Source organism: Lycorma delicatula, chromosome 7, assembly GCF_047948215.1.
Source record: "Lycorma delicatula isolate Av1 chromosome 7, ASM4794821v1, whole genome shotgun sequence".
Lineage (NCBI taxonomy): Eukaryota > Metazoa > Arthropoda > Insecta > Hemiptera > Fulgoridae > Lycorma > Lycorma delicatula.
The window spans coordinates 62,889,574-62,961,662 of record NC_134461.1 but is presented as its reverse complement, the minus strand read 5'-3'; the positions used below and the strand labels follow the sequence as shown (position 1 = coordinate 62,961,662).

Below are 72,089 nucleotides of genomic sequence, written 5' to 3'. Positions count from 1 at the left end.
ATACATGGTTACGTTTCAAAAAGGTAAATATGTCATTGTGCTGTAAATATGTGTTTTACTAAGGAATCACGAGAGGCAGTAAAAATATTACATTCAGACCGCAAAGCCAGCCCGACAGAGTGAGCTGAGTTCGTTTATAAAACAGGACCAATAGGATTGAAATATACAAGTGATCGGTAACTAAAAGTCAAGTATAACCACAAAAAAAATCTAATTAGAAAACATGGTTTATTACATTTTCATATTAGTTTTTGCTATTCCTAGTATATGAAATTTTTATACGTGAAATTTGACTAAAAATATTTGTCTATCGATCGGTATTAGAATATTAGTTTACTTTTTTCCAGTGAATCAGTGAGTGATAAGAATTTATAATGTATGGTTAAATGTAAATTCGTGATTTTTTATAAACAAATATTTAATGTTAATATCTTTTGACGGGAAGTATTTTACGTTAAATTTCAATTTCTATGGTTGTCGAATTTAATAATTTCCTATTTTCATTTGCAATTTCCATTTTTTTTTAATCCGAGAATATAATTTTGTAATGTAACATTCATTATCTTATTTTGTCCTATTGCATCATTATTTGATCAGAACTCTGAATAGTTTAATCACTAAAAATCAGAAAGATTTCAGTGGTTATTTTCATGAGATAATTACAACGAATTTTATGAGATATTTATTTTATTTATACTGTATATTAATACGCACATTTATTATTGTTTTCTTATTTAACACTCGTGGACATCTTTGTAGATACAGAAATACTACTTCATAAATTAAATATTTAAAAAAATTAATTCCCTTTTCAAGTGATGTGGTTATTTATATTAAAAAAAAATTATGAAAATTTGCACGGTTTATCTGCAATTCATATTCGAAATAGAGTATTATTATAATAATATCTACAAATTAATGAAATTCCACAGTATATTAAATCCTTTTAATATTTACAAACAGGTAACCTTTCACGAAACGTTATTATATTTTACTTTTCAAATACAAGTATATTTTAACAGGTTATCGTAAAAATGCAGGAGTACAAGGTTAATTATTTTTACGTGATATTTTATAATGGAAGAGGATATTGGAAGAATTGTAGTTTTTAGTAATAATAATGCAATTTGGTGAAAATTGATTTAATTTTCATTCTTCCTTACAGTCAACTGTCGTGCGTATAAAGAACGAAATATATCTCAATCACGACTCTGATACTCCTAAACCAAGCCGATAAAAAAATCAAGGACAATACACATTCAACTTTGCATAGCGTAAATTACACTTAAGTATCTCCGTTCCCACAGATCATTTCAAGAACTGACCAATCAGAAGATATTTTTTCAAACCAATCACAAGTCGTATACGGTTGACCAATCAAAAAGTCATTGCTTTGCACCAATCATAACTGAAAAAACTGACCAATTATAAGGCCGGAAATACAACAAATTTTAAATTCGATTTTTAACAAATCATAAACTGTGAATAGAATATACCAGTTGGAATGCAACAAATTTTGACCGATAAAATACGTACCTTTCCTGAATGCTTTTAACACTATGTCATATCTAATATCTATTAGATATTTGATCTACTATCACTATGTCATATCAGTAAAATTTACATTTTGTTAGACACGAGTACTGGGAAACATCCATTCACAAATAAATTTCATCAATCACAAGAAAAAGAATTATCATCTTAAGTTATCCGATGAGCATAAGAAAAATATTTTTTAACCAATCCAAATCCATTTATTATTCAATATTTATATATGTATATACTACCCACTGTATACATATATTATGATATTTCATATTTATATGTGAAACCATGTATTTCTGTGGGTCTGTACCTTTTGTTGGATGCAAACAAGAAATTATTTTTAAGTTATAATTTGACATATTAATAGTTCAATTTTTATGTCCTTTAAAATAAAGTAATTTTATGAAATAAATGTTTGATATACTTAGTTAAAACCAAAATCCTACATAACGAAATATTTTAATTTTCTGTTAATTGTTGATATGGATCAATTATTTAATGATACATATCTTTATTTTTAATTTCATCAGTTTATGTAAAATATTAATAATTTAATTTGTGTTTTTAAAATTCTTTAAGTATTAGAATTTAGAAAGCAGAAAATCAAAGTTAAATCTACTTTACTTCGATTGACTGGGGTCTTTTTAGTTTAGTTTATTTTACTACCGAAATTACTGATATATTATTTCCTTAAAAGCAGGGATATATATCTTTCTCAGAATTTTATTACTGATTTTTCAAACGAATTACGTAGCGTATATATATCATAAAGATTGCAGCATTTTAACGGATAAACTTGTCTTCATGTTTTATACAGATATACAACTGACTTAGGTTCTGTATTTTCAAATATTTTTTTTTTATACACCAGTATATCTATATATACAAACGAAAAATATATGCTAGAAATGTTTTATAAAAAATATTACTTATATTACTGTTCTTCAGTTTCTATGCATAATTTTTATGGCATATCGTCCTATTTTAAACAACTGTACGATACAAGATTCTGTTTAGAATAGAGTTTTGGCTTCGACCTTATATTTCATTGAATGATTTGATTCTGTTGAATATAAATGAGAACGTCATAAATAAAAATCATAAAATATTTTACAAAATTGTTATTTTTTATTGAATTCTTTTAGTTTTCTGTGAAAATAAAAATGTAATTTTTAGAGTATATTAAAATATAAAATAAGATAAATCAAAATCACAAACATATCTTCGTTATATCAAAAACCGATGAATGGGATTTGTTACTTTATTTTCCACTGATATATATTTTTAAATAGTTTAATGTAAATTGTTTTAATTACAAGTTACTCATTCGTTGAATTTTTATTAGAATTTAATACATATTTATTTCACATTAGCAAATTATGAGTTAAGCTCTTTATAAACAGTAGGTTGACATATAACTTTGAATAATTAATTTCAGTTTTGGTTTAAAAAACTGGGATATAAATTTCTTAATTTTATCATATTGTTAATATTTTATTTATTTTCTACCGATTTCATGCAGTACAGAGATTTCATTCTATTTTTGCAATATTATATTTTAAAAAACAAGGAACAATAAAAGATGGACATAATTTCAATTTTATTGATTGGTTACCACAAGTTTTGTAATTCTACAATGGTGTGACTTTACTACTTCTTTATTTCTTACTGGTTGATTGCAAGAGAAGAAATGTTCAATCAAGCATAAGTTTTCCTAGTACTAATGGGGGCATATCTGGTTAATCGATTTGGTAGTCAGTAATTTAGATTTTAAAATATAATGTAAGGTAGGAAGAAGGTCTGAATAGACTTTTGACGACGTATCCTCTACAGCCATGCATGTCAGAAAGCATCTTTTTCATGTATTTTTCCTCATCTACATCAGGTTAGATTTAAAACAGAGAAATTTTTAATGAATACATTATTTTGTTATTATAAAAGATGTTATTTTTTATTAAACTACTACATTTTTCATGAGTTAATTTTTTTGTATTTTATGGAATAAAAGGAAAAATTTCAATACCTAAGATTTATTTATGAACATTAAATATAACTTTATAGTACACAGGGAAGTCCGTGCTTTGCCTGATAAGCATCCCAACTTTAGGTAAGCGAATGGATAATTATCATGAATCTAAAGGGTATTTTGTTTCTCAGAACTCAGGGAACATTAGAGAAGAAAGAATTAAGGATAAGGTAAAGAAAAGTTGCAGACGGCATAGGATTGGGTGAATGCTAGGATTGTTATATATAAAACAACAGATTATCCCTCAAAATACTTTTCAACAGCAATCTGACTGAAGAGTTTTTATATTCATTCATATCCTACATAATTCCATTTGAAAAGGGAAGGTTGATAAAGTCTTCATCCATCCTATGAATTCATTGATTTCATAATTAGGTGATTTTTTGATATCTGAAGGTAAATAACTGGTTTTAACATTATATGAAAAAGTTAATAGAGTCATTAATGAGTAATGTATTTCACTTATTTTAAGGTAAATAAACCCAAATATTGAGAAATTCTCGTTGGAATGATTGTCCACTGACTAGAGAGAGTCTTGAAGATCTCCTTTAGGTACTGTTGTTTGTCTTCTTTCATCTTCCCTCTTCTTGGGAAGATAAATTCCTTTCTTTCCATTCACCTTACTTATTTTTTATCATTTCACACCTTGGATATTTTGTTTGTTTTGCTAAACATTCATTAAATTTTTACTAAGGATCTGGAAACCAGTAAAATTAGAACATTTTTGGTAATTATGTGGTTTTAGAGAGTTGTAAAGCTGGCTTCATCTTGCACTTTCTAGAGGCTATGTGCCCTGTCTGGTGAGTGTACAAAAATATCAGCCTGCAGCTGAAATGCTTATCTGCTACATAAGGTCCCAGTCCTCGTAATTCCTCTTAGTACATACGTGTTATCAAGTTAAAAATAGGCAAAACAAACTTACCATCTTCAATTTAATACTATACTGCTTCATTACTATCCTTACAAAATAAAAAAAAAAAAATGATATTAATTTAAAATCAATATCATGAAATATGAGAAAAACGTTCTCCAACAAAATGGCTATTACATGTTCATTGGCAAGGTCCTATGCACATATATATGTGCATATATATATATATATATATATATATATATATGTGTGTCTGTCTGTGTGTGTGTGTGTGTGTGTGTGTGTGTGTGTGTGTGTGTGTGTGTGTGTGTGTGTGTGTGTGTACACGCACGCGTGTGCATAAAGATAACCTGACTTAAGCCACAGGTGTGTGTGTGTGTGTGTGTGTGTGTGTGTGTGTGTGTGTGTGTGTGTGTGTGTGTGTGTGTGTGTGTGTGTGTGTGTGTGTGTGTGTGTGTGTGTGTGTGTACACGCACGCGTGTGCATAAAGATAACCTGACTTAAGCCACAGGTGTGTGTGTGTGTGTGTGTGTGTGTGTGTGTGTGTCTGTGTGTGTGTGTGTGTGTGTGTGTGTGTGTGTGTGTGTGTGTGTGTGTGTGTGTGTGTACACGCACGCGTGTGCATAAAGATAACCTGACTTAAGCCACAGGTCAGCCTGAAAGTAATATAATCGTCCTCAAGAATAAGCATCCCTTGACAAACTTACTTGGGAAAGTGAGTAGTGAAGTTACATTTTATTGTTTTTTTTTAAATTATCCTAATATACTTTGCCTAACAGCATATTTAATTCTTCAAAATGGCCTAAAAGTGACACCTTCATTCTGTTTACCACAGGATCTGGTTGTACAGTGAACATCATTATTTTTAGAAAAAAGGAAATCTGACTGATGTCTCTTGTACTTTCAGGTATTTTTATATGCATCACAGTTATAAGAAAGACTAGGCCAAATACTGTAAAGAAAAAAGATTACTGAATGTTATGAAACTATGAAATTTCAATAAACAACATTATATACTTCACCTCTAATGTAATAAAAGTGGTAGAGAAATATAAAACAGAGTAACAATTAGACAAAAGGGAAATAATTATAAGGACATCCCTAATTAAATAACAAACCAACATTAAAGACCAAGACAATTAACTAACCATAATTTGAAAAAAAAAATTAATTTGAAATAATCAAATCAAACAGCTAAACAGGAGTTTATGAAGTTATTTCTAATCGCTGTCTAAGTTTAATATTTGGTAAATGGGTGGATTTGATTTTATAAATATTTCAAATTTAAATGTCTATCTGTATAACATTATTTACATTCTGTCTATTAGCCGTAAAAACTTTAAATTGAAATTTATTCAAATTTTCAATTAAGTATGCAAAAACATATAAAAACAGTGTAGTCCATACATATATATTGTAGGTTTTTATAACTTGAAAAGGGTGAAAATTCCTTTTCATGCTCCATGTACTAAAGGTTCAGACTGAAATGTTAGTTAATGTTATTGGGTCGTCCTGCAGAGAAATTATACATAGAAATTGTCCAGAAATCAAAACTGCTCAACAGAAATAGAGAAACTAGTTTGTTAAACAAGCTTGTTTGCTGCGCACAATAAAGGATTACAAAAACATGTACCTGCTGACACAAACTTGTTTTGATTGGTGAGTCAATGAGTCAACCTACTCTTCATTTATAACTACTTACATTACCTTTCTTTTTTTTTTATTTTTATTCCATAAATTAGCAAATAATATTATGAATTTATGAACACAAAAACAGAAAATAAAATGTATGATTGTTACTTAAAGAACTTCAGTTCACATTAAGGTAAAAGATTTTTTTTATTTGTTTTGCAGTGTAGTTTTTAAAAATCTGCTCAGAAAATTTGGAATAAAAAGTGTACCTTGTAACATTTGAAAGTGGAATTTTTAAAAAGTTAATGCAGGTAGTTCTAAATTCAGTGCAGGCTGACTAAACTGTAAAAACAAGTGAATTGGTGTGCGTACAATGTTTTTCTAATGTTACCATGCACAGATAATGGCTACACATAAAAACAAGTTCCTCAATCTCTCTCTCTCTCATTGTGGAGATTCAATTTGTTAATGAACTATCCACTCTGTTGCTCACTCAACTGTAGTTATATGAGGTGGATGGGAATGCTTGAGGGGCATTTTATTTCTTCAGTTTTTAAAAAAAACTTTTAAATAAAAAGCTGTAAAATTAATTATTGTAAAAACAATATCAAGATTTCAATGTTATGAAAATTGATTTATTATTTTTTTTTCTGTTTAAAAGTATTATATTAGCCTGTATAAATAAGGAAAGTGATACAATAAAATACCTATTTTTTTCTCTTTGTTTTCTAACTGGGAAACAGTACTTCCCCATTTAAATACCAGTCATTAAATCTGCATAATAATTGGAATAATTTAAAAAAAATTAAAACCAGTTTGACCGAATATCAATTAATATTCTAATTTAAACCATAAACCCTGTCCTTAAATAGTTTTAGAAAGTATTTAAAAATTAACTTACTCAATGAAATAATTAAAATTAAAAAAATTAAATTTACTTGAAGGATGAAAATTAAAAAAAAAAAATCGTTTTTGAAGATTAAAAAAAATTAATCCCACAAAGAGTTGCTTGTCAAAAATATGAGAGTAATGTTGTCGAAATAACTAAGACAAAATAATCAATTGGTGGGTATAGTACATAAAATTGCCATAAAAATATTATTTATTTGTAAAATATCCTATATAAATAGCAAATTTGTCTATAAAATTTATTTTCAGGTTAGATTACTTTATAATAAAAAAAAAGGTAATTATTTAGTTGAGGTGCCTCACCCCGAAATCACAAAAAAAAACATATCAAATCGTTGTAAAATCTTTTGAAATTTATTTTATGATGGAAACGAAGTAAGTGTTGATATACTCAATAATGCCGATTCTCACCTCCGGATAACATAAAATTATTTCTTATTCACTACACTACTTTTATTATTTATAACTTATGCGTTACATTATATTGTTGTCTGCTATTCTCACACGACGTCTAAGTTTTCTGAGTTTTCTTTATAGAATTTACAGTGTTCAGTAAGTAAATAGAGTGAACTACGATGGATGAAAAAAAAATCTGCTGGACCTGAAATGTATATGTAAAAATTGTGAATTTACATCTATTACACTTATTGAATTCTCTCAGTGGGTTGATAATGCGAGACAATTTTTTTACAATCATAACGTTTTGCCGAGACACAGACAATGTTCATCATGTAATAACGAAATGAAGCTGAATGAAGATCGATACATTTTCCGTTGTAGAAAACGCTTTCGTGTACTTAACAAACGTAAGAAATATGAAAGTAAACAGTGTAACGTAGCCATTTCCCAATACGCCGATACATGGTTAGCCACCGCTAGGTTAGAATTACCTGTTATTTTACGTTTCTCCGTAATATGGTGCATAATAAAGCCACCTCGGCAAGATATGTTGTGTAGTGAACTAAATTTATCGTCTAGTACAGTGGTAGATTGGAGCAATTATTTTTGAGAAATTTGTTTTGAATATTTGTGTACTAATTCGAAAAAGGTTGGAGGAGTAGGCAAAGTTGTAGAAATCGATGAAACCAAAATTGGTAAACGAAAATATAATCGCGGCAGAATTATAAATGGAAATTGGATATTTGGTGGAATACAACGAGACACAAAAGAAGTTTTCATGGTTCCACTACCAACACGTGAAAAGAAAACTTTGCTCCGCATTATAAAGAACTATGTGCACCCAGGTACTACAATTATTAGTGACTGCAGGAAATCTTATGATTGTTTACAAACAGGATGCTTCCAACATTTAACTGTGAATTGAATACAATTTTATAGGTCCGGACACTGGGGCACATACGCAGACAATCGAACGTCAATGGAGGGAAGTAAGAAGCAATCTGCAGCGTTATGGAAATTCCAAACACCATTTCCGGACATATGGCCGAATTTTTATTTAAAAGTTGTGATTGTGATCATAAAACACGATTTCACCATTTATGGCGAATTATAAGTGAGATACATATTGATTTGGCAAATCGCGTGAGTGATTATTCTGCAGAAGTATCATTACAGTCTGATTCGTATTAACTGTTTAATTAATTTTTTATATCTTTAAATATAATGTTTCACTATGATATAAGTAATTTCTTCGTATGGCTATTTAATTTGTATTTGCGTATTTTTGTATCAGTATGTAAATTTTTACTAATTTTCTATTTTCCGACACCCAAAATACATCATTAAATGAATAAATATTAATTTTGAATGAATTTGATATGTTTTTTTTTTGTCATTTCGGGGTAAGGCACCTCAATTAAATAATTAACAAAAAATTAATAATTTATAAAAAATTCATAACAAATAGCCCGGAAAACTATGCATTATATTAATAAGTCATCGTAAAAATCGATTAATCCAATCTAAAAAACAAATGACGAAAAAAAATTTGGTTTATTATAAGCCCCTTAATGAAATTTCCTAAAACCATAATGAAAGTGACATACTAATTATCTAATTATTATATGATTGTAATTTTGAGTCCAGGAATGACTAAAAAGAAAAAAATGTTTCTTTCCTTCACGGCTTTAAGGGGGATTTGAATAAGAACAAATACCATGAAAAAGTATCCTAGATTCTTAAGGAATATAAAAATTAGTGAAAAGTTTACGTAACATTTTAGTAAAATTTTAAGGTATGGAAACCGTAAAATCATCACTCTATCCCCTTATTTATTTATGACTAAAATTAAACGACATCATTGCCGTATGTACAGAATCCATCGTGCCAAATTTTATCTAAACCGGTCCATCCAGTCTGGAGATATCAACTAAAAAAACAGGTCAACATTTAAACAAACATTAAAACAAATCATTTAGTCGGTCTTATTGGGCAGTATTGCACAAAAAGACTAATTTTTCGTTATTTTATTTTGTATAATATTTTTTTGTATAATGTTTTGGGCAAGAAATATAAAAAACATAAATTAAATGAGTTAACTAAAAGAGTTAATTTTTTTTAAATTTAATGTTAAAATATATTTTCTATTTATAAGAAAATTAAATTAGTATAACCGTAATTTGATAAAATAATTAAAAATAACCAAGAGACCTTACACACAAGCATCAAGTGACACAAACTCACTCACCACTGTGACTCACTGCATAAGCGCGTTTGAAAAATACCCCAAACAAAGTTAGTATAACCTCAATTTGAAGTTACGTTGTCTTTTATAACCTTATTGATCTTAAATTGAGCGTAATTGAAAAACAATTTTAACTAATCTTCATTAAATTTTTACATTCATAACTTCAGATACATTACTGCAACATATCTAAATTTCAATGAAATTAATTAAGCAGTTATGGAGATTTTCGATCAACAAATTTTATAAATAGTTTTTTTATACTTTTTTAAATAAATTTATGAATAATAAATTTTAATTATTTATCTTAAAATATTACTTATTAATATATTTATTAAATTCACACAAGCACTTTCACAGTGGTCACGGCTTCTTCAGATGTTTGTTAAATAAAATCTTAACTTAATATTAACATTTTTTTTAGAATTCTTATTTTCTCAGTCATTGTGTTAGTACTCAAATATTAAATACTAAATTTTAAAATAAATAAAATCAAATATTAAATTAAATTTTAAGTGAATGGTATTTTCTTACTCCTCACATCCCAAAACGTAAAGAAAATTCATTTTCAACCCCCAATCACACCGTGCGACCAAAGTAATGCTGTAGGTACTTTTCTTCAAAAACTCAGTAAAAATAAGTAAATAATAATAAAAAGGAAATGGACTATTTAATATTAACATTATAGGACACCAATATATTGCTAATTATGTAAATTATTTTCAAATCTCTACTAAAATTCTAGAAAAATAAAATGTTCCTCATCCTTCTCACGCATTTTATGTATGTAACAGAAAATGAGTGGGAAATAGGTTAAATAGTCAGCAGCAGGAAAGAATGGGTATGACCTCAATTGGATATCATTGTATTATATTAGCTAAATACATCGAATTTTCCTGTATAAGATGAGTACAAATTATTTTTATTTTCATTATTTATAAAGTAATTAACTATTTATATTTCTCTAATATTTATTAGTTTTTTAATAATTACATAATCTAATATTTTTATAACACAGACAACACTTAAGTATAAATTAAATTACACAAGTTTATTTGCTTTACTTTAAGTACAAATACATAATTTATTTGTTGTATATATTTTGGCCGTTATATTTATATTATTATACAGTATTTTGGTCGAGTTGATATTAATATCAAAATGGTACTTAGCTTATTTTATTACAGCTCTTCGACACCAAACAAATTTCTTAACTACCTTTGTTGTTAGTAAGGTATTGCATAACTAAGATAAAAAGAAAATTAATAAGAATTGATTCGCTTGAAATTATAAAGCAGTAAATAAGTAATAATAAAAAAGAAAACTTACTACCTAATATGTTATGGTATAACAATAAAGAAAGATTATTACTTACGGACGATATCTGTACATTGTAAATCATTGATTTTTGCAGAAGATAATTTTTTTGGTGTTTTTTTATGAGTTTACTCTTGGAATTCATGGTTCTGTTCCATTTAAGAAATTTTTTCATCTAATTACGTCGGGCAATTTAAAAGAAACATTTACCCAAACGCTACATAATTCTTTACACAGTTCAATTTAAATCGAGGTTATATGGTGACAAATGGAGAACGAAATGCGTTTGTCGTATTCTGAAAAATTTTGTGACCAAAACTTTTTTTTTAATTCTTATACATTTGAATTAGTTACATAATACCATATTTCTAGTAGTTTTTATAATATCCGATGTAAAATAGAAAAATGTATTATTAAAAACAGTTTTTTTTTTACGTTTGTAATAAAAACAACTTTAAATGACTATTTAATAAATGTGTAAAATGATTAAATGCGTTAAATGATTAATAAATGCGTAAAATTTATTATCAAAACTTGTCGAGATTTTAATTTTGAGAAAATTTATGTAAAATAGCCCAATACAAGTTCAGGAAATTTTATTTTATTTCTAATACCATATAAAAATGTTTAATTATTATCACTTACAGAAAATTAAATTAACATACAATTGTTAAAATAATAAAACTGTAATTGATACATTTAATAAAGTTTGCTGTAAATTTTCTAAGATCTGTCCTACTTCAATGTATTTGGTTCCACGCTTTCGAATTGCTAGCGTTACTCTCCGCAATTCTGCAAGACTTTCCTTATCTTCTGCGGCGGTATCTGTAATACAAGCAACCAACTCTTCATATGTATGAACGTTTTTATTGTACATTATAATTTTTCATCTAATCTTTATGCAAAAATCGAACGGTGTTAGATCAGGTGATCTTGGTATCCAGGAGTGTGGCCCACCGCGGCCAGTCCATTGCTCTGGAAATTGCTCGAATGCCGATACGGCATGTGAGAAGTAGAGAGGCGCACCATCGCACTAAAAATACATGCGATGCCATGATGCTACTGGAACATCATCTATGGCAGCGGCAATTGTTTCTTATGGAATTCCAGGTAAATGTCGGAATTTAGACATCCTGGGAGAATGAATGGTTCAATTTGCTGATCGTAGTAACCTTGACCACACCACTCATTGACGGTAAATCGGTGTTGAAAATTACGTTCTACTGTCGTGTTTGGACTGACTACTGTCCAGATGTGTTGTGAAGGTTGTTAATGCCAAACCGAGTAAACTGATCCTCGTCAGTAAACAAAATGAACCTTATGGTGGTCCATATTTTCAACCAGTTGCAATATTTCAAATGAAGAGAAGGATCTCTTCCCTGAAGATTATGTACTCGTTGATTATGGTAAACATACAGCTTGTTGTTACGAAGGGTCCACCGCATCATAGACTGAGAAATTCCGAACCGCCGAAAGGCGTCATGTACTAACACCCGAACTGCGTTGACTAGCTTTGAAATTGATTTCATCAATATCGGCATCATGATGGGCAAAACGGTCGCCATGAGCACTAATGCTGCGAAGCTTACTCGTTTTTCGTAGTGTATGAAATGTTCCACTGAGTGTTTTAGAATTTGGAACTCTCTCTCTCTTTCCTGTTTAGCCTCCGGTAACTACCGTTTAGATAATTCTTCAGAGGATGAATGAAGATGTTATGTATGAGTGTAAATGTAGTGTAGTCTTGTAAATTCTCAGTTCGACCATTCCTGAGATGTGTGGTTAATTGAAACCCAACCACCAAAGAACACCGGTATCCACGATCTAGTATTCAAATCCGTGTAAAAATATCTGGCTTTACTAAATTTGGAACTCTGCGGTTAGGAAAACGTCTTTGATAATCTGTAGCAGAAGCAGCAGATGCATTTCCACCACACATCCCCAAGATGAATACTATGTCGTAAATAACAAAAGAATTTATTGCAGTAGTATGACACCAATTAAAACACAAGCGCGCGCGCACACACATAGTACACTATACTAGTAACAATTCGCAGCAGTAACACAAAACATGCAATGCACTGATGACATGGCATAAATTGCATTCTTGGCCAGCTAATTTCTGAGCTGATTTCAACGTATGAAATCATAATTTCTCAAATTTTCAATTTGACAGTGAACTCGAAAAAGATAAACAAATTTTATTGTCTGAATAACATTAGAACACTTTTTTATTTTATTTTTATCTTTAATACAAGCTTTTTTCCTTTCACTTTGTAAAAAAACAAAAGATGCTTTGTACGTGTAATTTTTGTGTAATCCTTTCGTTTTCATACGTTAAGTGTTATTGAAAAAATCAAATTTGTTGCAAATTTATTTGTTTTTTACTGGATTATTTTAATCAACTTTCTTTGAATTAAATTCTCTACAAGATTTTATAATAAAATTTACGCATTTAACAAAGTTTTTTGTATTACTAACGTAAAAACAAAAAACATGTTTTTAGAAAACGAATTTTTCTGTTTTACGTCTGATATTATATAAAATACTGAAGATTCGATTTTTAAACCTGTTTTATTCAATTTTTCAGGTCAAAAACCATAAGAAACCATCAAATTTACCCTTAATTTGGGTTCCTAAAAGTTTAGAATGGTTTTACTTTATTCCTTGCGCGAGAATCAGGGTGAAATATTTCGCTAATCGTAACTCGCTAACGGAGCGTTTACGAACTCATATTTATATGAACTTTTTTAATTATTTTTGCTGGTAGAATGAGCTCAGAAAGCACCGGTAACACTACTGAATCACTCTGTATATATACGTATATATATTGAAATATGGCTACCAACTGAATAATGAAATGCCATGTGATAGACACAGATTAATGTTGGAATCTAACTTTTACTGATCAATAAATGAATACTAAACTTAAATGATAATGTATAGTAAGATAAAATGATATGAGTAAACATGTAGGAATGTTAAGTTTTTTAAATGGTATTGCTACAATTGAGCAATACAACTCAAACTGGAAGCTGAATATTTCATTTACATAACAAATTGTAGTGTCTATCTATTCTGCTTTTATTTCATAATTATGTATTTTTTTATTAATTGTTCTTCTTAATATTAATTAATTATTTGATATACTGTTACAGTGGTTACTAAAAATCTATAATTAAAAATATTTAACTTATATATCAAAAATGTATAATTTAATTCCTGTCACACTCCTTAAGAAAGGTGATTTAGGCTGTACAGTTTAGATGCGTTGTTCAAATGTTAGTATGAAAAGTTTTATAATAGTAAATATTGTTAATGAAATGTTATAAAATATTAACAGAATGCTCAAGTAATATGAATAAATAATATATTAATAAAATCATTCCCTTTTTTTATTTATAATTGTAACTTAATTTTCTTATTTGTTTTCTTTATTAGAAAACATTGTATAAGCTTATGTGTGTGAGTATATGATATGAAATATTAGTAGCAAATGAAAAGTGCCAAACTGACTGGGATTTGAACTCAGAACTTTCTAGATTAAAGATGAAGATACTACCAGTTTGCCATGGAGAATGATCTTCTTTAATAGATAGGTTTTTTAGCAGTTTTCTTAAATTATAAAATCCAGATAAACATAAATAATAACTAGAAATATTACAATAACAGCAATTAGTTTTATTTTGTAAATAATATTATTAAATAGTTATCATCTGTTGACATTGTTTGTTCCTTAAAATCTTCTTATATAAATATATACATTTATATATTATATATATACATATATATATATATATTCTTATATATTCTTATATATTATTATATAAATATATTTTAAATAAAATTATCTGGAATATGTTATGTTTTAGAAAATACATTTTGTTGAAATATCATTCCAAAATGTTGATCTTCAGTTTTACAAATTGGAGATCAGGCAATTAAATTGTAGTTAACAATTCTTTCTTATCTTACAGAAAGAAAGTGATAAAAGAGAGAATGGTGAAATGTATTTATGATTACATTATTATATTTCCTTACTGGTCTCTGAAGTGTAATAAAGCATTATTTTGTTCATTACTAATTAATTATTAATTCACAAAATATAAAACTATGAGCATATTAATTGTGATATCTTTTGGTATTATAAAATAAAAATTAAACTAATTGATATTAAATACAAAAAAAAAATAATAATAACACATGAAACTTCTCTTTAGAATATTCAAGGATAAATTCTATAAAGTGAACCTAATAGTTAGTTTTTCTTTTCTTTGATTGCTTTTGTTGCTGTTCAAACTTAACTCAATATCATTAAATGGGTATAGACATTTTGAAGGTTACTTTTCCATTATCAAAATGCAGTAGAATAATAAATGTATAAAATAATCATCAATTTTAAGTACGAACCCAATACAATATTGTTAAATATAAATACAATCATGCAACTAACATGTACTTGTAAAATCTGATTTTCATTTATGTAAACATCCATCCTACAAAAATTAACATTAATTGTTTATTTCATAGTTCATAATGAATGAATTATAAAAATGTAAAACGTAAATAAATTATTGATTATTTTTTTTTTGCAAAGTGATTTCCTGTTTTGATATTATATTAAAAAAAATAATTATAAGTAATTAATTATAACAATATAATTGTCACATTGCCATTTTTTTCAGTTGTCAGTGATATGACTGCTTTAATCATATTCATTGTTCTTACATGTTCATAATCTTAATATATTTTATATATTATATCCTCAGTTATCCGTTCTTAACATTTCAATTTTTGCCTTTCAATTGACTTTTTACATTCTAAACAACAAAATTCATCAGCTTAGTTCATCTCTAAAACAGATTTTGCCACAAATTCCTCATCACATATATTAATCTAACAGTGTATTTATTTTTAACTTTATTAACCAACCTAGTTTTCAACATCCTTCTGTAACTTTACATTTCTTTACTGTCAATCTTTCCCAAATAAAATGTGCTGTATCAAATATTTTTTAAGAATTTCTCCAGAAAAGCACTATTTGCTAATCAGTCCACTTTTTATTTCTACCCTACTTTATCCATTTTTCAAGACTTTTCAGTTTTAAATATCTAATGAAATTATTGGCTTTGAAGCATTTTTTTGTTCTACTGTTTCTCTTTTTTGTCAGTATCCTGCAACAACTCAAACACTTCTATATCCTGTCTGCAAATATTTTTACTATTAATCTTTCCCTTAATTGTAACTTGGAATATTCTTTCTTTTCCACAAATAGAGTGATCTATTTCTCATTAAATATAATTAAAATCCGATATAAAACTAAAGATAATTTTTCTAATTAAACAGAAGTATCTTAATAAAAATTATAACATCAATATAAACCTAGTTGTTTGTACAATAAATAATTTCCACTGCCAAATATTTTAGTACTATCAGTAGTAAATTATTTTTTAATGAGAATTTTTAATTTTATTTATTCATCATCATAATCCATACACTCTTACCAATTATTGAATATTAATAGATATGAGGCATATTAGAATTGAGAATTTTTATTTTTTTTATGTTGAGATTAAGAGAATTATGAAAAACCGGTTCTTTGTTGGAATCAAACCCTGAGCAACTTAAATTAGAAGCACGATGACCCCTAAAATAAACCTTCCTTGAATGTTATAGCTCTGATGTATATAATATTTATAAAATAAATATAAATTGAGTGTTGAAATACAGTATATTCTATGATTAATTAACAAATTTATAATTTAAATCCTTTCAGAATAACAATTCTAAATATAGTAAATTTTTCCAGTTCAGCTATATGAGATGTAAAAAATTTCAAACAATGAGTATTTACGCATTGAATGGTTATATTCAGAGAGTATATACTCATTGAATGGTTACAGTTATAAGATAAACAGGGATAGAAAATGACAAAACCAAATCTGCTGATATTTCAAAATATCTATTTTTCATTTTTGTCATTCATTGTTGGATTGTTTGTTATTTATTCTATAATAAGCATGGCTAAAATTCAGTTGCTTTTTAATAATATAAGTGTTTTTTGAAATGTTATTGTAAAACTGAGAATGTTGAAGAAGTTTTAAGACATTGGGCAATGAAAATTGGGATATCACCATCAATGATAGTAATAAATGCAAAATTGTGAAAAGTTTGAAGCTAATGGAAAGTGTAAACAAGGAGCAATGTGAGTAAAGAAAACCTTTACAGGTAATGAAAATACAGTTTTAGTAATGCAAACCTTTACACAGTCCTCAAAAAGATTTCTCAGGCAATTTTTTCATGAGTTTAGTATTAAAAAAATAGCGTTCATAGAATTTTATGAGCTAATAAATGGAAACTACACACATCCCAAGACTTTCAAATGCATTAAATGAAGATAATCCAAAAAGACTCTTACTGTTACTGTTTTATGAAGACTGTTACTGTTTTGTGAATGGTACTGTAGCAAGTGTGAAACAAGTCAAGGATTTGAAGGTTTAATTTTTGATCAGATGAAGCCACGTTTAATAGAACAGTTTATAAGCATAACTATGTTTATTGAAGTAACACAAATTCACACATAATTGAACAGAAACCTGATAATTTACCAGGCCTACCATTATGGTGTAGTTTATCTTTTAGAGGGATTGTTGGGCCATTTTTTTATCACTGAAGGGACTATCATCGACATCTCATTCTTACAAATCTTTTTTTGATGAAGAAGTGTACTACTTTCAACAAGATTTAGCTCTTCTCCACTACCAAGTTATGTGATAGAATTTCTTGACAACACAATTCCTGATTGATGGAGAAGATGAAGAGGAAGTACTTCAAAATTCCCAGCACAATATCCAGATTTAATACCCATGGATTTCTTTCTTTGAGATGTTTTAATAAACACTATGAATGCAACAAAACCAAGCAACTACAGCAGCTGAAACAGCAAATTAAAACTGCAGTTAACATGATACCTTTAGCAACAGCACAGCTAGCATATTCCTGTGTTAAATCATTGTTGTAGATGTAATGATGTTAATGTTGGACATTTGGAGTATTTATATGTTTAAGTTAAAAACCAATTAAAGCATCATGTATGTAACCGTTTTCTTTAATCAAATATAACGTTCAAACTGTGTATGTATTTTTTGAGATACTCAGTGTAATTCAAAGCATAATCAGGATTTTTTGGAATGGTGATTTCAAAACTTTTTTTAACAAGTATAATTTATTTTATTAGTTTTTCTATTTATTTTAAAATAAATGTAGTAATTTTATAAAATTGAAAAGACTTCACACAAAAATCCTAGTTTATACAAAATTACACCTAAATTCTCTTCTTTATGTCATAATGACATGTTTAATTTATCTGTCACTTTAAAATAAATTCTACGTAACTAAACCATAAGCAGGACTCTATATTTACTGAAAACTTACATAAATTGCTCAACACATAATTAAGTCATGGTTGGATATATATATTCAAATTAATTATAATTTAAACAAAATTAATGTCAAATTTTCTCAATGCCAACTTATGAAGTAATTTTTTTTATTTGTTATTAATTTTTTTTTTTAATTACTAAATGATATAATCTATAATATATGTTTCTAGAAGCAGGTTAAATAATGCCATAACTAATGAAAGTAATATAAGCCTTCATCCTTGTCAAAAAAATCTGCATAAATTATTTACTGTTATTTATATGAAATATTTTTTCTCAGTTATATTAAACAAGCTAGATTAGGAAGACAAGGTAAAAAGAATAAATTGAAGTTTCTATATATTGGTTATAACTTACTGACAAAGCAAATTTACAAAGCAAAGAAAAACTGTATTACTGATACTTATTTTAACAAAACCCCTTTTTTTTAATATATATAATTTTTAAAAAATGATAATTTGAACTCTGCCCAGAGTAACAATAAACAAATAATGAATGACTTGTTTGCTGAATTCTTTGTTTAAAATATTTTTAATACTTTAAGACATTATGTAAAAATACAATAAATATTTTGAAAATAACCATTAACTGATAACCATGTTAGATTGGTGAAATATGGTGAAGTATTTAAATACAAACTAAATTAACCTTTTCTTTTACTCTATTATTTTAATTTATGTCAGTTTAACAACTTTTTCAAGATTTTTGTACTGACTTTCTTGTTAAAATAAATTATTATTTAAACCAAGTAATATTTTTTAATTATTATTTTTTTGTTTTATTTCAAAGAGTTCTCGTAAAGTTTTAAGTTTTCCAGTGTATAACACAAATACCTGATTATTAGGTTGTGTTATAAACAAACCTTATAAAATCAACAGAAACTGAATTCAATTAATTTTTGTCTAGTTACCACTGACAAAATAAAATGTATACAGATTGGAGGGGAACACCTCACAGTGATCTTTTATTTGACCTTGGACATGACTTTGAATTTATTTCAAGGTTAACACAATTTTTTTTAAATGGAATGACTTGTTTTTGACCCCACCAATGAAAAGAACAGAAGATTTTACATTGGAATATGTGGTCACTCATATTACCTGAGACCTTTTTTGAAAATCATTCAGCTAATCATCAGAAATTGTGTTATACAAGTTATAGTGTTATACAGTGATAGTGTAATATGAGTTACAAGTTTTTGAAGGTCATACAATATTCCTGGAATATTTTTATATTCCAGGCCATTTATCTCGCAAACTAAGGAAAACAGCATAAAAATGACTTTACAGAAGTTATGTGGATAGGACGGGAATATCTGAAGTCCTTGTCCATGACCTTTTGAGATCACCTTTTGAGGTTGTACCAAGGTCATTGAGTTTTTTCAAATGAAATTATCTTTTTAGATAGCACCATTGTAAAGAGAGAAAAGTGTCACATCGACATACTTGAATTTAGTCATGACGTTTTATGATTATATTTAATTTTTTCTAGCTTCTTGAAGTTCATGGTTTAAGAGTTAATCTGATATGGTATCTTGTTAATACAATTTGCAGTCTGTTCAACTAGTGAACAAGAATAAACATCCATATAGTCCAATGAGATGAGGATGATATTATGACAAGTAAATGTGATGAAGTCTTGTGCAGACTCAGACCGACCATTCCTTTTCAAAGTTGATATTTCTAAGGTTAAAATCATAGTAAACACAGTTATTTTTATACGGATTTGAATACTAGATCGTGGATAACGGTGTTCATTGGTAGACGGGTTTCTTCAATTAACAACATATCTCAGGAATGGTCTGCTTAAGATTGGACAAGATAACACTTCATTTACATTCATACATATCATCCTCTGAAGTAATACGTTACAGTGGTTCAGGAGGCTAAACAGAAAAAGAAAGAAGCCCAAGCAGTCCTGAATTGTCTGATTAATTGAACCACAATCACCAAAGTACACTGATATCTAGTATCTAGTATTCCGATTTGTACAAAAGCAACTAACTTTTACTAGAACTTGAATATCAGACTTGGAAAATCATCAGCTGTTAAACAACTGATCTGCAGTGATGAGTTAAACAATAGACCTTATATTTGGTGGACTTATATTTAAAACAAGAAATTTTTTAGTTTCTTTTTTGCAGAAAATGCAAATACTGATATCTCAGAAATCATAAAATTAAAATAGATTGAAGCTTTTAGGCACATAGTATAAAAGAATGCAACTGATTTTTAGGTATGATCATGAGCACACTCTTATTTTTATGGACTTCTTCTTCTTCTTTAAAATGTGAATTGAATACCGCCTTAGCTTACTCTACTGCACAAATTAATTGGGACAAGCTATTTTTTCTCTAAATCATTATGTGATTGCTAGTTATGTCTGATACCGCCTTGAACCGGTTTTATCTGCCTTAAGGTGGTGTGACTGTTTGATCCTGACAATAAGAAAGCAGACTGGTTTTAAAATGGAGGTAGTCACTTTAGATTCAGTTGTGAGCCTTTGAGTGTGGCAAGTGGATGTTAGCTTTTGCACTTTGTGTAACACATGTTGCTTTTGTGTGTTTAAAAATGGATATTACTCAGAGGAAGCATGTAAAAATTATTGCTCTTGAAGTTCACACTTCTATGATGGTGAGAGATATTTCTTCTGCAGTCAGTGTATGCAAGTCAAGTGAACCAAGAATTCTGACAACGTTCAAAAAATCTGGATCATTGCTTCCAAAAAGGAAAGGAAAATGTGGACAAAATGGAAAACTATTCCAAGAACTGAAAATTCTAATAAGAAATAGTAAAATTAATCCAAGGAAAATAAGCTCAGACCTTAAAACAGATTTACTGGCAACTGGTTTTGATGTTAGTAATTCAACTTTACGCCGTAGGCTTCTGGAAACTATCCGGATATATATATATATTTATATATTTCTCACAAACTACGCATAATACATAAAAATAACCTAAGCAAAAGTTACATTGGAGGGATACACCTCATTTTAATGAGGTGTATCATATAAACATATGAAATTAATGAAATATAAAAGCAAATTATTAAATATAAAATTGCTGTTTAAAAGTAATTGCGAAAGAATTAACGGGTGAGTGTCAACATAGATAATAAGTTTTCGTTTAATAAAATTTATTTTTTCAAGATATTAATTTTCTTTCAGCTACATCTGGAATGTAATATAAATCAAATTATTAAGATTATAATTCAAAAGTGATTGTGAATGATTAAATATATTATTTATGTATGAAATGAAAAAGAAAGTGAATAAGTTTTTTATTCAGGTTACTAAGTTTTTTCAGATACATCTGCAATTAATATAAAATAAAAACAAATTGTTATTCAAAGTTATATGTAATGATTAAATAAGTTAATATTGAGAGCAGTAAAAGCAATTATGATGCAATACGTTATATGAGTTTTGAGGGAGAGAATAATAGATATAAACAAAGTTTTGTGCATATGTTTCATTGACTGAGAGAAAGCCTTCAATAGGGTTAAAAGGGATAAATAAACTAATGAAACATTTGAAATAGAGAATTGAACTGTATGGATAACTTTATTATGGAATTATGCATAGAATAAATGGTACAGGTTCTAATAAAAGAAATAGAAGCAGTAAAGATGGGAAGAGCAGTTAGACAGTGATATTGCATGTCGCCAATACTTTTTAATATTTATGGAGACTAACTAATTGTGGAAGCTTTGCAAGACTTACAGGATGGTGACTATGAGGTAGGAGGAGAAGAAATAGACAATTATGTATGCAGATGACCAAGTAATAATGGCTACAACTGAAGAGAAGCTGCAACAAATGATGGGTAGAATAAGTAAGATAGGAGAAAATATGGCATGAGAATAAACACTGATAAATCCAAAGTAATGAGAATATCGAGGGAATACATGGCAACAAAAATTTTTATTCAGGTGAAATATTCGGAATAGGTTAGTTTTAAATACCTTGTAAGCACAATAATTTGATGGAAGTTAAACTGTGGAAATTAGAAATAGAACTGCGAGTGGTAAAAGGGCTTTCAGCAAGGTGCTTTCTGCTTATAACAAAATGTATACCTATTAATCTGAGAGATTTGTAAGATGTGTGAAAATATCTGAAATGTGGCTATGAAGGAAATGCTAGGTATCAACTGGCAAGAGAAAGTAATTAATAATCAGGTCTGGACAAATATATATGTGAGTATGATGAAGGCAATACAAAGAAAGAATGCTAATGGATAGGCCACATCCTAAGTCATGATTGTATTCAAAAAGTACTAATTGAAGCAAAATTGCTGGAGTGAGAGAAGGGGGATATAAATGTTGGATGATTTGAATGAGAGACATATAAGAAGACATATGAGAGACTATAATTTAAAAGAATAAGCTTAGAATGATCATCATGGAAAATGCTGTTTCTTGATATGATATGTCGATAAAAAGTTTCATGAATAATATTAAAAAAATATTTTAGTATAAAATTACCATTCAAAAGTTATTGTGAAAGATTCAGTAAACTAATTCTGAAAGCAATAAAAAATAATATAAAAACTAAGGATGATTGTGGATGGTCGTACTGAGTGATAATGTCTATTAAAGCAACATACTAATAAATAACTTGTAAACAATGAATTACGACGTATATAAAATATAATTTTACAATGTTTTCTTATATAAATATATAAATGTACGTTTTGATTATAGTTTTTTCCACAGGGTGTTTTTTATTTCTTAAAAAATACCTGTTTTTTATATTCAGATGTTCTATCTGCAATGAACATCATGCATGCAATGTTCTATATGCAGATGGTGAGCATATAGAACATTTAAAACTCGGTTAATGACATTTAAAATTTTTGAGAAGTACGTAATTTGTCTTGTAATTGTAACACGTTTTTATGAAATATATTTATTTGAAATGGGTCATGTTTTATGATACAAGCTCCATATTTTACTACACCCTCAGTTATTTGTTTTATATTATCCGAACTTTATCTTCCTCTATCGATTTTATCCTCTACATCACGCTATCAAATTAATTAAATTTTGCTTTATTGTAATAGTATATTATATATTATGCTATTATAATATAGTTATGCTATGGTTATATAATTTCTATAGTTATGCGCAGGGATAGCGTCGAAACGCCATCCCCAAACTCAAAAATTGTACACCTGGAATTTCATCTCACGGAATATACGACTGGCGTGGTCCCGGATGCTGCCTTGATGTTTACAGCAGCCGGTGGGTGAGCTAGACTAGACAACCAACCAAATTCATTTTACAACGAAAATTTTCGTTCAACCCTAGAAAAAACTACTTAACTTACATTCGAGAAGTTACAATCTAAGATTTAAAAATCATAAGATTATCAATAGAAAGTTAGCTAAAACATTAAATTGCTATTAAAAAATATATTAGTTATTGAAATTTGACAATTAAACCACTAAAATTAAGTAAATTCACTAATATCTGTTAAAATAATTTACTCCTTTAAGTAAAATGTAGTGTTATTCTTCGCTAGAGAAACGACAGTACATTGTATAGAAAAATCTGCCCAACTTTTTTCACTTTAAAACTGTTTTAAATTAATCAAGTCTTAATAATAATTTTGATGTAATAAAACTACATATCATCGCAGAAATAGATTTTCTTAATGAATACAAGTTTTTTCGATAAATATGGTATAATCTTTGTAATCTCACGTTTTTTAATTTGAAAATGTGAAATTTTGATCCTCTACCCGTTTACGAATCGTGTCGCTAGATAGCAGTTCTTGATAGTGCTTGGTAGCGTATACTTGAAATATAAAATTTAAAAGAAATTTAAAGGAAAATTTTAAAATGATTATACAAGTTTTATTAAAAAAACAATAAATAACACAAAAATTAATTGGTAAAATTTTATTCTTGAATTCTATTTGGTAGCACTGGGGTCGTGGTATTTCGAATGCAATAATAATAAACAAGCAATCTCATACAAAATTTAGTCTGTGCATGCAATTGAAGAGCAACCACGCCATTACAATTTTGCTGTGGATATTCTTTATAAAATTAATGAAGATTTTAGAAGTTTTTAGAAAAAGTAATCTCTGATGAAGCTAATTTCCATGTTTCTAGTCACTTAACATAATTGAGGGTTCTGTTGTAATGAGAACACTCATGCCATTTGACAAACACATGATAGGCCAATAATTAACGTTTAATTAATGTTTGGTATATGTTGACTGCTTATAAAATGGTCAGACCATTCTTCTTCACTGAGCTAACTGTTACTATCACTAGTTACGTAGACATGTTACAAGCATATGCAATATTACAAACTGATTATCGGTAATCAAAGTCTTCAACATCAATGAACTAAAGAGAAGAATAAAGATGCAATTAATAGAATAGCTCCAGTATTCTATGTAATGTGTGATGGGAAATTGAATATAGTCTAGATATTTTAAACCCATTAAAGGTGCTCATTTGGATATTGTTTAAAGTTAATAAGTTTTGTAAAAAAAATTAATTGAAATGCCCTGTTCAACAATAAAACATAAATGTAAGTACATTGCTTTGCTATTTTTTTTTTCAATGCTTAAAATGCATTGAATATTATTTATGACCATTCTGCATATTAAATTCATGCATAATCGATTGATCATTTTTAATGTATGGATCTCATAAATACAATTACATTTCTTTTTGCTCAGTTTACTGATAATTGGTACCTCATGTCTAATGGAATTATCTCTAAAGTAAAGTAAATGACGAATAAACTATAATTCTGTGGTAAAGTATTAATTACTAAGTGCATATGCACTTAGTAATTAGTAACTTAGAATGAACAGTCAACTTTATTGAACATTGAATATAATGAAACAGAAGCTTTTTCATCATTTAATGTGTTCTAAAACTTATTTAATAAGTAACCTAATTCAACTGTAATGAAATTCAATGTTGTAACACTTTCTTCTTACTTGTTTTAAACTTTAACTTTTAAGTTCTTTTGGGTAATTTAATACAAGGAGGTATAACTTTACTTAGGTTCATAATAGATAATTGAAATTAAATTCATTTTCACATTTAACCTATTTTTTGGAATTAGAATTTAGAAAAATAATTTTATTTGTTATGTGAATTACAAGTATTTTTATAACACATTCATTAATTCCTATGTGGTTCCTTTCTCTTTTTCTATGAAATTATTTTCCATAATGATCTTTGATCTCCAATACATCTTTTTCATGCACCTCTATCAATGATAATCCTTCTCTATCCTCTCATTCTTTCCTCCACCAAATATATCTCACCTCATCCACCTATTCCTATGACTTCCTCTTTTTCTTCTCTTGTGTTATTTCTCTCTCAATCTCTTGCATCACAATTTTTAATTTTCTACATCTCCACCAACTAATTTTCTCTGATAAATTTCATTATTTCTTTTATGATAAATTTCGTTATTTCTTTTACCGATAATTAACTCTTCTAACCTCTAATTCTTTTTGGAGTTATTCATTACACTCATTGATTGATATGTAGATTTCTTCCTTAAAATATTTATTTGGATTTTCCTTAAAATAGGTAGGTTTTCATAAAAATATTTATTTGGTTGAGAAAAAGATACTTGGTGAATACAATGTATAAATTATAATATTTATAATATTTTTTTTTTAAGCTCCGGGTCCGCAGTCAAGCAATTCTTTCCGCAGAGGATGAGATGAGTGTTTTGTAGCGTGTGTGAAAAATTCCATGCCTGACCGGGATTCGAACGCAGGACCTCCATAGATTGGACCTACGTCCGATTACCCCGACTCCATTGCGGTGCTTTGAATGTCAGAGATTCGGACACACTGCAACACGATGTATGAAAAAACAGATTTGCGTATGAGGAGAACCGTTACATCCCCATGATCCATGCAGGGATCCACCTGTATGTGTCGCCGTGGGTATTATTCAGCGAGATCTCGTAATTTCCCTATCTGTAAGCAAGAAATAGCTGTTCAAGAGGTTCAAATAATACAATAAGTCAGCTACTATGAAGCAAGGAAAATCGTGCAAGGCAGAACACCAAGGATTCCGTTCTATGCACAGATTGCTGCAGATTCTGGGGCTCCATTTAAACCAGACAACGTACTTTCTCAACTAGTACCAGCTCTAGTTAGTATGGTCGAACGTATAATCAACGATTATTGAAGAGTCGACCATCGCGAGTAAGTTGTCCAAAACCAACGAAAAGGAAACCAGATGTCTCTAAATCAAAGATTATTAAAGGACTGAGCCTTCAACCAATCAAAAGGTGAAGGAATGTGAAACCAAACCGCCGAAGAATTCTGAGCGGAGTGTCCCGACAATAAAAGTTGAAATACAGATGATCCCCACTCAGTGAATTGTAAATCCTGAAGTAAAGATGCTAGAAGAAAAGGATTTTGAAAGACCAACGATAGTCTCCGAAATAGTCTTTAAATGAGTGGGTGAGCACTTCAGCCGCCCGACATGTTAGCGTCGACTCAGATGCACTGCTAACTGCACTATCTGAGCCGATGTCAGATACCGACAGCAAGACATCTCTCTAATTTACTACTGAGGATCAGAAGATTGCATCTCCGAGTCTCAGATACCTTGGAATTCGACATTGGGGCCTTCGAGAAGATGGAAAAAAAAAGAAATACAGGATGGCCTAAGGGCAAACCTAGGCGACACGATGTAAAAAGAATTTAAAAAGAGTTTTACGAGTTTGTGACGAATTAAATGAAACAATGACTTTTTAATACATAACTTTATAGCTGTTATGCTAGAATTGACATTTTGATAGAAATATTTTATATTTTTAAGTGGCAAGGGCCCTTTACTTCCTTGCCATGCTGTGTTTCTATTTGGTGTATTAATAAATAACCTTTTGATAAGTCTATTATTTGATTATCTGTTTTGACAAAACTAGCCTGCTAACTATGTTGCTAGCGGGAAAAAGAAAGGTTTCTTGTTTTTTTTTCGTTTTTGAAGTACAAAGAGGCTAATGACCACAGCAGTCGATGCCTCTAAAACCTCAACAGCAAAAAAAATGTATATTTAATTTTTTATTTATTTTCAAAATTATATACAAAATCTTATTTGAATAATTTTAGTGTGAAACGGATCGGGGTCTCTAGCTGATTTGTAGTAAGAAGAAATTAAATTAACATTAACAGTTCGAAAGATTGTTGTGTGCGCGCGCGCGCGTGTTTTTGTGTTTATATGAAGATCTTGTATTTTTAAATTTATTTTGAACCTATGAAGTCAACTATAGAGAAGGCTTTCAAAATTTAAACTAATATTATATTAATAATTAATATAATAAACTAATATATTAATATGTACATTAAACTAATATTATATTTTTAAATTGATATTTTTGTCCAGTTTCATAAATAACTCATACATCTTTCCTTTTTTTAATTTTTATTAATTTAATTGTAACGAAATTGGTATGCAGAAGAGTAAAAACCAAATAATTAATGTATTCATACATACAAAATTAATATTTATTTACTTTTACATCTTTCTTACTTTATTCATCTGCTTGTTTTAATATATCGTATTTACATACCGTAATTTATGCATCTTTTTGACCAGAATTTTGTTTCTAAAATTAAGTGCGTGATTTATGCAAGAAAACATTTTACATAGGTTTATAATGAAACTAAAATTTGATAATCAGTGTAATGATTATATTTATTTGACTGAATATTTTATTTTTGTGTAGCTTTTTAAAAATTAGCGAAAATTTTTATTTTTTCGCTAATTTATATATATATATATATATATATATATATATATATATTAGTCCACAATAAAAATATATTACTGTATAATATGAAATAAAAAATATCTTTCAAGATGAATAATTAGTTCTGATCTCTTTTATTTCATTTTGAACCCGGCAATTGTCTATATCTTTTGTGTTCAGTCTTTGGTCTTATACTTCAGAATAAATAATTTGGTATCCAAACCATGTTTTTTTTTTTTGGAAATCGACCGAATTATCCATTCCTTCTGTTACCTTTAATTTCTTCCTTGGATAAATATGACAGAAATACATAAAGATTAAAGTTCAGTTGCAGTATTAAAAGCCTTCCTCAATTTTAGTTTAATTAGATAAACCTAATATAATTTCCGCCTTATGTTCTTATCCAAAGATCGCTGTTTTTTTTTTCTGTTTTTTTTTTCTTTGCAGGAATCCTTTTTTTCAACAACTAAAGTTTTACTTTATTATATTTATTGTAAACAAAAAAAGTGTATTAAAAAAGTAAAATAATTACGTAATTTTTTTCAGTTTTTCATAGTACTAGTAACAAACTCACCTTGTTACTTTTTTTATCTGATAGTAATTATAGTGAGTAGAAAAAATGTTTTACTTCGTGAGATAGTAAGGGTATATAATACATATAAATTTGTTATAAGTTCAAGAAAACATTTTAATATAACTTATATATAAAAATCTTTAAAAACTACTATAAAGTGAAGTGAGAGAGATAATGTTTAAATAATTTACATAAAAATAACATTTTATGAAGATAAAAAAAATCATAAAAACTGTTTTTTCGTTATTCTATTTTTTTTTTAATCGTTTATAAAACTAGATTTATTTTTTCCATCAAAAATCATTTTAAAAATACAACATATTTCACACAACTAAATATCCTTATTGTTTTTTTGATTAGAATGATTTTTTACTTGAAAGTTTACCCTTTCAATTTTATATTATACGTTTTTAATACAGAAATTAAAAAAAAAAAAAATCGCTTAACAAAATTTTAATCTGTAATTAACGTTTTCTAATTGAGTTTATTTTTAATAATGGTTTACCACAGCTTTTTATGGTACATTACTATTTATTATTTGAGGTTAATTTAATATTCGTAAAAAGTAAATGCATTAATAATACTAGTACAAAGACAAATATATTTTCATCCACAAAATAAAAAGAAGTTCTAGAGATATTAAACATAGCTCATTTTATTAAATTTAAACTGCTAACAAATGCAATTAATAAAGCGAAAGTAGTAATAAATTACCATATGGAATTGTCGATCGGAATTGATTGTGAAAGTTTTAGCCGATAAAAAAAATTATACATTCAGATATATACAGAGTGTTTCTAAATTGCACGGAACCTCTTGGGAAGTAATTGTGTAGCCGAAAATGAGAAAAAAGTTCACATAAACATAGGTCAGAAAACGGTTCGTTAACGAGTTTCGGCTCGCGAAACATTTAGCTCTGCTTTCTGCTCCCTCTATTTCCTTGTGGTCTTTGATCTAAAAAACGCAATAAAAGTGTTCCCAAACCTCTATCTTACTTAAGTTTTAAGAAAAACAGGGTAAAATACGAAAAGGTTTTAGTTGGAATTTACACTCATTTAGGTTTGGAATAGAATAACTTTGTTAATTTACCAGTAAACAAATAAAATTTCCAGTTAACTTTGTAGAGAATTTAATTCTGAAAAAAATTTATGTAAATAAAATTTATTAAAATTAAACACAAATTTGAGAAATTCAACTTTAATCAGAAACAAAACGCACAAACTAGATCGGAAAAGTAAACAATTTTAAATAGAACAATTTACATAAAAATGATGAAAATTATAATAATAAATTTGAAGAACAGCCTTCTAAAACATTTAAAGTTTAACTTAAATTATTGTCTGAAAAAATAATCGGAGCCCCGTTAGCCAGCTTTATATTTTGTACTCATATACAGCTATTACCGACCTGGACGAGGAACGTAGATGGTATGTACCAGGTGCTTATCCCCAGGTGGGGATTATCTACCTCAGAGGAAGACCCTTTTTATATATATTACTGTGACCGTATGTGTGTGTGTACAGGTGATTCCAATTACATGGCAATCTCTCGCAATAATTTATTGTATATAAATAATTAATTTAAATATATATATATATTATTTTTTCTCGCAATAATGATCCCAACCTGGTTCCCATCTCCAGGTCAGTAAAGGACTGGACTGGACTGGAGTCTACAGGACTCTTTGTCATCTGAAAATCACCTGAAATGATTTTGGACCTTTAGAGCCAACCTTTAGAAAGACCATTAGAGCCGGCGATTTGGTGGCGAGGGATAATGCCCGCATGCCCACCGTGTTGGCAAACATGTTGTAAGTTGTCCACGTGTCCATGTTACATTCAAATATGGTTCACTCGGTTCATAGGAGCTAGAAAGCTTCGGTTAGTAGGGGCCTGGAGTCAGTGCTGACTGCCCATTCATTCTCTGCCAGGATATATGCATATTCCACCGAAGTATTGGGTCGGACCTCCAGGGTCAGTAACCCCGATACAGAAGGGATTAATTCTTCATGCATGTTCTTGAATAATCAAACGTGGCAGAGGGCTCATGTAATCACCCTCGTTTAGAATCGGCCGATTCGCCAGAAGCGAAACGGAAACAAAATAAGGATACAGTAAGAATAAGAAGCTATTTAAGAAGTCAACGACTGGTATTTTTTAGCAACAGCTCACCCAGACCCAGGTATCTTGTGATTACAAGAGAGAATGGTAACTTCCAGAAATTCAGCCCATTCTTGATTGCTCGGGAGATAACTTGGTGTGTTGGTAACCCTGTCAAGGACCTATGATTAACGATTGACACAAAATTTTCTTGCGTAAGAGAAAATTGGTGAGCACTCTTAACTCATCAAAAGTGGTAGTTGTTTGCCGTAATCTTCTTAATTGTACCAAACGAGAGATAATAGAAGAATTTTCTATTATGGTCAGCCGAAGGGTGACCATGAAAAGGAATATTGAGGTTCATCCTTCTGCTTCCCATATCTAATATGCAACAGATTTACCTTGCCCAAAAAGGTATGTGCTGGCGTACATCATCTAGATATGTGAGCATTCATACCGTAACCCTTGTCATGTTTTAAATGCCAACATTTTGGACTGCACTCCAGTCAGATGTAAAAGACAAAAAATCTGCGTGTGTAGTGAGGAAAGTCATTAAGGCGAGCCGTGCAGAGATCATCCTACTTGCGTCAATTGTAAAGGGTAATAAAACTCCCGTTCGAGAAACTGTTCAATTTATAAAGTAGAAACTGCAATTCAGGTGGTGAAGACACTGCAAAAGGTCAACTATCCTGAATACAGAAAATCCTCAGCAAACAAACACCTTGACCTACATCGATGTATGCAAAAGTAACAGCTACCCTCTTTTCCCAAAGGATTAATGCAGATCAACTCTCAATACTTGCGCTAAGCCTGGCAGCAGTGACTGAGAAAATCATTGACAAGAAATTAAAAATTAAGTTTTAAGAACTGCCAAGATATATACATCGGTAAATATTGTACATAAAAATATTAAGGAGTCATCTGAAAAGGCCAGAAATACTCCTCTGACTGGTCATAAGATGAAAGAAAATGTAATAAAGATACCGAAGAAGTCTGAACCTAATTTAATGAATGTCGAAATTCAGATAGACAAAACCCCTAATCTATTAAGTCATAAAGATGGTGAGATAATGATTTCAGATAAAGAGAATGCTGAACAAGTAGCTACGGAGCCTCCGAAAGAACATTGTACTCAAAAGAGAGGGCGTGCATTTCAGCCGCCCCAAAATTTTAGCGGGGTTTGCGTTCAGTCTAATTTTGGATGCAATACTCCCTACTCCATCTGGGCCGATATCGAATGAGAAGATCCCATCGGAGATTCCTCGAGGATGGAATCTCCAAGATCTCAGACACGCTGTCGGCCATCAGGAGGATGGAGAAAAGAGATTACAAAAAGTTGGTCGAATGGAAAAGTCTAGGAGATAAATGTGTGTGATACATTTAATATCAAGAGGACTGATTATTATTGCTTTTTATGTGTTTTATGTTTTCTAAGGTACGGATGAATTTATTTTGAGGATGTGTTTTTAATTATTGCGGGATAGTTTTGACATTTCCTTACAAATGAACTATGTTTTTAAGTAGTAAGGGCAAATAACCTTGTCATTTTGTGTTCTTTTGGAGTTTTATTTTTCTATTACAAGTTTTTTTTTCAAGATTATCTATTTAACAAGACTGGTCTTTTGACTTGGTCAATATTTTTGATCAGGTTGGAAACGTTTTGGCTTAGAACAAGAGCTAATGGCCCACAGTAGTCAATGCCAGCTCTCCTAAAAAAAAAAATAATAAAAGAACACTGTCGCAAAAGAATTGCCTCCATTTTGAATTTTTCACACTTGTTTATTTTGTAGATTTTGTTGGGAAATTACCAAATTTCATTAAAATACCTCAACTTTCTTAAAATACAAATTTTTATTGAAAAAACACAAAACAACAGATTCAGGAAAATGAAACGAGATAGAGCATTTCTCCATGAAACCATTTTATTTATTTTGATGTCCTGAATCACTCCCTTAAGTTTGTCTTACACTACATATATTTAATTTCGCTCTTCGCAAAAATAGAGTATTAAATAAAGATGAATGTTTCATTCAATTGTTTGTCTTAAACGCGAATTTCATTATAAACAGTATTCTAAATAAACAACTATAAAGGAACACTCAGGAAAACTACATCTAAAAATAAGAAAAAAAAAGGTCGTCCATTTGTTGAAGTGTACAGTCTGAAGATACATATGAAAAAATAATAAACACGTATGAGTTGAACTGAAAACTTAGTCCTTTTTAAGACTGTTAAGCAATATAAAAAACCTTACACAAGATTACACAAAAAAATAAAACACACTTGCACTTTAAAAATGATCTAACTTATTTTATGTAAAATGAAAAAGGCTCATTTTTTCTTTCTCCAATTTTCTTGAAAATGTCCTGCAGTTCTGTTAAAGTTACTTTAAATAACACTTCCTTTCATATACAATTGTAATAATTTTTACTTTTAAAACAATGTTCACATTTTTTTCTTCAAACTATCATTTCGCCCGGCCTCCATGGCGCGAATGGTAGCGTCTCGCCCTTTCATCCGGAGATCCCGGGTTTAAATGCCGGTCAGACATGGCATTCGCACAAAAATGCGAATGCCAATTTTGGCACACGCTACAAAATTGTCATTTCACCTAGTCCTCTGAAGCAATACCTAACGATGTTCATTTCACCTAGTCCTCTGAAGCAATACCTAACGATGTTCCCGGAACTACGGGAACATTGTTGGTACTTTATTAAAACTACGGGAACAATTGTTACTTTATTAAAGTAACAATTCCTAACTTCTATGCCCTATAATAACTAGGAATTAGTCGCAAAGATATATCTTTGGCGCGCTATAGCGCGCCAATTACATAATTAATTATTTGAAATTTTTCAACTTAAAAAACAACTATGTTTTTTATCTTCAAATATATATATATCATGAAATTGAATTAAATAATAATAACTTACTGTTTTAACATAAATCTTAAGATTATTTCTATACTATTTATCTGTTTATAATAAGTAAACGATGTTTTAAATATATGTATACTGTAATGTAAGAAGAATATTCATAGGTGATAAAAATATTTTTAGATATAATCATAACTGTTTTAGATATTTATTAGGTATTCCTTGACAAAAATGTAAATTTATCACACAATTATGCATATTTATAGATTATTTATATTAATATATATATTATTTCTTATCTGATTATAAATTTATCAGTTATTTAACAAATTTAAATTATTATTATCACTTAAAAGAAACAGTGAATACATTATTCACTGTTTCTCCAAGTACCAGTTCTCACTTTATAACCCCCAAAAAATATATACGAGTATATAAATTAAAATTTCCTAAAAATTATTTAAATTTATGTTGTTTAATTCTTGCCCCTTGAAAGTTTTTAATATTTTACATCGACGGAATTCCTGTTTGAAGTCTCAAAAATGTTCGATGAAAGTTCTTAAAAATTCTATTTTCTTTTATTTTCATTACTTGAAAGTTTTTACTAAAAAGTACTTTAGCCAGAAAATATTTTTAGAGAAATAGAGATTTAAATCCTATTCTTTAATCAATATGAAAAAGAAAATTCCCTTGGAAAAATATTTCAAATTTTATTTTCCTCGTCAAAATTATTTATTTACATTCATGCTAAGTGAGTAAATACTAAAAAACATATTTTTCATCAAGAGGGGCTGGTCTACTGGTAAATATTTCAATTGGCATAACGGAAAGTTAAGATTTTAATTGTGATTTTGCTACTCTTACTTTAAGTTCGTTTTCCAATTTTTTTTATAGCTCTTTCTGTTTACGCCATTCTGGCATAAAGTTTTTCCGTTATTTCTACGAATTCACAGCTAGGGTAGGTCCCGTTGCTTTGTTACAAGGAATGTTTGAATTCCACTTGGTTTCGTATTGCTGGGTCCGTAAAGTCCACCTGTCTCTATTATTGTTCTTCTGTTCGACCCTCCCCCCGTCATCCTTAGCGACCGCGCCCATTATTCTATCGAGTTATTTCTGACTAACCTTTTCAAACACCCGTTATCTTTTCGTCCCCTCACTAATACAAACACACGCTATCCTGTCCACTACCTGGATCTGGTTACCCCCGCCTTTTTTCGCCATCTTTTCGGCAGAGTACCTCCAACATCTAACCAGTGCAGTCGCCTATGGCAATACTCTCCTGCAAAACTCTGTGTTAACATTCACGCTCAAGCAGAATTTCAAACTCATCACAACACATTTGAGATTCCGCGCCGCATTCTACCACTAAACCACATCACGCCGCTGTATTCCTGATTCACCGTGCGGACTACGCCCAGGACTACATAGGTATTCTTCCGTACTTGCTGTTACGAGGTCATCTCTGGCAAATATTTGTTGCTACAGGCAAGTTCAGTTTTTCTTTACTCATTACGTTAAACCTTTATGTTATCATTCAAATCTGTGGAACATTCCGTTCATCCTCCCTATGCCGTTCAAGTTTCAATTTCACTTTAGTACGGTCACGACAGGTCACTTACAGAAGACTGTCATTTCAGCTGCAACCCATTTCATGTGCTCAATTAAGTTCAGTGTGATTATATTGTAATTAACTCTTTTGTACTGTAATATTATTGTGTCTTTTTCTACGTCAAACTAAAATTACATTTTTACATTATTTAACGTTAAGTTTGTGGTTCATAAATCAGGAAAGGCCAATGCCAATCAAGATTTACTTTAATTTATTTTTCTAAGGTTATGACATTTGTTCATTGCTAATTTTTCAATATTACAGCATTTGTCAGTAATGCAATAGTTCTCCAGTTATATTATGTTTATTGATGTTTTGTTTTTCTAAGTATATAATTGTAAATCTCATTTTAATAATATTATTACTGATATGCTGATTTCAGTTGATATTTCTTATGTGAAATTAAGTTATGTTTAGTTCATAATTTCATTCAATTTAAGGTTATGCTTTAACATAAGTTCAGTTGTTTTACATAATTAAAGTCCAATTTCTTTTGGCAAATACTAGCTGTGTGTTTTTTATTTTTTAACTTTACCCAACACTTTCTCTGTTCATGCCTAATGGAATTCTGTTTTATATGAAACCCAGACAACATAAATAAAATGTAGTTCCTAAAAAATTACTGGCTATTTTTCTATTTAATCTTAGATATCTACAAAATGGATTATTCTGTTTTGGTAAATTATCAACAAAAAAAAAACTTTACATTATCTTTTAAATTTTATTCATAGGAATCAAGCTGTAATAGAAAGTGCTGTAATAGAAAGTTAACAGCACAAAAACTTGCTACAAATAAATGATGGTATAAAATATAACATGTACTTGAATTAGGACACACTGTTAACCAGTTATGGAGTTTTCTTGAAAAACTTGCCAAAAACGCTTAATTTTTTTTTTCAAAGCAATAAAATCTAAAAAAAAATTAATATTATTTATTACATTTGAAATTAATTTTTTTCCAAAAATTAATCCTTGTAACAAATAAATATTGTGATTTTATGTTACATGAAATGGTTGCAAAAAATTATATCCTGGCCTAATGATGAAAATTTTAAGCAATTAAACTTTATATTAAATAATATACTTTATTTAATACTATATTAATGAATTTCTTTTCTAAATAAAAAAAAGAAATATTAGATTAGCTGTTGTATTACAAAATTGTAGTATACAATTTTGTTAAATAATATTTTTTTTTTAATAATTTTTTTGAAATTAATTCTGTAGTGCATGAAAAGTAATAATCTTGTCTGAAATTTGAACCCACAACCCCTCGAATGAGAGGTAGACACTCTAACACTCCACCACAGAGAAAAGTGTATGATATATACCTGCTGTACCTAATTAAACATATAGGTAAATGCTTTTTATAGGTAAAGTTTTAGATATTTGTAGGTAATTTATAGGCATTTGTTACTGGTCTATCGGTCCAATATCTGTAATGCACACAAAGTTCCTTTGATACAAGAGGCACCAATAAGTGTTGCTTTGTTTGAAAGTAATATTACTCACTTTAAAGTAACTGCATATTATGATGAGAACAGAAAAATTATTACTTGTAGAGCTAAATACTAATTGAATTTTAGAGGGCTTTGTATCATCCTGGTATGCAGCAATAAATTCAGCTTAGAGACTAAAACAATGAAACCACTTTACTCCTCAATTTCCTTAGTAAACCATGGTGGGGATTTGTCTTAACAATTGCTACACTATTTCAGAAGTTTCTTGTAATAATTGATAGTTCCACTACACCTGTTACAGTTGTGTTAAATAATACAAATTTATTTAGTGATGAATAGAAGTATCTGTAATAGTTACAGCAGTATGACAAAAACTTATAAAAATCTTTGAACAGCAGGATGAAACATGACAAAACTTTAAAATTATTAAGGGTGAAATGACTTACTTTCAGATTAATGGAAATTTTTCTTTCAAAGTCTTTTCGGCCATTAACAATAGTGCTACCACATACTCCTTGCAGGACAGTGTCAACAATTAGTTCTAAAAAGCATATGGATTAATTTTAAATTGAATTTTGCAAAAATTAATAATTTTAAATTAAATGAGCTATATTTTAATAGTATTTAAAATATAAATACTTATTAAATTTATAAAGTATATAAATATAAATAGTATTAAAATTTGTGACTCACCAGGTTGGTCTAGTGGTGAACGTGTCTTCGCAAATCAGCTGATATGGAAGTCGAGAGTTCCAGCGTTCAAATCCTAGTAAAGCCAGCTATTTTTACACGGATTTGAATACTAGATCGTGGATACCGGTGTTCTTTGGTGGTTGGGTTTCAATTAACCACACATCTCAGGAATGGTGGAACTGAGAATGTACATGACTACACTTCATTTACACTCATATCATCCTCATTCATCCTCTGACGTATTATCTGAACAGTAGTTACCGGAGGCTAAACAGGAAAGAAAGAAGAAGTATTAAAATTTGTAAATTGTCCTGTTCATATACCATGTGAAAATTATTTTTTAAAAAAGAAGGAAATATTTCTTAAACAGGATCTTTCCTTACAGATCTAGGACAGTAAATTATTCTAATTAACCCGATGAGTAAATAGTTTTTTCTCAGTACCCACCCTTTTTTTCTTTTTCCCTTCTTCCCCATCATCGCCCCTTTGGTTGTAGATTCGACCTGGATAAATTCTTTATTCTAAAAAAAAAAGTTACTGAATCTTGAAAATATCCTTAATAACTAGTTATTCCATTGTTTTCCTTACAGCATCCTGTCCTTGGTATCTAAATAGGGTAATTTCCCATTGACTAACTCAGGAACTCCTTTTTTCTGTTCATTACTGTACAGTAATCCTAATGGATGAAGTGCCTATCAGCTAAAGCAGGTTTTATAATCAAAGAAAAAGAATCTCAGAGAAAATTTCTTTTAATAGCTAATTTTTTGTTTTTTTTAGCAAGTCAAAATAACATTTAAGAGTACTTCAGTGTTCTTTGATTTTACATAATCAATCATAGCAATTGTTACTAAACCTCTGTCTTTCAGTTTATAATAGTCAGTGCTTTACAAAATTATTTAACAATTTTAATTCATTCTATTACATTAAATATATTTTGTATCTATGATTATTATTTAATGTTAATCTCATGAAATATGTTTTAATATTCATTATTTTATAAATGATTTCCAGGTCTACCATTACTTAATTGAAAAATAAGTGTTACATTTCTGTATATTAAATCATTATTCTTGAAAATAACTCAATACTTACAAATAGCTACAAAGCATTATAACAAATTCATTGAGTTGGTAGGAGGCAAACCACAAACGTGAATTATAAGTCTCTTTCCTTATTAAATGGGTTACTGCAGTTAATTATAACTTAAGCAATCCGCAGTCAATTTATTTGAAAAAATTCAATTCCCTTTTGTCCACAAGATAAATGTGTGGTATCATCATATTTTTGTTTTTCTTTTAAAAAAGATATATTTTTTATAATAGCATAAACATAACTATATTAAAATGATAACTGTACAAACATAACCAAAAGTATTCCATGAATTTTTTTATTCATATTATATTTAATAGCATAAAGTTCAAGGTCTGTTTGACCAATTAATTTTTATGCTTTCAAATTAATGATTCCAAAAGCTGTTTCAGAACTATTTTTCTGTATTTTTTCTCGGAGATGTTTCCATTAGCATTATTGTTAATGGCACCCATCTTAAAAAGCTTACTGAATCCCTTAAGTGTGCAGTCTAATAACAGATTTTTTTCTAATTGATGTATTTAATTAATATATTTTGTTTCTGTAAAATCTATTGAAAAAATTTTGTATATTTTACATATGGATTAAACCATTCATATTGATTTGATTAAACCTCTTATGCTTCTCAGTTGGCTGTAACATTGTTAATCATATGTATAATGATAACGATAGAATTTTTAGACTTAATATACTTAGACTTAAAACTTTAACAATAGAATTTCTGTTACCCATAATTCAAAATTCAATGTTTTATTAAATTAAAAATCTTTGTGGAAATCAGACCAAATTTTTTTTTCAGGTACCTTAGTAATATACTAAGTAAGTATAACATCATAATTAAATATTTATTAAGCCTATGAATATTCCCATCTGAAATGTATATATCATCTCTTGGCATCACTAAAAGAATCAGTATGAAGTTACAAAAACTGATTGTACTCATAAATATGAGTTACGTACATTGACATTAAGTATAATAAAAATGTTAAGTTATTCATATTTATGATTATGAATACCTACTTTGCTATAAAAAATAAAAATAGTCACTTATTTTTAAAAGAATATCCAGATTTATAAAACCAGACAACAGAACTGGTTCTGTTAACAACAGAACTAGTACTGTGTTGAGTCATATCAACACAGTACTCAGGCTTTTAAGAAGTAGCCTTATTATTTCCAATAATAATAATAATACAGAGTGTTCCATATAAAACGCAACCCAACCTTATATTGGTAGGTATTGAAATAATAAAAAGGCATGTGTAAATCTAAATGTAATTTTTATTATTACCATCCATTATCTTACATTTAGAGTAAATGTTGGAAGTGGCCGCCATCTTCTTGAATACAAGATTCAATTCTTTTTACAGCGTTTCTTGCAACTTTTTTCAAAGTTTGTGGCTGGATATTTAATACAGCTTGTTCAATATTGACTTTCAATTGTTCAAGTGTTTGTGGTTTGTTGCTGTTGGCTTTTTCTTTGAGGTAACCCCATAGAAATAAATCCGCCGCAGTCAAATCTGGAGATCTTGGTGGCCACAAGCCTCGACCGATAACACGATTACCAAAGAATTCCTCAACGAAATCAGAAGTTGAACCTGCGTAGTGCGATGTCGCACCGTCATGTTGTAGCCAGCAGTGTCTGTCTTCATCTTCCAAGAGTGCAATGAACTGAAATAAAATATCCTGATATCGTTCTGCATTAATGGTGTACTCGAAAAACATAGGACCGATTATTTTCTTCCGCGATATCGCGCACCACACGCCCAACTTCTGCGGGTGTAATTGTTTTTCGTGAACGTGGGGATTTTCAGCACTCCAAATTCTACTGTTTTGGCTGTTTACGTAGCCATCCAAATGAAACCGTGCTTCATCTGTGAAAAATAACGAATCCATAACATTAATTCCCTCACGCAGAAATCGACGGAACGGTTGACAATATTGTAGCCGTTTTTCTTTGTCGGGCTCAAGAAGTTGATGAACCGTTTGAATGCGATAAGGTCGTATTTGTAATTGTTTGGTCGCCCGATGAACGGTTGATTTAGACAAATTAATTTCAGCAGACAAACGTCTGATCGATTTATATGGAGAGGCGAGTAATCGGTCTTCAGTAATCGGATTTCAGTGACTGTATCTGTATTCAAAACTGACGCTTTTGTGTTCCTTGTTATTAACAGAACCAGTCTCTCTAAATTTTGCAACTAACCTTAATACTGATATTTTGTTAGGAGCTGGTTTATCTGGGTATTTATGGCGAAACAAATCTTGAACTGCAACCACTGATTTCGTACTGAAGTACGACTCAACAATGAAAACACGTTCATCTAGCGAAAACACCATCTTGTTTCTAGCAATACACTGAACGTTATGATTGCATTGTTGTTACTATCGGTAGTGTTCTACTGCGTCGCCGCGATGTTCAGATGTTGGACGAGTCCATTTCAGTAACGAGTAGGGGACTAAGCTTGACTTTTGAAATTTCACGGATGAGGGATTGATGGGTTGCGTTTTATATGGGACACTCTGTATAATAATTACTAATCAATTTAAAAGACTTCTGTCAAGTCTGTTTAAAATAAATTAGAAGATATTCTTTTACAGTAACAATATTATTTTTTCTATGAATTTTTAAAAATACTTATTAAGATAGTTTTAACCTGAATTTTCTATATCAATGTTTAATGTATATATAAATATGTATTCAAATAATTTTCATTAATCCCTTTTGAATTGTTATTTATTTTGAAGTTATTTTATTTATTTGGTGTGTTTGTAATCTAATTAATTATTATTTTATATATTTATATTTTAAATCTTTAATCATTTACATTTTTTACTTTATAGTTTGGTATTCTGTAATGCTGATCTAATAATTTTTCTCCAATGGTAGCCCTTCATCTATTTACTGAATGATGGAGTATCTACGTTTTTATCTATGGAGTAACACCTACCCATTCCTGAAATGATCCTTATAATGTACTGATAAGGGTTATTTTTTTATTATTTATTTAATTATCAAGTATACTGAGATCTTTGTTTTTACATACTGTGCATAAAATTTTCAAGTTATGGGTTATTGTCTGTATGTATATTTCCTGATTATAAAAAGGTTATTTACAAAATTTGATTTTGTAATGTGTATAAAAAGCTTCTAACATGTTAATTTACTCATCATACACACCTGATTACTAAACTGAAAAATTCACTACAATAATGATTTTTCATAAGTGTATTTGACAGTTATATGTGATTAAGTCTTGCCAAAAATATAATTTTATTAAATATTATAATGTTATCATAAAATTTTCAGGCTTCCCTGGCATGTCCTATATCCTGTCATGAAAATTCTAAACAATATAATAATATATTACAGCATATTATCAAGTACAACCCATGTTAATGAAACATGATGTCAGAACTTTCATCACATCCTTCACCGTACTACTCCAAGAGATGTTCCAAATTCCGTGAATCAAGTGTTAAGAATACAGTTTATCACTTCTTGGGTGATAACTATATGTTCACTAATTTCAACTTGTAATAACTAAGAAACAAGCTGAGGTACAAGATGATCAAAAATTCTTATTACAGTTTTATGTTTCCAAAAGTGATACACATCACAAACCAAGGAAGTACATTTCTATGAGCGTTGCTTTAAAAGTTACTTTTCATTACTACATTCTCTAAAGAATGGACTTAGAGGGTAACAAAAATATTGCTTAATAGGCATTTTGATTTTGGCTATTTTAATAAGTTCATTTGGCTTTGTATTATATTTAAAGGAAACTGTAGATAAAGCTCATTTTTATTAACAAACTTGCTTTACATCAGATATTCAACAGCTAGTTCTCCCACATGGTCAGAAAATGCGGCTCTCGCCAGATTGACTCGCTGCTTGTGAGTGGCCAATTTTCCCCATGACCTCTAAGTTGCAGGGTGGCCCAGTCTCTGGCCCCCCTAGAGCAGGACAGTCAAACATCAGGTGTTCATTTGACTGGACCTCCTTGCAGATGCACAGCTCATCAGTTGCCAGGCGGAACCAAAACAGATATTGGTAGCGTGGTTGGTGAGCACCTGAGCACCCGTTGCCCTTAAAAATGAGCTCAAGGCATACCATCCACCCAGATCCTCTATAAACTTATAAAAGCATCTTCCCTTAATTGTGGTGTCCCATTCCAGCTGCCATGCTTCAATCGCGAGCCTCTGCAGCCTCTTCTGCAGGCGGGAGATGGGCAACTGAACGAAATTTAGATCCGGTGCATTGTGATCGCTTCGGTACTGGCCCAGCTCGAAACCGCATCCCAAACACCTCGGCCTCCTGGCCTCTTCGCAATCTCCACATGTCTGCCCGAACTTTCACCACTAAATCGATTGGGAGAGCCTTTCCCAATACGGTGGTAGCCACGTAGGAGGTTGTTTTAAAAATACCAGTGCATACAATTAAAGCTCTGCGCTGGGCACTCCTTAAATTTTTAATTCATATTGAACTTGTGCTCAAACGGGCGCCGCGTAAGAGTTCGTGCTTTTGAAGATACTTTTGTGCACCATGTACATTTGACGGCCCAACAACCCGTAGTCTTTCCGAGCAATCCCCCTAAGTTTGTGCATCACTGAAACGGCGTCCGCCGCTACTTGCCTAATGTGGCTGCTAAACAGCAACTTTTCATCAAATTAAACACCTAGGTACTTATGAACTCTAAATCGGCTGATTACACAGCCTTTATATTTAATGTGGGGGTTACGATTGTACAATAATTTGTCTGCACCCTTGAGAAGGATAAACTTCGTATTGGGCACAGAAATCTTTATATTTTGAATGTCCATCCAGCCCTCTGCGGTTTACAAGGCCGCCTGCGCCCGGTCTTCTAGTTGCGGTCGTGAATTACTACGAACTAAAAGGAGTCAGTTATCGGCGATAGCCTGGGTCGTGACCCCTTCCGGAAATGTCAATCCCAAAAATCCGTCGAATACCAGGTTCCACAGCAGAGGACCGAGAACGGAACCCTGCGGGTTTCCCTTGGTAACGGATTTTTCCTCGACTAGTTGCGCATCCTTAAATAGAGCCGTACGGTTAGACAAATTGTCACATACCACGGCCTAGGCCTGAGTAGGGGATACAAAATTTTGACCAAGATTTTGAGTCATTATATTTTATGTATCAATTTGAAAGTGATTACGGCAATAATCATGTCTACAAGTAAGTGAAAATATATATATATATATATATATATATATATATATATATATATATATGTGTGTGTGTGTGTGTTTTAAACTTTTGAACTGACAGTGATTTTGGGGTCTGGGGGATGTGAAACGTGAAGATATATAAAAATTTTCTGGAAGTCAAATCATGGTACACATGATTTCTTATGAAATCTACATAAAAAGAGTACCAAGAGTATAAAACATTTTCACACTTGGAATTGACATCCATAGAGGAAAAAAGTATCTTAGAATGTGTTACTTTTTCCTCTCTCAACATTTAACAGTGACTGAGATCTACAGTGATATCTTTAAACAAACTTAATTTTGTTAATCTATATAAATAGATATATAATGACTGTGTCTTTATGAATGAATTATCAATGCATATTAGAGGAATAATTGATTATCTGAAATATTTGTATTATGCAATTATTTATTGTTTTTGACCTATGTAAATTTTACTGGAATTTTATAATGGCTTATAAATAACTGCATCACCTTGCAGCTTCAGGTTTGAAAAACTTAAAGAAAGCAATTATGACTTACATTTTTTGTCTTACATGCTTTTTGTGTCAGTCAAATAAATGACAATGCTAATTCAATTGAAATGCTAATTAATCCCTTTAAATCATAAATTAATATACTGTGTTCACTGTCTCTATCGAAAGAGGAATTTAAATTTACAGAATTTTTAAACAGACTTTTTTTTGTATACTGTTATGAGGGGCGTTAAGAAAGTTCTCCGCCTGAAAAAGATAACACAAGGTTTTTTAGAAATTAAAAAATTTTTCAACATAGTCACCTTGCAATTTGATTCATTTAGACCAGTGACTTTGCAACATTTTAAACTCTTGATTTAATACCTTAGGATTTGTCCAAATCTGCAAAATGGGTGGATGTCTCAGCTTTGATCTCATCATTTGAAGTGAATCTTTATCCAGTGAGCTACTTCTTCAAGTATGGAAAGAAGCCAATTACAGTATACATGGAAGCACTTTGAAGAATAGGTCATGTAGTTTTGTAGCAACAAACTGAAACATGTGTGCAAACTCATTATCATGGTCAAAGAGTACTTTCTTTTTAGCCACATGAGGATGTTTAGCCTGAAAAGCATCCTTCAATTGGACCAGTAGTGAAGTGTAAAACCTCCCAGTGATATTCCTGCCTTTTTCCAGTAGTCTATATGCACTACACCCCAAGAATAAAAAAAACCCATAGAAATGAACTTCTCTGCAGATAAAACTGTTTTCACTTTCTTTGGCATACCTTCATCTGCTCCCACCCACTGATTGGTCTCAGTTTATAATAGTGAATCCCTGTTTCATCTATTGTTATAAAATGTCTAAGAAACTCAATGTTATCATGTTTAAATAAGTCTAAATACATTTGAGAAATATTTGCATTTGACAAATGCATCTTTGGTTGACTATTAACAAATGTGGCACTCATCAAGCAGAAAGGTTTTCATACCCAAAACACTGTATAATAAATAATGGAGATGTTTATTCATCAGGGTTAAACCTTTATAACAAAGTACTTGTTAACAGCATGCCATTTTAAGTATCATTATTGATAAAAATCATAATCATTTGATCTTGTGCCATCTCTGTGACAGACCAAGAACTTTCTGAACAAGCTTCATATTTTATAATAAAAAAATATGGTTTAAATCATTTTATTTTATGTGTGTTTTTTAATTATTTTTAGAGACCTCTTGAGCTTGGTGCTGATATTGCTATGTATTCTGCCACCAAATACTTGAATGGCCATGCTGATGTAATTATGGGTGCATTGACATTGAATGACGATGAATTGTTTAATCGTTTAAAATACAATCAAAACAGTAAGTATATTTTTTTTAATCATAGCCATTTTGATATCAAAGTTTTCTAATAATGGTAACTGTGAGGTGTACAGCAAAAAGTAAGGAATTGTTGCTAATTAAAAGTGATTAATTTACTAAATAAGATGTTTTATGTACTATAGTTTCTGCTGGTTTAACAGATAGTTTGCAGCCATAAAATTTTGCCATTTGTTGTGGTTTGCTTTCCACTTATAAATAATGATGTTTATAGTAAATGGTTTTGTCAGTTGTGAAATCCAGTATGTTCATTTTTTTCAGCACAAAGGGTTGGCAAAATTCACAATAAATATTTTGCAGTTTATGAGCCTGTATAGCAGTAAAAAGTGATGTACTGTAAAAGACAGATTGTGGCTACCGAAAGTTTAATAAAATCTGTACAGATATTTATAATAAAAGAAGTAGGAGTGTTCAATTGGATGATCTTGAATAAATTCCATATAACGGAATAGTTGACAAGTTTACCAAGACATACAGTGATCAGCACCAGCCAATGGTTTTCTGGCTCTGTGTGTAGAGAAGATAATTGCTCAAGTCAGTTGCCAGTATTTGAAGCGATCTGTGATTCCATTGTTGCACAGTCTGTCAGACATAGTGCGTTTTAATTATTTTTTTATACTATATTTACATAATATCTTTTATTACTTATCTTTATTACTTATCTATAATATCTTTTTTAACTAAACTGAAGTGTATTTCTGGTTAATTTAATTAAATCACAAGAAGAATGGAAAAAATTCACGTGAAACAATTACTTAATAAAGATTTTTTTGATAAATGTGAGTAATTTGTGAAAAGTAGCAGTTAATATTGAATTAAATTCTTCATATTTTCTTATTTCAGAGTAAATTATACAAATGAACTTTCCATGGTTTATCTCCTCAATCAGGGTATACATGATCCTTGTTGTTTTACCCTTCCAGCAATAATACAGTAATGATAAATGAAGTATTTGCCTACATATTTATCACATATTTTTATTTTTTTTTTCTATATTTTACCTTTTTCTTCCACGATAGACTGGCATTGTAACCTGATACATCAAAAGTAATTATAAATGATAATCTTTATTGCTATTAAAGAGCGACTCTATGAACACTTCAAATATATAAGTATGTGTCATTACTATTAATAATCGAATCAATAAACAATTCAGTTAAAACAGCCATATGTGCGTCAGTCAATATGCTTAAATGCATTTATAATAGTACACAGGGTACTGTTTTATTTTATATATTTATTTTTTATTATATATCTTACATAACCAGATTTTTTACAACAATTACGTGATAATTTCAAGTAAAATTATATATTTTCCAGGTTAATTTATCATTTAAGAACTCAAAAATTATAATTAATTATAGTAAAATGGAATCACATTTATTCATTCTTACAATTTCATTAAATTCTACCTATATCTCTCTCTCAGAATCTCTCAAACTAGAATCCAGAAAGTGAAGATTTATCAGTTATATACTTCCAGAACAATAATAAAATCTTTAAATATAAATTACCATACTTTTATTCCATCCATGCTTTTCTAGGTAATATAGTAGTATATATTGTATATTTATTTATTTATAAATAAAAATAAAATGGCAAACTGTAATTATTATTTCCAATTATAAAGATATCACTACAAAATGTAGTAAAAGCTTTTTTCTCCTTGACTCAAGAAGATTATCAAAGAAATTTTGTATATTCCAAGAACTATTGCAATATTATGTGTTACAAAAATAAATTTGTATGTTCGGTTTCATTAGCAATAATATTTTCTAATAAGAATTACTTATTATAGTTTATAAAGTTTAAATTCTGAGATGAGCAGTAGTTATACCTGGGGTAAATGAAGTTCTGTTGGTATACCGTTAATTGCAGTGAAGGGGAGGACAGCTTAGTTTAGACATCTAAATGTAATTATTAACAATAAATGGATCAGTGCTGTTAAAGAATGAGTCAATAAATGCTTCAATCAAAATAGCTGTCTGGGAAATGAATATGCCTCTTATACTCTGACTGATCAGAAACTTCTCAAAATCTGCCAAAAATAAAGACGACAAGAAAGCACTTGTAGTAGACTTATCTTGTAGTAGTCCCCTGCCAAGTTCTACACATCTAGCACTTAATTTTTTAAACTACACATTTATGTGTACCATCTTTTGTTTGATTTTTTCCTTGTTTTTTCTTTCCTCATTATTTTAAAATACCGAGCTATCCTAATATTATTCTCAGTATATTGTCAATCATACTTACTGTATTTATAAGAGCTCTTACTTTTACATTGCTCACATGATCTCTTTTTGTCTTGCTCTAACTTGATTTTCTAATAAATTTCATCTCGACAATCAGCAGATCATTTTCCTCCTAAGTTACCTAAGCCTGCCAGAATCCATGTGAGGTATATGTTTGCTTTGTTTATTTTTCTTTACTCCTGTTAATCCTCTAGTAACCTGATAAAAATCTCTTGCTCTCTTATATTCTTATTTTCTGCTAGCTCATTACCCAAACATGCTAAATTATATATCTTCTCTGATTCCATGACAGGATGTAATTGGATTTCCTCCATCCACATCTAATACATTCATGCATATACAATATTTTCTCCTTCCATTATACTGAAATTTCTTTTTCTATTAAAAGCTAAATAATTCTAAAACTATGTTTATAGAATTTAGGGGCAATTAAAGATTATTTAATATTAATGTAAATAATAAAAATGAACATTAGTTGCAATATTCAAATAGGTGGTTTTTCTTTATACTTAAAAATTATTTAATGAATTGATAATAGATTTTTATTATTATTGTAATGTAGATTATGGCTAATATTATTTACAAACATTAATTTTCTGTTTTAGGTACAGGAATAATTCCATCTCCCATCGACTGTTTCCTTGTTAATCGTAGTATCAAAACTTTGCACTTAAGAATGGATGAGCATATGAGAAACGGTCTTGCAGTCGCTAAATATTTAGAAGCGCATCAGGATATTGAAAAAGTTCTACATCCAGGTATGTAGTAACATGTTTAAATCTATCATATACTTTGATGGAACAATAAGTAACTTTGTTGAATGATTTCGGTTTTTAATAGGAGGCACTTGGATTTTTATGTTAAAACAAAGGTCTTTTTCAGATAAAAAGTGATTAAGAACTACAAATATATTGAATGTCATTATGATTTTATTTGGTAGTTATTCAACTAACATTATTCTGATGGACAAGGTTCCAGATGAAAACATTTTATCCATATAAAATTTTTTTCTGTAAAATTCCTGAACTTTTTAATCAAAAATATGTTTCAATTAATTTAGGGTAAGGTAAGCAGAAAATTAGATTATGTAGAAAGAAGGATATTATGAAATGACTGTTGTCTCATGTTTTCCAAAAAAAGAAAAAACTGACTAATTAATAGTAATTTGTATGCTAGTTAATAGTGATTTGTGTGTGATTATTCTGCCCTCTGAAAGAAATACATTGTGAAGAATGCCCTCAGTCAAATAAAACTATCAGCATGATTTTAATGTTTGTTATCATTTGTCTTACTTTTTTCAGTTATGGGGACCCTTATAATGATAGAGATTTTGTTTCAACATTATACCCATAGATCTGTGTTTCATCTTCAGTAATGATATTTATACAGTTTTCATCTTCATTAGCTCGATTCAGAAGCTACTTTCTTTAGATCTGATACATTGGGTACATTGTCTCATTTGATTTTACAAAAATGATTTGATTGTGTTTACATTATCTACTCTGAATTAACTAAATTTCATTGTATAGTCCATTAGGAAATTGACAAAGGAGCTGTAGCCTTCTTTATTAAATTTTTAAAATTGGTATCATGTTTAAATAATTTTCAGGTCTACCTTCACATCCACACCATAAATTAGCATTACGTCAGTGGTCTGGATACAGCAGCATGGTTTCATTTTACCATAAATATGGTTTAAATGAGAGTAAGAAATTCTTGCAATCGCTCAACATTTTCTCTCTTGCTGAAAGTCTTGGGTGTCATAAAAGTTTGGCAGAAATTCCGTAAGTATTTGTCTCACTAATTAATGATTAATTGATTTAATTTACAGGTGATGTAGTCTTCTCTGAATTACATAACATTATTTAATTAATTTGTTAAGATAGTTGTTTAAATTTTAACACTATTAAATATGAACATTTTGAATTTTCTTTTATTAAAATAAAAGGTTGTTTATTAACAACATACAAAATTAATATGTAAAAATGAGTTTTTTTATGATTACACAAAGTCAGGTGTTAGATTTTATAGTGCATATTGTTCCATAACTTTGTTTTTCTTTTATGTGTTAGATAACATCAATTCTTGGTATCAAATTATTATCAGAAGGGCAATATTCGCCTTAGGAAGCAGTAAAATTGTAATTTAATATAATAGTAAAATCATCCTCCTCTATGAATCATGAGACCTTGACGTTGGTGAGGGGGCTTGAGTGCTCAGGGATACAGAGTAGCTGGACCGAAGGTGCAACCATATCGGAGAGATATCTGTTGAGAGCCAGACTAAGGAATGATTCCTGAAAGAGGGCAGCAGCTCTTTCAGTAGTTGTTAGGGGCGTGAGTCAGAATGACTTAAACGGCCATATCAACATCACTCAGTCCTCTGAGTACTGCGCAGCTGAAAGCAATGGAAAACTACAGCTGCTTTTTTCCCAAGAAAATCTCAGCATTTTCATACAGCAATGATGGAGGCGCCTTCCTTGGTAAAATATTCCGGAGGTAAACTAGTCCCCCGTTCGGATCTCCTGGTGGGGACTACTAAGGAAGGGGTCACCAGAAAATTAAAAAATAACATTCTACGAGTCGGAGCGTGGAATGTTAGAAGTTTAAAAATGTTGGTAGGCTAGAAAATTTAAAAAGGGAAATGGATAGGATAAATGTGGATGTAGTAGGAATTAGTGAGGTTCGGTGGGAAGAGGAAGGCGACTTTTGGTCAGGTGATTTTAGAATAATTAACTCAGCTCCAAATAATGGGCAGGAGTAGGTTTCATAATGAACAAGAAGATAGGGAAGAGAGTAGTGTATTTCAAAACGCATAGCGATAGAATCAATGTAATAAGGATAAAATCAAAACCTAAACCGACAACGATTGTTAACGTCTATATGCCTACAAGCGTCCATGATGATGATGAGGTAGAGTGTATATACGAAGAGACTGATGAACAATTAAACACGTAAAAGAAGATGAAAATTTAATAATAGTTGGAGGTTGGAGATTGGAATGCAAGCATTGGAAAAGGCAAGGAACGAAATATAGTGGGTGAATACGGGCTGGTCAAAAGGAATGAAAGAGGGGACCGACTTGTAGAGTTTTGCACGAAGTATAATTTAGTAATTGCCAACACCCAATTTAAAAATCATAATAGAAGAATATACACTTGGAAAAAGCCAGGCGATACTGCCAGGTATCAGATAGATTATATCATGGTTAAGCAAAGATTTAGAAATCAACTCGTTGACTGAAAAACTTACCCTGGAGCAGAAACTGATAGCGACCATAATTTGGTGATAATGAAATGTAGATTGGGGTTTAAAAACCTGAAGAAAAGGTGTCAGATGAATTGGTGGAATTTAGAGAAGCTTGAGGAAGAGGAGGTAAAGAAGATTTTTGAGGAGGACATCGCAAGAGGTCTGAGTAAAAAAGATAAGGTAGAAAATGTAGAAGAAGAATGGGAGAATGTTAAAAAGGAAATTCTTAAATCAGCAGAAGCAAACTTAGGCGGAATAAAGAGAACTGGTAGAAAACCTTGGGTTTCAAACGATATATTGCAGCTGATGGATGAACGTAGAAAATATAAGAATGTTAGTGATGAAGAAAGTAAAAGGAACTATCGGCAATTAAGAAATGCTATAAACAGGAAGTGCAAACTGGCGAAAGAAGAGTGGATTAAAGAAAAGTGTTCAGAAGTGGAAAGAGAAATGAACATTGGTAAAATAGACGGAGCATACAGGAAAGTTAAGGAAAATTTTGGGGTACATAAATTAAAATTAATAATGTGTTAAACAAAGATGGTACACCAATATATTATACGAAAGGTAAAGTCGATAGATGGGTGGAATATATTGAAGAGTTATATGGAGGAAATGAATTAGAAAATGGTGTTATAGAGGAAGAAGAGGAAGTTGAGGAGGATGAAATGGGAGAAACAATACTGAGATCTGAATTTAAGAGAGCATTAAAAGATTTAAATGGCAGAAAGGCTCCTGGAATAGACGGAATACCTGTAGAATTACTGCGTAGTGCAGGTGAGGAAGCGATTGATAGATTATACAAACTGGTGTGTAATATTTATGAAAAAGGGGAATTTTCGTCAGAATTCAAAAAAAGTGTTATAGTCATGTTACCAAAGAAAGCAGGGGCAGATAAATGTGAAGAACACAGAACAATTAGTTTAACTAGTCATGCATCAAAAATCTTAACTAGAATTCTATACAGAAGAATTGAGAGGAGAATGGAAGAAATGTTAGGAGAAGACCAATTTGGTTTCAGGAAAAGTATAGGGACAAGGGAAGCAATTTTAGGCCTCAGATTAATAGTAGAAGGAAGATTAAAGAAAAACAAACCAACATACTTGGCATTTATAGACCTAGAAAAGGCATTCGATAACGTAGATTGGAATAAAATGTTCAGCATTTTAAAAAAATTAGAGTTCAAATACAGAGATAGAAGAACAATTGGTAACATGTACAGGAACCAAACAGCAACAGTAATAATTGAAGAACATAAGAAAGAAGCCCTAATAAGAAAGGGAGTCCGACAAGGATGTTCCCTATCTCCGTTACCTTTTAATCTTTACAGGGCTACAGCAATATGTTTTTCTTTGTGTGTGTGTGTGTGTGCACACACACGCGTGTCAGTTAACAACTTTGCCACCTATTTTTTCAGTCAAAACTTCATAAATCAAAGATGGTGAATCATCAAAGATAGGTGTGATGCACTAGTTTTTACAATTTTTTTAATCAAATCATCCACTATCACCAAAAACCGACCACTACATTCTTTATCATGAATGTTTGATTGCCCTTCTTGAAATGAACATCATTGTCTTGCATTAAAATCAGTCATAATATTTGGCACATTAACATTACAAATATGCCTGTGAATTGCAGCTGCAGAATTATTTTTGCCATTAAAAATCAGATTACTCCTTGTACTTCATACTCAGCGGGATCACAAATTGTAGCAATTATAAATTGGTAAATATAAACAACTAACAACAAAATTACTAAATTGCTGTTTAATATTGTTGCTAACAGCTAACTATTGATTGAACTGAGCTGTGCAATCTGTTTATGTAGCATATGCAGACAGTGAATTCTAAATGGACCTTATTCTAAAAACACACCTCATAATATGTCTCCCACAATAGAATTTAGATATGTTGCAAAAATAGAATTGTGATTTTATTTTATTCAGTATGAGGAAGGATATTATATAAACATATTTTAATTATAAATACATATGTCTTATGTTGATTCAGATTATATTTTTAGCTTATATGTATTTTATATGTATATTTTTAGATTTAATTATATTTTTCAGCATACTTATGACTCATGCATCAGTTCCTGCCAATGAAAGATCTGAACTTGGAATCATGGAAAATCTTATTCGTTTATCTATTGGTCTAGAATCAATACCTGATCTCCTTGAAGATTTGGGTCAAGCTCTAAAAGCTATGAAAATTTAACTTCCTACATTAATTAAATAAAGAATAAAATTAAGTATCGAAGGGGGAAAATAATTAAATAAATAAAAAAAAAAAGAATTATTTATAACTTGTTAACTTAATAAAAATATTATTTTGATATTCTAAGTTTTACTTTCTTCATTTATTTATCCTGTTTGTTCTGCATAATAATACATGAAATGTTAGGGTTATTAATGTTGGTTTGATGAAATGTTAAGATCCAGACTTTTATTTAAATATTTTTTTTTATATCCAAATTTTCGGAGGTATGTATAGTTCAGTTTACAATATCCACCCTTCACACCCATTCAACAGATTTTATAAGCATTTTTTCTTGGAGAATATTACACTTCCCACTTTTTTCACTCTGGCAATTTTCATTGCCAATTGTAATATTTTTCATGATAATTATCCTACTTTTAATCCCTTCTTTTTCAAATACAAGATGGAATATTCTCTGTTTAAAAAAAAAATTAACATTAAAAAACTAACATTAAAAAATAAAATTTTAAAATAAAATTATCTGAGAAATATATACTTTTATAAGTTGTTAACATTAATAGCTGAATAACAAGTTATGTGTGTTATATTTGAATAATTTTAAAAGTTCACATAAGTTAGTGGAATATAGTTCATGAATATCAAATTCTAGAAAATTCCTTTTTTTATTTTCTAATGAATATTAGGACAATTTTTCTTTATGATTTTTGTTATAGAAATGCACTAACTACATATCATGAATATGAATAAATTTCCTAATGCACGAAAAAGATTAATGTTGAGAATTTTGCATTGTTACTGAAGTTGCAGAAAATAATTGTGATACAATAGAGAGGAATTTTACAGATGCATCCAAGAAATTATAGACTTATTGAAGCACTGGGTAGACAGTTGAGACAGCATATTAACAGTTTGTATCATTTATAATTTATTTTTATATCATTCATTGACATATATCATAACATATATATTTTATTTTTTAACTCATCGAAAGGAGTCATTGTTTGCTGTGACTTTCTTAATTACACGGAATAGGAAATAGTAGAGGAGATGTCAAGTCAAAGAGTGATTCATTGCTGCAGGTTAACCATTAGGAGAAATGGTGAAATTCTTCCTTCAGTGACACATGTGTTGACCTTCATTCAATAGACCTAATTTGCCTGAAAGAGTACGTGTTGGAATTCATTGTCTAGATGTGCATGCATTTATCCTGCAACCTGTATGATGTTTTAAATACCAAAATTTTGGACTCGCTGCAGTCAAATGTGTAAGGCAAGAAATCTGTATGTGTGTGTGTGTGTGTGTGTGTGGAGTTGATACTCATGAAGGCAATCTGTGTAAAGATCCTCTAGTTTACATTAACTGCAAAGGACATCATAACTATTGTTCAAGAAACTGCCCTGTATACAAATTGGAGACAGCAATTCAGGAAGTCAAGACACTGCAGAAAATAAACTACCCTAAAGTGAGGAAAATTCTTAATAGTAGAACACCTTGACCAACAACATATGCTGAAGCAGCTGCTGCCCCTTCATCATCCAAAGTTAATGTGAAGCAGCTGCTTTCCATGCTTGCACCAAGTCTTGTGACTATGATAGAAAGAATCATCGAAACAAAGATTGAATCTAGTCAGTGAAAGGAGATGATTAAACTCATGGAAACTCATATGCAGATGGACGCTGGGATCGAACTCTCACAACAAAACTAAACAGAAAAACCTACGATCATGGAACCACCAATTGATGTTTTCCATAAGGATAAAGGAACATTTGAAAAAAACCAAAATCATCACTCCTTTGACCAGTCATAGGGCAAGGGAGGATGTGGCAAGGGCGCAGAAAAAGTGTGAAAATAGTTCGATGGAGGTGCAAGTAACAATGGAGAAAGTACCAGACCTAGACACTATAGAACACACATTTATAGAACCTCTAAAAGCCTAGAGGACATTAAAGGAAAGTACGAGTGCTTCAGCTGGCCCAAGTATAACACTAAAGATTGAATCGTGTTTGGATTCAGTAACATCCATGCTGACCGCTCCTTCTAAATTGTCATCACCAGATGTCAGCCGCAGAGCATTGTTGGTATCTGAAAGGGAGGAAGATGCCATGTCTAAGGCCTCAGAAACATTCTCATCTGAACTAGAAGCTGTAAGGAGGATGGGAAAAACTCAAGAAGAATGGCTGAAAGGAAAGCCTAGGACGTAAACCCAACAATATAATTAGTCAGTATGTTCAAGAATCAAGTTTTTTTGTGATCGTTTTTCTTTATTTGATTTCATGTATAATCAGGATTTAAGAGTTTCGTGCGAAATGCCACAATTTAAGTTTACTTTTTATTTAAAAATTTTTTTTTTTTGATGTAGAAGGGCGGCCATAGCAGCTAATGCCCCTAAAACTTAAAAAAAAAAAAAAAATAACTTTTATTAATAAATTATTAAAAATATATTAAATGTATAATAATATAAATATTAAAATTTAATATTAATATAAATTAATAATAAAAAATAAATAATAAAAATAAATAAATAATTAAAAAAATAAACATCATAAAAACAAAAAATCAAACAAATAAATAAAAAAATTATAAAAATAAAAAAATTATAATATTTGAAAAACAGAAAATTTTTTTGCACAAAGATCCTTTAGCGATGTATTACTTTAAGACTATATATTTAATATAGAATATATATTCATATAATATATGAATATTTAAAAAAAATCAAAGAAATTAAAAAAAAATCTATTAAAAAATAAAAAAATAAAATTAGTAGCATGCTGTGTAATGAGATTAATTATCTCTTTCTTTCAAGAGAGAGAGAGCTTTATGTGTATATATATATATATATATATATATATCCAGAAAGTATGACCTGCTTCTAAATATTACTGCTGCAGTGCTACAATTATGATTATGCATGCATGCTAATTGACCAGTATGTTAAGAACTGGTTGATGCCACCTGTATTCAGTTCTCTATCTGTGCATTTCTTAGTATATGTATAATTTTTAAGAAAAGTGAAGACACCTGGTGCAGTGAAATTCAGTCTATGATCCGTTTCTTGAATACATGAAATATTAAACCGATTGAAATATACTATCAGGTGTGGTGGTTTATGAAAAAATGCAGTGAGTGATTCCATGTACAGAGATGGATGCAATTGTTTAATGAAGGATTCAATAACATGTACGATGATGAACAAAGTAAGCGACCATCTTCGATTACTGATGGTATGGACTTTGCAATTGATGACAAGATTAAAGAGAGCAGACAATTCACCATCACATCTTTTTATGTGCAATTTACAAAAAATTTCATGCTCACTTCTATTTGAAATTGTGTGCAAGTTGAGTGCCTAAGATGCTTAAGTGAGATAATAGAATAATCAAATTAACAATTAAAAGGTTGGATAAAACATAATTCAATTATTTTTCTATTTAGCTTCATCTAAAATTTTGTATTTTATTTGTAATAAACTAGTGTTAAATTAATGCAGAATTGACTCATTAGTTTTAATGTATGTCTTATGTAGGAGTTTATTTCTGCTAAATGCTTCTTTTCTTTTTTTATTAAATTTTCATCCTCTCAGTCATCTGTAAGTTTGCTTTTAGATGTTTGTATCAATCTGTTTGTGTAATTATCTTCATTAATGACTCAGAAATTTTTGAGTTTATTTCTTATATTGTTTTTTGCTACATTTACATCTAAAGATAGTAATTAAAGGTAGTAATTACATTAAAGATAGTAATTATACACAATTATGCCATGTCCCAGTGGTGTAGGCAGCAGTGTGTCTGTCACTGCTTTAAAGGTCCTAGGTTTATTTTCTAGTAAGGGCAGTTACTTTTATATGGATTTGAATACTAGGTTGTGGATACCGGTGTTCTTTGTTGGTTGGGTTTCAATTAACTACATCTCAAGAATGGTGTTAGATTAGGGCAGATTTTACAATTGTACCAAAAATAGATTCTCTTAGTCTATTAAAATACTAAGAATTAGTCTACTAAGAGATTCTACTTTTGGTACAATTATATGAACTCTCTGAAGAGTCCCTTGTATTCTGAATAGTAATTTCCTGAGTAGTCCCTTAAGAATAGCAACTGATTGTTATTTTAAATTATATTAAATAAATTGTATGTTTAATAAATAAAAATGAGTAACTAAAAAAAAAGTAAAATTATTTAACAGGTTTATTGCCATGTAGGGTTTGCAGACCCCATCAGTATGCAGATCTTTAAGCGCAAAGTCAAAAATTTACTAAATGCCATTTTTGCAACAATTTTTTTGCTTTTCTCATGCTTAACTTATGTATCCTATTAGAAAAAAAATTAAGTGGTTTAGATATTATACCTAATGTATAAAAGTATTATGGCTAAAACTTTGTGTGCAGTATATAAACCCTTCATAGTGATGGACATAGCACGAGTACCTTCCATGAAAGTAGTAAATCACAGAAAATAACAATTAATGATATTGGTTATTTAGTTAATTCTATTTATGTTAGAAAATAATAAAAATAAGATATATTTACATTAACTGACTGGATTTTGAAAGTATGTTAGTTTTTAACAGTTGTTTAGAATATGAACCAAATAAAAACTTAATGAATATACATAGAAGCTAAAATACAATATATACATAGATATACAACACATACTTATTGCTTCATTACACATTACAACTACTTAATTTTTGGAACATGAAGGTGGAAACAAAATGCACACATTTCTATACTGCACCCAGCACATTTTGTTTTCATTTTATTTGTTTGGTTTTGTGCATTTTACTGACACTGTTCTTTGTAATATTGTTATAGATAGCACACTTTACATTCGATTGCTTTTGGAATGGCATTAATTTATGTTCTTGTTGAATATATTTATTGGAAATATATATTTTCAATAAATATTTTCTGTTGGAAATATATTTCTGGAAAACATAACCTTTACAATTTCTTCTTTAAATTCTGTAATAGAAATGTTGTTGTTAACAACAGTTTTATAAATACATAGAGCATTAATAACTACAGTCATCAAAACTGGATAAAAATCACTTTTCATTATCATTTCAGGATCCTATGTAATCATCTGCTATAAGCTGCCATTTGATAAGTTAAATTTGTGAGATTTTCAAGACACAGAATTTTATACAAATCTGTCTGTATATATCGTATTTATATAAAGTTATTTCCTTATGTATATAAGAAATTAAATTTTAAGTGAATTGTATTTTTGTACTCCTGATACCTCAAAGTCTAAAGAAAATTAATTTTCATCCCTAATCCTACCGTATGACCGAAAGTAATACTGTACTTTTCTTTAAAAAGTTAATAAAAAATGTTCATTAATACACAATGTAGTTGCTAGAAACTAAAAAAAATGATATATTTTTCTTAGCTATAACTTTAGCAAAAACATCTGAAATCGACAGTACATGACTTCCTTGTACGCCTATTAAATTTCATATATACATTTTTAAAAGTACATAAAATTTTATTTCACTAATAATTTATGATTTTTTTTCATATTTTTTATTACTATTATTGAATTATTATTTATTGTAACATTTTTTTACATTCAGAGATTAATAATTATTAATAAATCAATATATATAAATTTTAAAAAAAGTCAGAAATGAAATTGGATTTGAACCAATGTACCTTCCCCTAGTAAGACCAAATATTTTATTAATAAAAGTTTTATTTGACTCTAACTTTGGAACCAATGAAAATAAGTACCACTTATGTGTGTTGTTGAAAGCTATTGATGAGGACTTATCACTGCAGTTAAGAAAAAGTCCAAAATCTAATGTTTTTGGATTTTGGGCTTTTTTGGACATTTTTTGTTAAGTCGATTGCAATGATTGCAGGGGAGGTGCACAACTAGATGTTACAACAGTCATAAGTCCATAATTTCAACATACTATGACTAATTGTTTTTGAGTTATGCAAGATTCATATGTACGCACATACGTATGTATGTATGTATGCAGAGATGTCAGGCCAAAACTAGTCAAAATGGATTCAAGGATGGTCTAAATGGATATTTCCATTGAAATCTGAAAACCAAAATTTTTCATGATTACAATACTTCCTTTACTTTGTACAAGAAAGTAAAAAGCAACAAAAATGCTAATTGAGTTTTCAGAATCTACAGAATTTTCTGCATGAAAAGATTATATCTGGAGATGACAAGAGGTTGTCAGCATACTGTGCAGTTGAAAACATCTAGTAAACGTGAGGCATCTTGTAATCCATCAGAGCAATGTTGACAAAACTTGTGAGGGACTGAGAAACCCCTCATTATATTAACAGATCAGCATATAAATAAAAGTTGTGGCAGTAAACCTGTTAATTCCTCTTTGATAATGCATTATTACATGATATATATCAACTAAATTTCTTTAAGTACAATCATGATATTAAAATTATTCTTTATTATTTATAAATTTGCAAAATGAAATGATGTTTACACTTTCAAAAAGTATTCACCATAATAATCATGACACTGTTTATAATAAATGGAAATCTGTGCCAGAAGATCATTTCGAGATTGAAAGCTAGACTGTTGTCAATGGTATTATGTTTAGTAATGTTAAGGGTAGGCTACGTCTATTAAATATGTTAGGAAACCTGTCAAATAGTTTATTTGATCTATGATGGTTAATTTAGTATGTTATTTTTCTTTAAATTTTGTGTGTTTGTAAATTTGTATTGTTAGAGTAGGTTGAATTTTTAACTTTTATCCGTAAAATTTATATGTTTATGTTAATATTTTTGTATGTGTGATGATAATCAATTATTGACTGGATTTTGTAGAAAGAGTTTGTTTATCTTCTTGGTTAATGCATGATTATGATGTATATTTAATTTTTATTTAAATTTCAGTATAAGCTTTTTATAGCAAATATTTTATCTAATTAGTCAATACTACTTCAGTGTATATTTTTGTATTCTGTAAGGTGATTTGTAAAGGCTGATTCAGTTATTATGAGTAATGATTGTATGAGTTCCTTGTATTTGTGAATGATCAATATCAGTAGATACACATCCACTTATGTAAAGAATACCTCTGCACCACCCCCCACCCACCCGCAGACACACACACACACACACACACAATATATATATATATATATATGTTGTATGTGTGTATGTGTATATACACATACACACACACACACACACACACACACATGTACATAAGCACTGCACACAACATCAGAATCACAGAATCAATCTTTATATATCAAGAAGTAGAAATTACACTCGCTATAAAGGTGTATTTTATTTAATTTAAACAATTACTGAATTAGTCTTTTTGAGATCTATGAAAATATTTTTTATAAATTAGGCTTAGATTGATAAATCTACAATAAAATTTAATGAAAATAAATTTATACATAAGTATTAAATACAATTTTGTACAATCAATATTTTTCTCTTTACACTATTCTACAGAAAGATGGTACACTTTTATTTTTGAGAGTTCATGGTTCAAATATTCTTTGCTAGAATCCTTTTTATAGCAATGGGAACGAACATTAGGAAAATATATTTATTTATTCCTTTATCAATTCAATCGATGTACTGTATAAAGAATTTTGTTGTAGGGAATGTTTCATTATTTTATTTGGGGCAAATATGTTGAATGAAATTTGTTTCTTTAACGGAATTCTGACTGAAGTTTTTGAGACAGCAAGTACAGAACAAAAAGCCTTTAATTTATTTGGTGTTTAATACTATTATTGACCAGGTGATCATTTTGAATAAAACTTCATATTCTGTTCATTTTGACCAGTATAACTCTTAATTGTAATTATCTACTTTTTTATATTGCTCTGCATTTAAGGAGAAAACAATACGCTTTAATTCAAAACCACTGAATAATTTTAATTAGATCTGTTTGTATACATTGCACTGTATAATCAAAACAGTATTAACAATACATAAACTAGAACAAACTAGCTGTTGAATATCTGATGTAAAGCAAGTTTGTTAATAAAAATGAGCTTTATCTACAGTTTCCTTTAAATATAATACAAAGCCAAATGAACTTATTAAAATAGCCAAAATCAAAATGCCTATTAAGCAATATTTTTGTTACCCTCTAAGTCCATTCTTTAGAGAATGTAGTAATGAAAAGTAACTTTTAAAGCAACGCTCATAGAAATGTACTTCCTTGGTTTGTGATGTGTATCACTTTTGGAAACATAAAACTGTAATAAGAATTTTTGATCATCTTGTACCTCAGCTTGTTTCTTAGTTATTACAAGTTGAAATTAGTGAACATATAGTTATCACCCAAGAAGTGATAAACTGTATTCTTAACACTTGATTCACGGAATTTGGAACATCTCTTGGAGTAGTACGGTGAAGGATGTGATGAAAGTTCTGACATCATGTTTCATTAACATGGGTTGTACTTGATAATATGCTGTAATATATTATTATATTGTTTAGAATTTTCATGACAGGATATAGGACATGCCAGGGAAGCCTGAAAATTTTATGATAACATTATAATATTTAATAAAATTATATTTTTGGCAAGACTTAATCACATATAACTGTCAAATACACTTATGAAAAATCATTATTGTAGTGAATTTTTCAGTTTAGTAATCAGGTGTGTATGATGAGTAAATTAACATGTTAGAAGCTTTTTATACACATTACAAAATCAAATTTTGTAAATAACCTTTTTATAATCAGGAAATATACATACAGACAATAACCCATAACTTGAAAATTTTATGCACAGTATGTAAAAACAAAGATCTCAGTATACTTGATAATTAAATAAATAATAAAAAAATAACCCTTATCAGTACATTATAAGGATCATTTCAGGAATGGGTAGGTGTTACTCCATAGATAAAAACGTAGATACTCCATCATTCAGTAAATAGATGAAGGGCTACCATTGGAGAAAAATTATTAGATCAGCATTACAGAATACCAAACTATAAAGTAAAAAATGTAAATGATTAAAGATTTAAAATATAAATATATAAAATAATAATTAATTAGATTACAAACACACCAAATAAATAAAATAACTTCAAATAAATAACAATTCAAAAGGGATTAATGAAAATTATTTGAATATATATTTATATATACATTAAACATTGATATAGAAAATTCAGGTTAAAACTATCTTAATAAGTATTTTTAAAAATTCATAGAAAAAATAATATTGTTACTGTAAAAGAATATCTTCTAATTTATTTTAAACAGACTTGACAGAAGTCTTTTAAATTGATTAGTAATTATTATACAGAGTGTCCCATATAAAACGCAACCCATCAATCCCTCATCCGTGAAATTTCAAAAGTCAAGCTTAGTCCCCTACTCGTTACTGAAATGGACTCGTCCAACATCTGAACATCGCGGCGACGCAGTAGAACACTACCGATAGTAACAACAATGCAATCATAACGTTCAGTGTATTGCTAGAAACAAGATGGTGTTTTCGCTAGATGAACGTGTTTTCATTGTTGAGTCGTACTTCAGTACGAAATCAGTGGTTGCAGTTCAAGATTTGTTTCGCCATAAATACCCAGATAAACCAGCTCCTAACAAAATATCAGTATTAAGGTTAGTTGCAAAATTTAGAGAGACTGGTTCTGTTAATAACAAGGAACACAAAAGCGTCAGCTTTGAATACAGATACAGTCACTGAAATCCGATTACTGAAGACCGATTACTCGCCTCGCCATATAAATCGATCAGACGTTTGTCTGCTGAAATTAATTTGTCTAAATCAACCGTTCATCGGGCGACCAAACAATTACAAATACGACCTTATCGCATTCAAACGGTTCTTCAACTTCTTGAGCCCGACAAAGAAAAACGGCTACAATATTGTCAACCGTTCCGTCGATTTCTGCGTGAGGGAATTAATGTTATGGATTCGTTATTTTTCACAGATGAAGCACGGTTTCATTTGGATGGCTACGTAAACAGCCAAAACAGTAGAATTTGGAGTGCTGAAAATCCCCACGTTCACGAAAAACAATTACACCCGCAGAAGTTGGGCGTGTGGTGCGCGATATCGCGGAAGAAAATAATCGGTCCTATGTTTTTCGAGTACACCATTAATGCAGAACGATATCAGGATATTTTATTTCAGTTCATTGTACTCTTGGAAGATGAAGACAGACACTGCTGGCTACAACATGACGGTGCGACATCGCACTACGCAGGTTCAACTTCTGATTTCGTTGAGGAATTCTTTGGTAATCGTGTTATCGGTCGAGGCTTGTGGCCACCAAGATCTCCAGATTTGACTGCGGCGGATTTATTTCTATGGGGTTACCTCAAAGAAAAAGCCAACAGCAACAAACCACAAACACTTGAACAATTGAAAGTCAATATTGAACAAGCTGTATTAAATATCCAGCCACAAACTTTGAAAAAAGTTGCAAGAAACGCTGTAAAAAGAATTGAATCTTGTATTCAAGAAGATGGCGGCCACTTCCAACATTTACTCTAAATGTAAGATAATGGATGGTAATAATAAAAATTACATTTAGATTTACACATGCCTTTTTATTATTTCAATACCTACCAATATAAGGTTGGGTTGCGTTTTATATGGAACACTCTGTATTATTATTATTATTGGAAATAATAAGGCTACTTCTTAAAAGCCTGAGTACTGTGTTGATATGACTCAACACAGTACTAGTTCTGTTGTTAACAGAACCAGTTCTGTTGTCTGGTTTTATAAATCTGGATATTCTTTTAAAAATAAGTGACTATTTTTATTTTTTATAGCAAAGTAGGTATTCATAATCATAAATATGAATAACTTAACATTTTTATTATACTTAATGTCAATGTACGTAACTCATATTTATGAGTACAATCAGTTTTTGTAACTTCATACTGATTCTTTTAGTGATGCCAAGAGATGATATATACATTTCAGATGGGAATATTCATAGGCTTAATAAATATTTAATTATGATGTTATACTTACTTAGTATATTACTAAGGTACCTGAAAAAAAAATTTGGTCTGATTTCCACAAAGATTTTTAATTTAATAAAACATTGAATTTTGAATTATGGGTAACAGAAATTCTATTGTTAAAGTTTTAAGTCTAAGTATATTAAGTCTAAAAATTCTATCGTTATCATTATACATATGATTAACAATGTTACAGCCAACTGAGAAGCATAAGAGGTTTAATCAAATCAATATGAATGGTTTAATCCATATGTAAAATATACAAAATTTTTTCAATAGATTTTACAGAAACAAAATATATTAATTAAATACATCAATTAGAAAAAAATCTGTTATTAGACTGCACACTTAAGGGATTCAGTAAGCTTTTTAAGATGGGTGCCATTAACAATAATGCTAATGGAAACATCTCCGAGAAAAAATACAGAAAAATAGTTCTGAAACAGCTTTTGGAATCATTAATTTGAAAGCATAAAAATTAATTGGTCAAACAGACCTTGAACTTTATGCTATTAAATATAATATGAATAAAAAAATTCATGGAATACTTTTGGTTATGTTTGTACAGTTATCATTTTAATATAGTTATGTTTATGCTATTATAAAAAATATATCTTTTTTAAAAGAAAAACAAAAATATGATGATACCACACATTTATCTTGTGGACAAAAGGGAATTGAATTTTTTCAAATAAATTGACTGCGGATTGCTTAAGTTATAATTAACTGCAGTAACCCATTTAATAAGGAAAGAGACTTATAATTCACGTTTGTGGTTTGCCTCCTACCAACTCAATGAATTTGTTATAATGCTTTGTAGCTATTTGTAAGTATTGAGTTATTTTCAAGAATAATGATTTAATATACAGAAATGTAACACTTATTTTTCAATTAAGTAATGGTAGACCTGGAAATCATTTATAAAATAATGAATATTAAAACATATTTCATGAGATTAACATTAAATAATAATCATAGATACAAAATATATTTAATGTAATAGAATGAATTAAAATTGTTAAATAATTTTGTAAAGCACTGACTATTATAAACTGAAAGACAGAGGTTTAGAAACAATTGCTATGATTGATTATGTAAAATCAAAGAACACTGAAGTACTCTTAAATGTTATTTTGACTTGCTAAAAAAAACAAAAAATTAGCTATTAAAAGAAATTTTCTCTGAGATTCTTTTTCTTTGATTATAAAACCTGCTTTAGCTGATAGGCACTTCATCCATTAGGATTACTGTACAGTAATGAACAGAAAAAAGGAGTTCCTGAGTTAGTCAATGGGAAATTACCCTATTTAGATACCAAGGACAGGATGCTGTAAGGAAAACAATGGAATAACTAGTTATTAAGGATATTTTCAAGATTCAGTAACTTTTTTTTTTAGAATAAAGAATTTATCCAGGTCGAATCTACAACCAAAGGGGCGATGATGGGGAAGAAGGGAAAAAGAAAAAAAGGGTGGGTACTGAGAAAAAACTATTTACTCATCGGGTTAATTAGAATAATTTACTGTCCTAGATCTGTAAGGAAAGATCCTGTTTAAGAAATATTTCCTTCTTTTTTAAAAAATAATTTTCACATGGTATATGAACAGGACAATTTACAAATTTTAATACTTCTTCTTTCTTTCCTGTTTAGCCTCCGGTAACTACTGTTCAGATAATACGTCAGAGGATGAATGAGGATGATATGAGTGTAAATGAAGTGTAGTCATGTACATTCTCAGTTCCACCATTCCTGAGATGTGTGGTTAATTGAAACCCAACCACCAAAGAACACCGGTATCCACGATCTAGTATTCAAATCCGTGTAAAAATAGCTGGCTTTACTAGGATTTGAACGCTGGAACTCTCGACTTCCATATCAGCTGATTTGCGAAGACACGTTCACCACTAGACCAACCTGGTGAGTCACAAATTTTAATACTATTTATATTTATATACTTTATAAATTTAATAAGTATTTATATTTTAAATACTATTAAAATATAGCTCATTTAATTTAAAATTATTAATTTTTGCAAAATTCAATTTAAAATTAATCCATATGCTTTTTAGAACTAATTGTTGACACTGTCCTGCAAGGAGTATGTGGTAGCACTATTGTTAATGGCCGAAAAGACTTTGAAAGAAAAATTTCCATTAATCTGAAAGTAAGTCATTTCACCCTTAATAATTTTAAAGTTTTGTCATGTTTCATCCTGCTGTTCAAAGATTTTTATAAGTTTTTGTCATACTGCTGTAACTATTACAGATACTTCTATTCATCACTAAATAAATTTGTATTATTTAACACAACTGTAACAGGTGTAGTGGAACTATCAATTATTACAAGAAACTTCTGAAATAGTGTAGCAATTGTTAAGACAAATCCCCACCATGGTTTACTAAGGAAATTGAGGAGTAAAGTGGTTTCATTGTTTTAGTCTCTAAGCTGAATTTATTGCTGCATACCAGGATGATACAAAGCCCTCTAAAATTCAATTAGTATTTAGCTCTACAAGTAATAATTTTTCTGTTCTCATCATAATATGCAGTTACTTTAAAGTGAGTAATATTACTTTCAAACAAAGCAACAAATAGCTACAAACAATAGCATGGGCTATTCATAGCCCATGTAGACCATCTTTCCGGTAGTCTCTCAACCAACTGTTCATCAGTGAGCTCTAAATCTATTATGTCACCCTCCTTGCTTTGTCTATCAGTCTGAGTCCCCTGAGTATTGGTTTCCTTCTCGGATAACTCCTCGTTAACTAATTGCAGCTGGTGATAAATTTCAGTCAGCTCTTTTTCATGGTTCTTTAGGAAAGCCGGGCTGGTCTTACGCAGGCTTTGCCTCAACTGTAGGAGTGTGTGCCCCAGCCTGTAAGTCACATCCTTAAGTACTGGCGGGACCTCCTCTTCCTCGGATGAACCCGCCCTGGCTCTTTTAGCACCTTTGGACTCAGCTATTTTCCAGCCTTTCTTGTCCGAGGCTTCTTTTGCGTAATCTACGCCAAATTCCTAATGTTTCGACACCGCACTCGTAGGGGGGGGTCCCAAAATGACCCACTGCCCCAAAATTTTGGTAAAAAAAATTTTTTGGGGCAAACGAAAGTAGGTGTCTTGATTCGCTTAGATCCAAAAGGGTTTTGGTCTAGGCCCACCCAGTCAAAAGTTATTTTGAGTTAAAGTTTCCCAAAATACTAGGGGTTATGACTGAAAAAATTCCCAATTTTGGAAAAAAAATTTTTGACTCCAAAAGATGCGCAGACCCACAATTCGCCCAGATCCGGGAGGATTCTTCTGTAGGCCCACCCAATCAAAAGTTATGGGGAATCAAAGTTTCCCCTATAAAACGATCTGCAGGACTTAGAAAAATTCTCTCTCTTGTGCCTGACAGTTTTGGCGAAATTATTTTAAGTTGTTTTTTTTTTTTAGGGCGAAAAACGCTTGCGCGTTATCATCGCCCGGAATCTTTTATTTTTTATATAAAAAATAAAAGGATTTAAAACTATTCTAAAAGATGAATAAAACTTACTTAAAAATTTTTTAAGGCATGGAATGCACTACACGAGTCACTGCAAATAAGAATTTTTCTATATTTAGGGTTAATGATGTTTAGAGCCTTATTTATAGCGTATAGTTCAGCGGTAAACACACTCGTAATACCGGGGAGACCAAACATATAAGTTCTCTCATTGACAACAAAAGCACACCCAACTGTATCGTTTTGTTTAGATCCATCAGTGTATACAACCGCATCTGGTTTCATCTTGGAGAGAACACACTGAAACATCTGCTGAAAGACAATAGATGTTGATTGTTTATTGTATGTAGTCAGGTCAAAATTAAAATTTATGAGGTTTATTCTCCATGGAGGATATGAGCAAGGGTACATAGGAAAGAATGACGGTGTGTCAACATTTATATGCTGCAGCAGACGCCAGGTACGGACACCTACAGGTGCAGTACGACGTGGATGATCCTCATACTTTCCTAGATTAGGATTTCTAAAGACTGACTCAAGAACCGGGGGATTTGGCTGTCCTCTGAGACGAGCAAAATAAGATAATAAGAGCTGGTCTCGTCTATCCCAAAGTGATGGTTCACCACAGTCTACAAGTAAGCTTGCGACAGGAATTGATCTAAACGCTCCTGTGGCAAGCCGAAGGAAAGCAAGATGTACACTATCCAGCATTTTAAGCACGGTTTGACCAGCTGAAGAGTAGGCCACACAACCATAATCTAAAGGGGAGCGAACAAAGGAATAGTAAAAACGTATCATACATGATCTATCGGCTCCCCAGTTGGTGTTAGTAAGGACTCGCATCATATCTAGAATTTTGGAACATTTTGTTTTCAATTCTTTTAAATGTTTGACCCAAGTAAGACGGCTATCAAAAAATAAACCTAAAAACTTGACGTAAGTAGAGATAGTAATAGTCTCTCCGTTCAGAAAAATTTGCGGAATAGAAGGGTTTCGTAGCCGAGAAAAAACTACACATTTTGTTTTTTTCGGACGAAAATGTGAAACCAGTAATCCTGGACCAAGCTTCAAGGTGAGATATAGTGTTCTGCAGTAGTCTCTCTGCTGTAGGTGCCGAACGGCTTGTAATGTAGATAGCAAAGTCGTCAGCAATTAGAGAGCATGAGACAGGAGCCTGAACACATTTGGTAATATCGTTTATGGCTACAGAAAATAAGGTGGCACTTAATACACTACCTTGGGGCACTCCATTCTGCAAGATGACACTATCTGAGAGCGAATCATCCACACGAACACGAGCCGTTCGGTGATTTAAGAATCCCCGGATAAAAGCAAGCATATTGCCCTTGATTCCCCATTTTTTGAGAGTGTTAAGAATACCACGTCTCCAGGCTGTGTCATACGCCTTTTTTATATCGAAGAAGATAGCGACGAGGTGCTGCCGATTTAGGAAAGCGTTTTGTATGGCTGTTTCCAGTGACACTAAATGGTCAATAGAAGATGGTCCTTGTCGAAAACCACACTGTTCTGGAGATAGAAAGCCATGTTTCTCCAAGTACCATGTAAGTCTGCGGTTTACCATTCTCTCCATTATTTTACACAAAACGCTTGTTAATGAAATAGGGCGATAGCTTGAGGGGTTCGTCTGGTCTTTACCAGGTTTTAGTACTGGTATAATAAATGCTTCTGACCAGCCGGGTGGGAAGACTTGTTCGGAAAATAAACCGTTGAAAATATTCAAAAGTTGTTGTAGTGCCGAATTAGGAAGGTGTGAAAGCATGGAAAGGCTTCCGGTCCAGGGGAAGTGTCCCGTGAATTTTTAAGTGCGTGTAACAATTCTTTAAATACGAATGGAGTGTTTAATTCACCAACCGAATCACCAATGTTTAACGATAATACTTCTATTTGTATCTTGTACCGTTGCAAATGGTTATTATATGATGAGGTGAGAGACACCGAGCGGAAAGATTTTGCTAGACTACTTGCCACTTCCGAGGATGATGAAAGGAGTTCTCCTTCATCAATAAGACCAAGAATAGATTGTTTCGGTGATCCGAAGATTGCACGAATTTTCTTCCATACAGTAGACGTGGAAGTAGTGCGTGAGATAGTGCTCACGTATTTCGTCCATGAATTCCTCTTAGCGTCCAAGAATACTCGACGGCGCATCGCTCTAGCCCTGCGGTATAAATTTAGATGTTCTGTTGTAGGCCTACGATTAAATTTACGTAGTGCCTGCCGTCGATTCCTAATAGCATTTTTGCAATCATCGTTCCACCATGGAACGAAAGGACGTCTAGGATTACCCGATGTTTGTGGGATATATCTGTTGGCATTCTCAAGTATCATGGACGTAAAAGAAGAATACTGGTCGAGGATGTTCGCTCCATCGTCATACTGAGATTGGAATGCTTTATGGTATCTGTTCCAATCTGCCTTTTCAACAATCAATCTCCGTGGCCTTCTTTTAATCTCGCAGTCTACACCGAAACTAATAATAATTGGTCTATGATCACTGCCGTGAAAGTCATCACAAACCGACCAATTAAAATGAGGGAGCACATTCGATGAGCATATGGAAAGATCAAGGTTAGATACAGTACCAGTTGATAAGGACATGAATGTGTGTGATCCATTATTCAGTAGGCAAAGGTCAAAATCTTGTCTCAATCTGTTTATCATATTTCCTCGAGTGGAGCAGAAGGTTGAGCCCCAGGAAATATGATGGGCATTGAAGTCTCCTACTACTATTAACGATGGAGATGGTATTTGTGTGAGGAGATTTGAGACATCTAAAGCACTGAACTCAGTGTTTGGTGAGAGATACATATTGCAGATATGCAATTTGAAGGGAATAGAGACCTTTACTGCAATAGCAGGAATGAGAGTGGTTAGTTGAATTCTTGTAGCTGACACCCCATTCTTCATGAAAATCGCTACTCCACCACTCTCCCTACTGTCTACTAGGCAGTCGTATCTCTCGCAGAAGTATCCTCTAAGTGTAATTCGGACATGTTGTAGAAGGTGAGTTTTCGCCCTAAAAAAAAAAAAACAACTTAAAATAATTTCGCCAAAACTGTCAGGCACAAGAGAGAGAATTTTTCTAAGTCCTGCAGATCGTTTTATAGGGGAAACTTTGATTCCCCATAACTTTTGATTGGGTGGGCCTACAGAAGAATCCTCCCGGATCTGGGCGAATTGTGGGTCTGCGCATCTTTTGGAGTCAAAAAATTAGTCATAACCCCTAGTATTTTGGGAAACTTTAACTCAAAATAACTTTTGACTGGGTGGGCCTAGACCAAAACCCTTTTGGATCTAAGCGAATCAAGACACCTACTTTCGTTTGCCCCAAAAATTTTTTTTACCAAAATTTTGGGGCAGTGGGTCATTTTGGGACCCCCCCCCCCCTACGAGTGCGGTGTCGAAACATTAGGAATTTGGCGTAGATTACGCAAAAGAAACCTCGGACAAGAAAGGCTGGAAAATAGCTGAGTCCAAAGGTGCTAAAAGAGCCAGGGCGGGTTCATCCGAGGAAGAGGAGGTCCCGCCAGTACTTTTTCAGGATGTGACTTACAGGCTGGGGCACACACTCCTACAGTTGAGGCAAAGCCTGGGTAAGACCAGCCCGGCTTTCCTAAAGAACCATGAAAAAGAGCTGACTGAAATTTATCACCAGCTGCAATTAGTTAACGAGGAGTTATCCGAGAAGGAAACCAATACTCAGGGGACTCAGACTGATAGACAAAGCAAGGAGGGTGACATAATAGATTTAGAGCTCACTGATGAACAGTTGGTTGAGAGGCTACCGGAAAGATGGTCTACATGGGCTATGAATAGACTAACCCAAGTCTCTGCGGTCGATTCAGGAGAGGATAGCTGCCACTTCATTGATGTCAGTAAACAGGGACCGGGTAACAAGGTGCATAACAGGTGCAAGTGGCTCCCCGAAGAATATCAGGAAATTACGCGACGGATCGATTCTGGTTGAAACATTCAACGATGAACAGAGTCGATCTATGTTACGGCTCTGTAATATGGGTGGTATAAATATAAGTGCAGAATGCCACAAAACGTTAAATACGAGCCGGGGTGTAATTTTTTGTAGAGACCTTCTAGATATAGATATCTCGGAAATAGTTGATGAGCTTTGCCACCAAGATGTTGTTGAAGTAAAACGTATAATGAAACGGCAGAACGGAACAGAAGAACCGACACCGTCTCTTATATTAACATTCAATCTCCCTGTTCCACCAGAGAAGATTAAAGTGGGTTACCTCTCGATTCGGGTACGACCATTCATACCCAACGCACG

General features: G+C 30.5%; 1 protein-coding gene across 1 annotated transcript; it reads left to right on the top strand.

The window, feature by feature from the left end:
• The first annotated feature begins 20,953 nt into the window (after positions 1-20,953).
• Positions 20,954-53,359, top strand: LOC142328307 (cystathionine gamma-lyase-like). Its single transcript, XM_075372013.1, has 5 exons — positions 20,954-21,238; positions 45,446-45,581; positions 48,457-48,609; positions 49,461-49,635; positions 53,174-53,359. Exons 1-5 carry the CDS (start codon positions 20,954-20,956, stop codon positions 53,319-53,321), a joined length of 897 nt encoding a protein of 298 aa, XP_075228128.1. The 3' UTR covers positions 53,322-53,359.
• The last annotated feature ends 18,730 nt before the right edge of the window (positions 53,360-72,089 follow it).

Coding starts and splice junctions, on each gene's coding strand:
- LOC142328307 (XM_075372013.1), top strand. CDS start 20,954: ATGGATATTACTCAGAGGAAGCATGTAAAAATTATTGCTCTTGAAGTT. Junction 21,239..45,445: donor TACTGGCAACTGGTTTTGAT/GTTAGTAATTCA, acceptor AATTATTTTTAG/AGACCTCTTGAGCTTGGTGC. Junction 45,582..48,456: donor TTTAAAATACAATCAAAACA/GTAAGTATATTT, acceptor TTTCTGTTTTAG/GTACAGGAATAATTCCATCT.